Source organism: Miscanthus floridulus, chromosome 19 (assembly GCF_019320115.1).
Source record: "Miscanthus floridulus cultivar M001 chromosome 19, ASM1932011v1, whole genome shotgun sequence".
Taxonomy (NCBI): Eukaryota; Viridiplantae; Streptophyta; class Magnoliopsida; order Poales; family Poaceae; genus Miscanthus; species Miscanthus floridulus.
In genome coordinates, this window is record NC_089598.1 from 84721911 (window position 1) to 84792751 (window position 70841).

General features: G+C 48.0%; 4 protein-coding genes and 1 pseudogene across 9 annotated transcripts in view; 1 reads left to right on the top strand and 4 right to left on the bottom strand.

The window, feature by feature from the left end:
* Positions 1–4444, bottom strand: part of LOC136527208 (uncharacterized) — a 6217-nt gene extending 1773 nt beyond the window's left edge. The window contains exons 1-8 of the mRNA XM_066519832.1: positions 3455–4444; positions 1493–1695; positions 1197–1394; positions 1016–1087; positions 688–783; positions 446–525; positions 288–363; positions 1–193 (exon numbers count right to left, since the gene is read on the bottom strand). The exon at positions 1–193 is cut by the window's left edge and continues 18 nt beyond it. Coding sequence (XP_066375929.1) covers positions 1–193; positions 288–363; positions 446–525; positions 688–783; positions 1016–1087; positions 1197–1394; positions 1493–1695; positions 3455–4064 — 1528 coding nt within the window. The 5' untranslated portion in view covers positions 4065–4444. The remainder of the gene's footprint in view (positions 194–287; positions 364–445; positions 526–687; positions 784–1015; positions 1088–1196; positions 1395–1492; positions 1696–3454) is intronic.
* Positions 4445–16485: 12041 nt separating this feature from the next.
* On the bottom strand, positions 16486–24637 carry LOC136528697 (uncharacterized; annotated as a pseudogene).
* A 629-nt stretch (positions 24638–25266) lies between these two features.
* LOC136528694 (putative pentatricopeptide repeat-containing protein At3g13770, mitochondrial) lies at positions 25267–29967 on the bottom strand. 5 transcript variants are annotated; one of them, XM_066521669.1, is made up of 5 exons: positions 29455–29967; positions 27195–28852; positions 26866–27041; positions 26457–26572; positions 25267–25619 (listed from the first exon to the last, which is right to left on the bottom strand). In XM_066521669.1, the coding sequence occupies exons 1-2, from the start codon at positions 29843–29845 to the stop codon at positions 27417–27419; spliced, it is 1827 nt and encodes a 608-aa protein (XP_066377766.1). In that variant the 5' UTR covers positions 29846–29967; the 3' UTR covers positions 25267–25619; positions 26457–26572; positions 26866–27041; positions 27195–27416. The 5 variants fall into 5 exon arrangements, with proteins under 5 accessions (XP_066377766.1, XP_066377765.1, XP_066377767.1 ...); XM_066521668.1 differs by having other exon boundaries at positions 26396–26572; XM_066521670.1 differs by having other exon boundaries at positions 25267–26572; positions 27233–28852.
* Positions 29968–30131: 164 nt separating this feature from the next.
* Positions 30132–32759, top strand: LOC136528695 (protein gamma response 1). Of its 2 annotated transcripts, none has more exons than XM_066521673.1 (3): positions 30132–30274; positions 30418–31312; positions 31628–32759. In XM_066521673.1, exons 2-3 carry the CDS (start codon positions 30418–30420, stop codon positions 32383–32385), a joined length of 1653 nt encoding a protein of 550 aa, XP_066377770.1. In that variant the 5' UTR covers positions 30132–30274; the 3' UTR covers positions 32386–32759. The 2 variants fall into 2 exon arrangements, with proteins under 2 accessions (XP_066377770.1, XP_066377769.1); XM_066521672.1 differs by having other exon boundaries at positions 30133–30274; positions 30418–31330.
* Positions 32760–36840: 4081 nt separating this feature from the next.
* LOC136528036 (transcription factor bHLH48-like) lies at positions 36841–44903 on the bottom strand. The gene is made up of 7 exons (XM_066520931.1): positions 44335–44903; positions 44103–44237; positions 43776–43841; positions 40580–40648; positions 40387–40461; positions 38899–39136; positions 36841–37295 (listed from the first exon to the last, which is right to left on the bottom strand). Exons 1-7 carry the CDS (start codon positions 44752–44754, stop codon positions 37252–37254), a joined length of 1047 nt encoding a protein of 348 aa, XP_066377028.1. The 5' UTR covers positions 44755–44903; the 3' UTR covers positions 36841–37251.
* Positions 44904–70841: the final 25938 nt, after the last annotated feature.

A 70841-nucleotide genomic window follows, 5' to 3' on the forward strand; every position in this document is an offset into this window, starting at 1 on the left:
AGAATGATTCATACTGAGTTCCCCAACCATGGTAGCTCTTTGCCTTTGATCTCCCAGGGCCCTGGGGCAGCATGTAGATCATCACTCCAGGATCTCTGCCTCTCTGGATGCTCAGCACGCCATTGATTAGTGCTCGTTCGTAGTAGTCCGCGTACGCGATCTCCTTCGTCCATCTGAACAGATGGCGTGAGACCTGCAAGCTTTGTTCTGCAAATTGTAACTTGTCTCTAACCATGAAAAATTTCAAGTTTGGTGAATATGAACAGAACAGGTATACCCACACCCACCTTGAGCATGTTGTAAGTTGTGCAGGACTCCTCGGTCTCAGTGGTCAGAGCTTCAGCTAAACGCTTTGGATCGGACCTGACATAAGCCATTTCAGAATTTCAGACATGGCATTTCTGAGGGGAAAAAGGTGAAATTTCAGCCATCTATGATGCACTACCAGAATTCACTGACAGATGTACCACCAGTTGCATATGCGTGAGAAGAATTCACTGTGTCCATGAAGAATGTTGCAATTTCCTGGTTCAAGAATTAGGCCACGGTCAGCTTTAGACCTACAAGTTGCGTCAGACCAAAGACAAAGAGGCCGACTACTGGGTGGAAGGAGGGGAAACAATCTTTTTAGATTTGGTATTATCATGCCTTGGGAAATTAATTTTACCCTACCAAAATTTGAATTACCTTGTAAATAGGATCACCTGTAACTTCATATCTCATCTGCCCGCCAATGACAACCGGAATATGTGTGTTGGCATGGAAATTCGAAAGACTGTCAGCCTGAAAGAAAAAACGATGGGGAAATATCATCTAGCGTTCAGAAATATGTTTTCCTGCCAAAACTATCATAGAGAAAACATTAGAACAAGCTATTGTGGTGTTAATCACCTCATGTAGATGGTGTTTACTAACTACATAAGATTCAGACAAAATTGGAGTGAGAAATGCATCAGCAAAATGCAGAGGGCCAGGCAGGAAGGAATTGAGTTCGTCAGGGTTCAGAGTTTCAGACCTGCACTGCAAGCAAGCCCAGGAAGCATGGCTTGTCGAAAAGATGGGCCAGCACCAGATGCCTCTGATCGTGCTGCGCAAATATTCAAGAGAACTGCATTATTAGCATTTAGCAGCTACCACAAACACTCAGGATTCAGGAAACGAATGAAATGAACACCAAATAAAGAAAAGCTGTATACCGTGATGGTGTAGAGCTGGTAGAGCACGTCGTTCATCCCTCCGGTCTCCTCGTTGAGCGACGTCCAGTGGCGCTCGATGCTGTACCTCCGGATGACGTTCCTGACCCGGCCGGTGAAGTAGTCAGCCATGGCGACCACCATCCCCAGCGCCTTGCCGTTGCCGGCCACCACGTGCTGGTCGAGGAGGCCCTGCATGATCTGCAGGAAGCGCAGGATGCAGATGAGTTATTGCTCATCAGCATGCAGATGTGTGCAAAGGTAAAGGTAAAGTCGGGTGGTGATCGACGGCGACGTGCCTTGTGGATGGTGTAGTAGGGCGCCCAGACGGGCTTGATGGCCTCGAAGCGGTCGAAGAACTCGGTGGGGAAAGCGGAGAGGTAGCCCGTGCCGGCGGCACGCTGGCACTCGTCAAGCGCGTCCACCACCGCCGCCATCTTGCCGGCGAGCGTGCCGTTGTGGGTGCTCGCCCACATCTTGGCCGTCGCGCTCAGGTAGTGACCTGCGTGCACGAACCGGGTTCACTGTGTCGTGCTAAACTGCTCGTGCATGGACCGGGTTCTAATATGCGGCGGCCCATCACATTTCACGGGGCCCAATTCCTTTGTTTGAACATAACTGTGGCGAGAGAGATGCAGATGGGAAACCAGAACATCCCTCCGTTAACTTCAAAAAAAAAAAAAAAAACATCCCTCCGTTTCACAACGTTTGTTCCTTGATTGAAGTCATAATAAAGAAGTGCGCTTTAGGTCTTGTTTGGAACCACGATTTGCGACCGTGCAACGGCTTTGAGGCCGCGATACGAGTAATCGATGGGGTAGTTATTTCATGATTTTTCTCCTCACGGCTAGTCACGAGAATCGTGATCACCGTGAGGGATTTTCTCGATTCCCGTGGTGGGGCCCAGGAATCCGATTATAATGGGTTCCAGGGCCATAAGTAACAGTGCCAATGAAAATTCCACCTCGGAGGCAAATATGAGTGTGATTATACATTTTCTTTTGCGAAACACAAGAATATCATTATCATAGTGTATTTGTTCGCCACCATACCTTAAGAAGAGTGTAATTAATGGAGGAAAACAGGAATGTAGTTATACATCCTAATGTCATTTTGTGTTTTTATTTACTTGTTATTGAAATATGTTGTTTGCAACGTTCCTAAAAAATATTTTTCTATAAAAGAAACATGCTTTCATATAAAAGTAGGTCTGCAAGACTACAAGGTAAAAAAACTAAATTAAATCGAGTCACATGTACCCCCAACCCATTTTCTTATTAGACTTGACGCATCTTATTTTCCAAATATATAATCATAATTTTTTTTGAGAAGAAAAATTAGGCCATATTTTGTTGTTCACTTCTCCAATATTTTAGGTGTCTAAATTTTAAGACGATTTTAGACAATAGTTTTGTACAACTAACTAATACAAGTAAATTGTTATTTTTATAATTTGTTTTTTTGTCTATGTATCATAACATATCAAGTTTTTGTCCTTGTCTAACTATAGAAACAATTATAAATTGTTAATTGTCTTTGTACCAATACAGATCAGATTTTATCGAGTTTGTAGTTTGTCTAACAGATTTTTTTATTTTCGAAACAAAAAATTGCAGATTATGCCTACGTAAATTGCAATAAACTAAAGTTACAATTTTAATAGAAAATATATGCAATAACCGTCGTCTGAAAGATAAATAAAATTGAAGCACCTGAATTTTAGCAAATCCCTTTGCTGTTGTTGCAACTACTGCACGACCACTACACGTGGGTATGGGCTAAGAGAAATTGGCCTAACATAATTAATTGTGAGCGGGAAAAATGGAAAACACTTGCTGCGCAACTAAACGAGTGGTTAGCCACAAGCATCTGTAAGGCGTCCTCTCACTCCGTCCGGTGTCGGCGTTGTCAATATTTTCACGGGGGCATCTCGCTCACGTGGCAACATAACAACGAGGCACGAGATGAGAGTGGCATACCCTACAGCTACAATAATCAGCCTTTCCACTCCCATGTCGATCGCACTGTCGTGCTATTTGGACAAGATCGACAGCATCCACTCCCATGTAGCTAGGGGGAAAATCCGTCAATGATCTGCTCAGCTGGGAGTCCGGAGCACCAAGTAATGGCGCACAGTAATGGCCGTGTCCGGCCGCGAACGTGACGCCGGAGCATCTCTGCATGTGCATGCGTCGCCCGATCGATGCATGGACAGGGGAACGAGAGAGAGAGAGAGACAGAGGGAGCGTGTACGTACGTACCGACGAAGTGGCCCCTGAGCTCGCTGTCAGGCTTCTCCCAGCCGCCGTAGGGGTTTCCGGGCGCCGGCAGCCCCGCCTGGGAGCGGAAGCTCCAGACGAGGCGGTCCACGTCCAGCAGCAGCAGGTACTCGAGGTTCGTCCGCTGCGCGCGCCCGTACGCCGCGTCGTCGCCGTCGGGGTCCAGCCGCACGTCGTGCAGGGACACCTCCTCCAGGAACGGCCCGGGCCGGTTCCCGGCGGCGGCGTCGCCCACCAGCTGGCCCTTGAGCGAGCGGTAGAGCATCGCCCAGTCGAGCTCCTCCGCCTCCTCCAGGTGGTGGTGGTGGTGCCCCGCGGCGGCGGAGGCGTGGAGGGATCCCTTCGGCGGCGGCATGAGGTCCATCCACGCGGCCTCGTCGGTGGGGTTGAGGTGCTCGTGGAACAGCTCGCGCCACCGCCACTCCGCCGCTCCCGCTCCCGGCGACGCCTGCAGCCGCGCCCGCACCGTGTGCGACGACAGCTCCGTCGGGATGTTCGTGCACTCCTTCGCCCTCGCCGTCGTCGTCACTGCCGCCACCGACACCGCCACAAGCACCGCCCACGGCCACGCCGCACGCCACGGCGCCGCCATTCTTCCAACACACAACCCGCCGGCGGCACTGGCCACTGGCCACCACCAGTCCACTATCTACTACTATGCTAGTAGCTAGCGGCCCTCTCCGCGACACGCGCGCGCCGGCCGGCCGACGGCAGTGCGCGCGGATATGGCTGCGGCAAAAGACTGGCCAAGAGTGAACGCCGAGACTTTTATCCGCTGCGCCGGAGAAACGGACAGCGTTGTTTAAGTCTGAGGAGCTGTCAGAGTGAGCACACGGGCATCAGATCAAAGAGGTACGGTGTGCGTGCGTGACGTGACCACGACGGCCGGGCAGCGGAATGCCACGGCAGTCGGCAGGACACGAGCTAGCTAGAAGCTAAGGCCCGCGCAAGAAAGAACCCTGCTGGCCACCACCCGCTCAGACTCTCAGGCTCTGGCGCACTGGATCGATCGATCACATGTCGCCACAGGACAAGAGCTGTGCTTGTCGCAACGCCGGCTAGTTTCCTTTGGCACGTTGCGTCCCGTGACGGCCGGAGAATGGGAGCGCCGCGCGGGGGCTAGCTGGTAGCGGGGGACGGCGCTTCCGTCTTTATCCCCTGGATCGTCCAAGCAAGCAGGCATTGGCGACGGCGACGGCGACGGCGACGACGACGACGGCGCGATTCTTGGACTCGGTGGCCTGGGGAGGAGCACGGAGCACCAGTGAAATTCTAGCTACACTACACGCTTTATCTTTGCCGTCACCTCGTGTCCTGACCTCCGTTGCTGTTGGAAATCATCCCGTCGGTGGTGACTGGTGACCACCACCGTCGTTATACCGTGGGGGCCAAAAGGATACCAGCACCACTAGAATAGGCGGAAGGACGGGTGATAGAATCGGACATTTGAAGAAGGGCAACCAACCATGTTCAACCCGCACCTAATTGGGCCGCACATATTTATGGCCATTATATTTGTCACCAAAGGGGCGGGGGACATGTGCCGAATTCTCGAGGATGGGCATGCCCGGTGCGCACTTTCGATATATGATCCTTGAGACCAGTCTCAGTTGAGAATTCGATGACGTTGGACTGTCACGTCACGTAAAATGAAATGAAACACGCATGGGATACTCATTCTTAATGGAGAGTTTCATTCTATAGTTTCACAGACATTTAATTTTATGGCTGAGATATAGTTGATATTTGTGTCAAGAGAGTTTCATCCTCGTGAAACTCAGTTCTTCTCTCTTTTCTTAAAAATCTTGCCCACATCATCAAAAGCGCCTATATGGTAGCTCATTAGATGCAAATAAAACTCCCACTGAGACTGTCCTGAGAATTAGTCATATGAGTGCAGGATCGAAAGCCATTCACATGTTCTCCCTTCGTCCCATCCCATGCTATGACATTCTAACTCTAAACAAGGAGATCAAGGATGAGTGAAAAATATGTGATGCATGTGAAACGTTCACTAGTAAAAAAGGGCTTCTATTCCTGGCTGCCAACCCCCTTTATTCTCAGTTACGCAGCCAGGAATAGGAGTTCGGGAATAAAGGGTTAGTAGCCGGGAATAGAAGTGGATCTTTAGTCCCGGTTGGTGATACCAACCGGGACTAAAAAAGTAGCCATGCCAGCACCTGGGCTGGCCCCTTTATTCCCGGTTGGTATTACCAACCGGGACTAAAGGGTCTTTTTTTTTCTTTTCCTGCTTATTTCAATTGATGATTCTTTTTTGTTTTAATTTGGTTTTCAAATACGCATTATTCACTGCAAAGTAATATACGTATACGCGCGCGTACTGTAAAGTTTTCGCTCGATCAATGCACGCAAGCAACACAAGTAAAAGTAAACTAAAACATAATATTACATTTCATCGTCACATGTAAAGTTTGCATTAATTGTACATTTCATCATCACATGTTCTTTGGATCAATATGAAATTTGGCTTTCATCATCACATATTTGGGTCATAGTAAAACTCGCCACCGGGAGTTAAGACCTGATCATTCAGAAGTCCACCTATTGTCTCTTGGATTGCTTTGAGATGGTGTGTGTCTAGGGTTTTTTCCTTCAACCAACGAGTCTTCAATTTGAGATATGAGATAAAGAAAAAGTATATTAGTATATATATATATATATCAAGAATAATGATAAATAAATTGTATCTATCACGAATATATATATATATATATAAATATATGTATGAAGAATATATATATATATATATATATATATATATATATGTGTGTGTGTACACTTACCCTTTTTTGCTCTAAACTAGTTCTTTTTTAGCACACTCTCATGAACTCGCAAACATAGTATCCACAGAGATTGGTCCCCTGGGGCTGCAGCAGAACCCATTTTACAAGAAAAAGATTCGTCATCATCCGAGCATAGGGAAATTGAACTAAGGTAGGTATATATTACTTACTTTGTATAGCACTACTTTCAGTGGCACTTTGTGTTTCATATGGTGTTCCTGACAGACCTTTTCCCAACAACTACCAAATAACATAAAAAATATTTGGACCATTAATTTGCATACAGAGAGACTGGAATAGTTTTGCTAGTGAGACTGCAATTACCTCTGAATAATATCTATCATCTCTTGGAACTCTTTTTGCTCTTTTCTCATCGAGTCCATGATGCCTAGAAGACCTTTCTCCAGATCGAGTTCCATCAATATCCAGTGTTCACTGCCATGTCCATTAACACTCATTAATTAGCTAACAGGTACAGTGAACATATATATATGGATACACGATCGTCGACATTATGAACACTTACCTGAAGTTGTAGGGGAAGAGTATACATTTCTTGTCACATTGCTTCTCTAAGAACATCTTGATATTGGCCTCCGTTTCTGCTTTCCATGTTGGTTGGGGTTTAGGGTTTTCGAATACGACATGTGGATTAATGAAACCAATATCAGTACACCCTCTCTTTTTGCACTCTCCCATCTCAAACCTGCATCATATATATAGAGTGAGGATAATAAACATAGACATGTACGTACGTAGTGACTTATTATTAATTAGTAGAAAGAATCACTTACAGACAATAGTAGCTGATGAGAGTCTTGTCGAGAGAATTTCGGTGGACTAGTTGGTGTAATTCAGCAAACTCAATGTACATAACATCATCGCCACGGAACCAATGGTCGTCTTTGATTCTGACAGAAATATAGAACTCTTTTCGGTGACACGCGTCGAGGTACAAGGTGTTTAGCTTGAACAATTGTGTACCCAGTTCATTGATGGTCTTAGGATTCCATAGACTCCTGCCATGCTCATATTTCTGACATTCATCCGCTACCGGCGTACTTTCGAAGAGGAAATCGCCAAGGTCGATACCTCATAGCATAAAAGTTAGCAAGTTCCACCATATCCACTTCTTTATCAGTAGGTATTTTCATCATATCCAGCATATCTATGTTTGAACCATATTCATTAGCAATAACTAGAGGAGGGACTGATTGCAATTCTTGTTCTTCGAGTTGTGCAATAGTTAGCCGGTGAGGAAGGTGGCGTCGGGGGTGGCCGGGGAGGCGAATCGGCGGCGGCGGAGCTCTGGGGACGCGCTGAAGACGAAGACGATCGATGAGGAGGAAGAGAGAAGGGAGACGGCGGTATATAGAAGAGGGACCTTTAGTCCCGGCTCCATCCATCGCCTGGGACTAAAGCACCTTTAGTCCCGGCTCCTGCCACTAGCCGGGACTAAAGGGGGGATCTTTAGTCCCGGCTGTTGGAAAGAGCCAGGACTAAAGGATTTTTTGGCGGGCCGCCAAATGTAGCCCACCTTTAGTCCCAGCTGGTGGCAGGAGCCGGGACTAAAGGTTGGCTACATTATCATTTCCCGCAAACTTTTAAGCAGATCAGTTTATTTTATATATGTTTTGTATTTAAATGTTTAAGTCTTATTATTTGCGCAGTAAATTCAATACTAGGCATAAATTTTTTTAAAAAAAGTAATAAACTTTATTTTCATTTACTGCACACAAAAAAAATATGTGACCTAAACTATCGTGTTTTTATTATAAATGTTGAACATAATGCAACTAATACTCACTATTTTCGTTAATGCAAAAATGTAGACTTTAATTGAAATTATTAAATTTATTGGTTTTCAATTGGAAATTAGTTTTCACGTAATTGTAACGTAAATCTTTAGGTTCTTCATTAATCATTGTATAATTAATCGGTGAGTTTGGGCGGAAATTCAATTAAAGTTAAAAAAGTACCAAACCACCTCAGAAAAATCTCAAACTTAGTGGTGGCTACACATAGGGCATTTGTAGTCTTGAGAAAAAGTTTGAGACCAATCCGGCACTAGAAAGCACATGGACCTCAGAATCCCAGAGAACCTAGGTGTATAGATAGGGTTCGACGAAAGGTTCTATATATGTGGCAGAACCGCCCAAAATAGCACACTTACGGAGGCACTCGTCTTCCACCAGACACTAAGCACCCCGAAAGCAAGCTACAGCGGGCGGTATCCGTCGGGCACACCCTAAGGGAGAACCCGAAAGATCCACATTTTTCCCAAGGATCCAATAATGAGAACGAGTTACAATACTTATCCATTTTATACATCAGAGTTTCTTAAAAGTATATTATTACAATACCAAATATCAGAGTGCGGAATGATCAACAGCGGAATTTAAAAATAAACATCTAGCGATAGGGACGAGGATCCATCTGAGCCCACCAGAAAAATCCTCCACACAAGGTACTTCTCATGCATCACCTACAACAGGGGTAAATAAACTCTGAGTACACAATATACTCGCAAGACTTATCTGACTAGTGGGAATAATTTTCCGACTTCAAGGAATATGATAAGCTATATGGCTTGCTGGTTTCTTTTGGCAGAAAAGCAATACTAATAGTGAGTCCTTAGTTATGTATTATTATTATCAGCCGTATTAAGTTATCATCTAGCCAGTCTATATAAGCACCTGTTCTACTTTCAAGTAAGAGTTGAGCAATCAGTTCCATTTCTTCTCCTTTCACTTTCAGTTCTTACTACGCTGCTAAACCGTAGACAAGCTGTACCGGATTTCCCGGCGATTCGCGAATCAATGTGCCCAGCTGGATGCCCCGAAGACACACGTCCCGCTTGTACCCTAGGCACAAGCAGGACTAACCCATCACTCTCCTGTCCCGGGTGTCCAGGTCCCCGTCCAAACTTGGACTCCAAGCCCCCACATCCTGAGTCCCGGACTCAGTGTGGTGCAAGGACCTCCACCACCTCCTCTTCCCATCAGTCGGTCCGGAAAGAGCCGGATCCACGACAAGAGAGCAACAAGTCTTCTCTGCGCCCATACCCAAGTATGTGCTTGAGACAATAGATCTGTGACTTGCCTAGAGCCATATGCAACGACCGGTCCTTAATTGACACAGACAGGGAAAAAGTATAACCGAGCTATGCCCTGTTGGCCGCAGGACACAACCCTTTACACCCACCAGAACCCAACCATATCCCTGCCCGATCACCATTTTCCTTTCCACCATTTTATCATGAGTGATCATATTTATCACCTATTTGCGAGTAACGGCAGGTTACTCACGCTACCGAGATCCTGAGCATAGCAGCTACTCGACCTATACTAGTAGGACTCATAGGTAGATATATTTATGTATGTAGTTTCCATAAAATGCCTGTAACGTAAATGCACATCATAGATATATATTCAATTATTATTTAAAATAAGGGTTATGCACCAGGGCTTGCCTTTAGCGAGCACGGTGTCAGCAAAGTCAGTGACGGGCGGCTCCAGAATGTCCTCCTGTACGAGGATCTCCTCCTCGTACTCTTCGACGACTTCGTCGTACTCCTGCTCACCGAAGGTCAAGATCTCCAGTGGCGCGTTCTCTATATGCATGCAGTGATGATGATGCAATGCTTAGTAATACAGCAACAACAACTCTTAAAATAAGAATACATCTACCAAGCTACTAAGCTAACTCTAATGACTAATATGCAAAGTTACCTATTATTCCCACTAAACAGGTATGAAACATTTCATGTATTATCTTAGCAACTAAAGGCATCCTTATTGTTAATATCAATTTACTATATATATGATAAAACAAGGTGCACTAGCTACCTATTCCAAGGCTACAAAAATTACAGAGAGCACATAATAATACAATGAACCTACTGTAAAAGAATTTTAGGGCTAGCACCTCTACCAATGCATCCCAAAATTCATTCTCTAAATAACCATAATAATAATAAGCATTTCAAAATAATAAAGTAACCCTAAAGGTATCACTGAACTATACGAACTAACTACACTAATAGATAGATCATGAATTTAGGAATCTAACAAAATTTATTTCACAATAAATAAATAAATTCAAATGAGCTCTAGAGATGAAGAAAATGATATTATTAGAGGAGGCTAATAAGCTTGATTAACCAACTAATCTATTCGCACCTTTGCGTGTTCTTAGAAATGGTAGAACACAAAGCGGTGAATTGGATGTGAGATGCTGGTTACTTGATTAGAGAGAAGTGAATGATCAGTGGAGCGGAACAGCTCAGCGGCTCGGTGTGTCCTTTTAAAGGCAGGAGACGCGGGAAGGGAGAGGCCGACTCGTTGCACGCGGTCACGATCAGGTCATGCTCGTACCGCTACCGTGCTGACGATGGATGCGTGTGGAATGGGTGAACAGTGTTTTGTCACCTCACCTCATTATGATTATCCATGCGTGTGGGATGGATCATGGATGCAGTGAGTTTTGAACGAATGAATGGGTGGGTTCAGGGCCTCTGACGAGTGTGTATCTGATGGAGCCGACTGGGGATGGATTGAAGGTCGCCTACCAGGTAGGTAATACATGGTCAAATCTCTCTCACCTAACAAATCAAAGTAGATCCAGTGCCTTCAGGCTTCTGACAAACGTGTGACACGGCTCAGCTATAGTGTACGAGTATAGTCAGTCTTTGGGTCAAGACCAAGGAATGGACCATTCCTGTGAGTTCAAGGAATCAATAGAGGAGACCACAGGTCAAAACAGCTGGCTGTGCCCGACGTGTTTCTCGGACGAACAATGTTCTCCGCGTGAACACGCGTAAGCAGTGTTTTCCTCGGGTGAACAGTGATTTCTGTGCTGCTACAGTTCCGACGTGTGGAAAAAGGATGTCTGACCTTCTCTTGCAAAGTAACTGAGCACCGTGCAAGCGGAGTGCTTAGCGGGCCGAGCTTGCGAGTGATATTAATGCGTAGCGTGTGCGACACACTATGGCAGCGGCAGCGTGTCATGCACTGATAATTTTGCAAGGTGATTAGCAAGCAAAGTAAAGGCGGGGTAATTAGAACAATGAGAGATGACAGTGACGCGTCGCGAGATTGATGGAGATATAAATCTTATCAAGTGGTATGCTAATAATTAGCGAATGATAATAATTTATCATTTGACTTTGTGGCTATGGAGCTCTCACGTGGAGAGAGATGACGCTGGAAGGACAACTTAGACTTCACGACACTTGTTGGACTTGATGACCTGGTGGATCCTAGTGAATGTTATTTGGGTACATTAGTGGGGGTCAAGAATAATGGATGACACACAAATTCTATGAGCTGCTGCGGTCGGTCTTCTTCGTTTGCTGAAGTGCGCGTGCAACACGCTAGAGGCTGCTGCCGAACTCGCCATTCATGACACGGTGAAGTAATGACACTGTGGCGAAACATGCCAGTGAAGGGTACTGCAAACGTGCTATGCGGGCTTGCTCTACGAGTGTGCTGAGGCATGCTCCGAGGATCAAGAAGGAGATGAAATAGCGAGAGATAGAGTTGGATCAGGATGACAATAGTGAGTTGAGTTGTGCTGAAGAGTATTTGGACAAGGAATAAATTAGAGCTCAATTCGAGAATTAGTGCAATAAAATTTAATTTCTCATTTACCACATGCAATAATACATAAACATGATGCTCATGATATGGTTTAGTATTTTGATTAAGGCATAACACCGAGGGTGTTACAATATACCTCTGTGAAGCACGTCGACTCCGCCTTTGTCGAAATGGCTTAAAATTTTTTTGGCAGTCATTTACACCCAAAATATGGCCCCACACAAGATCTTAGGTTTTTCTAATAATTATTTTTATTATTACATTTTTTTTGTGCTGTGTGAGACGAAATACGGTGAATTACATATTCAAAACAATATTATTTTGCATCAACCTCCACAAATATTTGTCTCCTAGGGCACAAGAGACCATTTGGCAAAGTTTGGCACCATTCCGGATCTTTTCAGGGGTGGACTCAGTTCAATGTATAATTAATCGGTGAAGTCACGTGGAAATTCAATTAAAGTGAAAAATTTACCAAACCAATTCAGAAAAATCTCGAACTTGGTGGTGGCTTCACACTGGGCATTTGAAACCCTGATAAAAATTATGAGATCAATCAGGCACTAGAAAGCACATGGACTAGAAAATTCAAAGTATAGTTAACAAAAGAATATAATCAATTAAAGGGTCTTTTCTCTTATTAAATAAATGTTTGGGTGCCTTCTTGTCGAGAAAGTGACTTAGTTCAGATGGCTAGCTAGTGCGCTATGGTTTGGACCTTGGCTATGAGGTCGTGGGTTCAATGCCTGGCTGCCCCATTTTTTTGTCCAGCGCGACTATATTATTTTATCAAGAAAGATTTTATCCCGGTTATATCCCAGAGCCGGGACTAAAGGTCATCCTTTAGTCCTGGCTGGAGCCTCAAGCTGGGAGTAAAGATTTATTTCCGGTTGGAGGGTCCAGCCGAGACTAAAGGATAACCTTTAGTTCCGGCTCTGGGCTATAACCGAAACTAATTGTTGCCTACCGTCGTCACACACTTGGGGCAGAAACTTTGTATCCTTGTTTGAGGATACAACCGGGACTAATAGTCCCTTTAGTCCCGAACACAAAAATACCAGGACTAAAGGCAAAAATAGAGGCGGGATGAAAGGTCTGTTTTCTAGTAGTGAGAGAGAAAGAAATAGAGATAGAGGTATGTACAATTTATGTTACGCCAAAAACATCCTTTCTTGTCTTTCTTATCTCAGTCCAAATATCCTAATTTCACATCAAACAAACAAACAGATGAGTAACATGATAGCCCATTACTCATTCTCGACTCATCATGCAGCATCAGCATTCAACACTATTTGTCATGGTTCTTTCTTGTGTGCCTCTGTCCTTCGATATATATTAAGACCTCAAGTCCTGGTGAGCTGATGAGGGCACAAGACAAAAGGGAGTTTGCGAAGGCCTGTCATGTGCAACCGTGCATCATGTGGTGCCCAAGCCGGGCAAAGTTAGAAGGAACGTAAAAGGTCAGCGGCTTGAGGGAACGCTCATCCCATCAAGGTGGCAATACCATATCAAAATAGGCAGATTATAGGCACCACTAATGAGGACAGTCCCCACTCAAATTTGTTATCTCTGATTTTATTGCATGAGAAATTTAGTTTGGAGGTGTGAAACCATGAATGTTTTTAATATACGATCTTTAACAAAGATTCTAAAAATGAAATTGTCAACAACATAGTTAAAGGTGTGCGGAGCGACGAATGACGTGGCCAACAATCTTGGAGATTATTCCATATGCGCCTTTTATATGTTGGGAACACCCAACTTGAATCCTGGCTCTCCCACTGACTCTTGATCGCACACGTCAGATTGATCCCGACTTCAAGTCTGCCAACCATAAGCTTCTTTGCTTGTACTAATAGCCATGTGAAGAACTTGTGCTTCCCCTCGGCATGAGCCTTCCATATTAATCCCGACTTAAATTGTAGTAAGACCCTTTGAGCTAGGCCAAGTATGCCGGCTTGGCGCTAAAAGCTCCATATGTAGTCCACTTCCATATATGATCATGTCAATATCACTGCGCTATCAATTCTACACCAAATCCCAAAGGTGAACAAACTTGAACATTTGTTGTACTAAATTCATTCTCCATTCTAGTTCATGTTAGTTAGACCATCCTTTTACCAACGGGTTCTTTCTCCATGTCAATCGATAGGGATTAGGTGCTAGATGCATAGGGGTCCTCCCATTTAGCCAAGGTCAATGCCATAACTGAACTTTTATCTCCTTGTCCAACATGCACACTTAGTCACTCATGCTCGCCCTGAACAATGCTTTATGTGTCTGTTTGGTTGGAGGCCTACCAAGTAGAACATCCTAGCCCAGGTGTCCAAAATCATACGCCTAGGATGCATGCCTAGCCCAGGCAGCCTTTTCCAGCCTCCAACCAAACATGCCCTATATGTGTTACCAGATGACCGTTGTGTGCCAATCCAAGGTCAATCAGGTTCGTCCCTTTTAAGCATAGCCAATCCAAGGTCAATCAGACACTCGACCAAATCGATTGAAATCTAGTATGCCCAGCCCCCTATCTTTTGGCTTCATCACCTTCTGCCAGTTAACAATGCAATGACCTCCACTTGCATTTTATGATCCCTTCCACAAGAAAGCTCTCCTTATCTTATCAATTTTCTTTATTGCCCAATTCTTCATTGCAAAGACTATTAAAAAATGGACCGACATGAAGGACGCCACAAAGTTTACTGAGATTAATCTCCCTACATTATCCATAAATCTCGATTTCAGCTTGAATGTTAGTCCTTTAGACCGGCCAAGCCCAAATACTTGCATGGGAACTACATGATCAAACACTTTAACATTGTATAGGATGATGTCTAATTAAACCCACCACAAGAAATTGGATACTGGTCCCTGAATGCTTTTGAGCTAGTGCAACACGCTTGTTGCACTAGTTCTATTCTTTGCTACATCCACCAGTTCATATATACTATCTTTTCTAAATATGAAATAACTCTTTTTCAAATATGCTATATTTTCTAAATGCATTATAAGCACGTAGATAAATCACAATAGGAAAATTAAGGCATGGGATAGTTTCATTTTCACACCATATCTTTGCCATGCATCCAATGGCTATTTTGCTTTGGATCACCGGCCTTGGGCTCCCAAGTCCTAAATTAAACACCTTATAATATCCTTACTATTTTCTTAATTCTGATTAAATATCGTCAGAAAAGTTGTTTCCTTTTTCTCCTTCATTACCCTTTTTCTCTTGTTCTTGCGTGGCGGGCGTATTGAATTGATTAGCGTGCATTTAAGTTGGGTTAGGCATAGAAAAAGGAAGCAAAAAAGAGAGACAAGAAGTTATCATAGACTTATATTTAATATATTTCGAAGAATACTGAATTAATCTGTAGTATATTTGAGATTGGAGGGAGTAGACAGAGCACTCATATTTGGGATTTGGAGGGGGTAAAATAGATAGAGTACCCGTAGTGTGAGCAAGGTTTGAATTCTGACCATAGTCCAACTTTTCTGTCTTGTAAACCCAAAGTACCATGGGCCTATCTATCATTTAAATAGAGCAGCTCAGCTGAATCGGACAATCACCGATTTTCGTTTGGGTCCTTTGGAATGCGGGATTCTTTTTCTATTTCTATGAAAATAAATTGATTTCTATAAAACTTATATATAATTTCTGTGAAATTCATACGTTCTAAATGGGGCCTTAGGTCAGATAACGGGAAACTAAATACTATTCTATCCCTGAGTTTTACTCGGCATCGATGCAAATACTCATCTTGATGCCATTTTCTGGAAATGTGCAGCATCCCTCCTGGTAAGTTTTCTCCTTCCACATACTGTTATTTTAATGAAAATTTTCTAGACAGCTTTTTCTAGAAAACTTCTCAGAGGAAGAACCTTTTCGAGCAAAACTTTTTAAGTTTCAAAGAAACTTCTTCAGAGTAAATTGCCACAATCACTTTCAAGTACTGCCTCTGTCCCAAATTATGTATCACTTTTGGTTTTCGTACCGCAAGTTTAACTCGATTTGTAGAAAAATACGTGCAATATTTATATCTCCAAATAAATTTATTAAAAACTAGATTCAAAGATCTTTACAATGAAACCAATTATGTACCATAAATATTGATATTTTTTAATATATATTTTGTCCAAGTTGTTTCTCCGGAAACGAAAACGACGAATATTCTGATGGGAGGGAGGGAGTACTCCTTTCTCCTCCACGTGACGTCCAACAATGCTGAAAAGAGGAAGAGGCCGTACAGTGTGTCATGCGCTGGGCCCTGAGAGGGCACACCTGCTGGGCTTTTTCCAACGATTTGACCCAGTTCCAGTTTCCCGTGTCTCTGGCAAATGAACCAGAACCACTACACCGTGCTCCCGTAGAATCCGTAGAATGCTTGAGTTCTACAAGGCGCCTGAGTCGCCTGACCGCCACGAGAGAGCTCAACTCCATCATGCGAACACGAGCATCCATGGCTATGGCATTTGGCGTCCAATATTATCCATGTACGTACTCCATATTGCTCATTGTTCATAGGGGGATGCAGTGCGTCATTGTACAGCGAAACTAGCGTGATCACTGATCAGTTCAGTCCTCCAGTTCGTTCACGTGCACACCAATCAATCAGCTCTCGGCGGCGGAGACGACGAGGCTAAAGTAGACGGTGTAGAACTCGTCCTGCAGGCTCCGCAGCGGCTCCAGCAAGAAGTTCCGCGCCGTCCCGCGCGCCGCGAAGTTCAGCGGGTGGTGCCGCTGCGCGCCGGAACGCCGCGTCGGCGTCGTCGCTCGCGCTGGCGCCGTCGTTGTTGCCCCGGCAGACGACTTGCGTGGCGGCGTTCGCGCCCGCGCCCGCCGTCGTCGTCACGAAGCACCCCGGCCTGGTGGCGAGCTCCAGGGACACTGAGCCCGGCGCGCCGTCCAGGCCCGGCACGGTCGCGGTCTCCAGGGCGGCCAACGGCGAGGAGGCCGTTGGTGACCGCCATGCCCGGCCTGTCGAACGGCTCGATCGTCACGTTCGGCCCTTGCATCGGCAGCGACTCGGTGCTGCTGCTGCTGCCCGCCTGGAACGTGGCGTGCACGCACGCGTCGGTCCCGGGGGCGGGCTGCTCCTGCATCTCCAGCTTCGCGTCAGCGATGGACACCGACAGGACGAGGGTCCGCCCGCCAGCGCTCTGCGTCAGCGTGACGAGCTGTGAGTTGAGCGACTCGGAGGGGACCGGAGTGACCCAGTCGGCGACGGAGGCGCCGCTTGTAGCGTTCACTTCCCAGATGCTCGGGGTCAGGCCGTCGTTGGAGTGGTTGCTGTCTGTCACTGGCACCTTGCCGTGCGTCAGGCCGGAACAGCACCGCTTGGATGGACGCGTATTCTGGACGGTCATCTGAAATGAAAGCTCCATTTCAGTCTCTAGTTCAGAGTTCAGACACTTAAATTTGTTTTTCTTCAGGAAAAGGGAGAAATAGCGATCCGAATCAATTCCGGTATTTGTATGAGATTTCATACCTTTGATTGCCTCTGTGCTAAGGGTAATAGGGAATTGGAGGGTCAAGGTATCATCGGCCCAGAGCTTGGTCACCGTCAGGAAACCACCTGCAGGCATCACATTTTTTTCTTGAATGTGCATGAATCACTCTCATAGTATCGTATGGAACAGTATAAAATTTGATATTTTTAAATCAAGATTTTCAGATACCATTAGTTGAGTTGCCAGTTGATGTCAGGTTGAGTTTCTGGCCATTCAGAACTGCCGTTGTGCCATCTGTTGATGTCCATGACGGGATCCTGACACTAACCTTTGCTAATTGGGCATCTCCCTGAGCATTTGAAATGTGAAAGAAATAACAATATAATCCTGATCTTCGCTACCAATAATGGAGCCTGGAGTGTTAATGAGAAGCTACCTTTGCAGAAATGTTGAGCGAAACTTTGAAAAAGGGGTCCGTTGATAACAGGGGTTTGGCCTGCTGATTGACAGTGAGGCCTGTGGCTTTCCAATCGAAGGTGCTCGGTATGTACTGGATGATGAGGAGCCCTGGAGTTTCACCCTCCTCCAGGAAATATATGGAATCTCCTAGCTTTGAGAATGATTCTATCCCTGTAAACGCAAACTAGAAGATTCAGGCAACAACAACAACAAACAGAATAACTTTCACAATCGCAAGTATTTAAGAAGAGAATACCAGTGCCATAGCAGCACCAAAACGTGTCGTTTCGACCTCCCCATCCCCCTGGATTCTTTGGCGGAAGGCCAGAGGGGGGCAGGCCACTGACACTCTACGATCGCCCAGGCCCCATGGGAAGAAAGTAGAGCATGACACCAGGCTGTGTTCCCCTCTGGTTGCCCATGATCCCGTTGATGAGCAGCCTCTCGTACTTGGCCTCCTTTGTCCACCGGAACAGGTTCCGCGAAACCTGCAGGCAAGCAAGTCTCAGGATTGTGTCTTGTGCAATGCGTTCGGAGACGAGGAGTGGGGCTGCTCACCTTGAGGAAGCTGTAGGTGGCGCAGGTCTCCTCGTTTGAGCTTATTTTGATCTCGTCCACCAGCCGCTTTGGGTCATGCCTGGCATGCACAAAAATTTGGAGCTGGGAGATTACCATGAAGTCATGAACTCTTAAAAAAAGTGCATGGTGAATGTAAGTGTTATGACTGACCAGTGTTCTATGGTACATGTACCTCCAGTTGCGAATGTATGAGAAGAATTTACCACATCAAACAAGTAGGTTGAGATGTCCTGTGCCATGGGTTGGTTTTGTGTTCGGTAACTCAAATTGTAAAGGAACAAGACGTTTCATATCAATTTCTTTGAGGGAATTCCCTGTGAGCCATTAAAAAACTGAAAAAGTTCGGCAGCAGCGCCACTGCTCTAACTTTTTTTTTTTGCCCTCAATGCTACTGCCGTCAGATTGGGCTCTAACGGTGTCAAACTGTAGGTATGAAAAATCAAAAATACCCTTAGATCTAAATATATCATTAGTTTTTTTGAGCATCTTAACGACTTCGAATGTAAAAACTCAAAACTAGAAAGTTGTAGATCTCGTCGAGATCTATAATTTTCATATAAAAATTATCTTCATTTAATTCCGCAAAAAAAGATATGATTTGATATGATTATAATGGCTCACAAAGAATTCGCTCAATTTCTTTACTGCCTGAACAGTCAAACAGGTGAGTGCACAATATTATCAATCATGCAGGAGTCCTTGGTAAAGTCGACACAACTTTTCGTTTACCTTGTAAAGATGATCACCAACGACCTCATATCTCTTCTGTGCACCAACGACGACAGGGAGATGCGTATTTACATGCAAGCCCGATATGTCATCTTTCTGAAAGACAGAGATCGATATCGCTTAATTGCTGGTAGGCCAGACTGGAAATGTAAAAAGAAAAATTCCAAGTACTGACATGAAGACCAAGAGGTCCAAGGAAGCATGGTTTGTCGAAAAGATGAGCCATTGTCAGATGTTTCTAGTCTCTCTGTAGGGAGTAAGAACCAATGCTGTAAGAACAACATAATACCACAAAGTTTGCAGAGAGATGCACAATCCAAGTCAAGATACTACTGAATACTACCAACTGTAATGGCACTAAGATTACCGTTATAGTATACAGCTGATACATGACGTCGTTGAATCCACCGGTCTCCCAATGCCTCTGAATAGTGTAATTCTGTATGAGGTTCTTCACACGGTTGCTGAAGTAGTCAGTCATCCACACCACCACGTCAAGACCTTTCTTGTTACTGGCCAACATATACTGATCGAGAAGTCCCTGCATGATCTGTCAGAACACCAAAGCATCAGACAAAACATGAGATGGGGTTTCAGTTCTTAATACACAACACTGCTGCTTCAAGGATGAGATCGTATCACACACAGGTTGCATTGGACCATGGATGGAACAAAAAAAAAAAGGAAGGACAAACGCCTGATCTGCACGTACCTTGTGGATGGTGTAGCATGGCGACCATGCCTCGTCCAGCTGCTCGTACAAGTCGAACATGTTCTCGGGATACGCCGAGAGGTATCCCGTGCCCATCTTCTTCTGGCAGCCGTAGAGAATGTCCACCACCCTCGTCATCCTCTCCCTGAGGGTGTTGTTGTGCGTGGCCGCCCACATGTGCGCGCTCGCGCTCAGGTAGTGCCCTGCGAAAACACACAAGAGCAGAGTAGCAAGTGGAAGATCGAGGCGAGAGTGGAAGAAGAGAGTCACAAAGAAGTCCACCGATGAACAACTGACGCACGAGCAGAACGAAGCGGCAACGGAATTTGGGCTGGTTGCTTGGGACCAGAGAGACCAGGGACTAAACTGTAGTCTCTCATGTTGTTTGGTTCAAGGGACTAATCTGCTGCACAAAGACTATAATACCCCTATTCAATACACAAATCAGCTGGCGGTTGTACCCCTGTTCCCACGCTGCTTGCTTTGCCTTGGCATGCTGCTTTGCTTTGCTTTGCCTTGCCGCGTTGCCGGCAGGCTTTCCTCTCCCCAAATCATTCATATATTCAAAATAGTGTTCATGCAGTTCATAAATATTCAATATTACAAATCATCAGACCTACGATTTCCTAAATAAGCCATCCGCTATCCAATCCCGAAACTGATTCATATTTCGATCTTCGTCCCTTGACGTATACGTCGTCTATTTCCTTGAGAAGAAGACGATGCTTCGGCCATTGAAACATAGTTTTTATCCTGATCACACATATCAAAGTCCGTATCCGCTAAAGCACTCTCTCGAATGAAATTATGAACTGCCATGCAAGCCATAACTATTTGGCTTTGCTTTGCCATTGGATAACTCGGCAAATCTAACAATATCCTCCACTTCATCTTCAAAACTCCAAAACCGCTCGATGACATTTCGAAGTGAAGAATGCGAATAATTAAAGAGCTCCTTTTTATCTTTTGGCATTGGTCCTTACCGAAACTCCTGGAGATGATACTTTGTTTCCTTGTACAGTGCAAGATAACCCGTTCGGTTCAGATAACCCGAGTCTACAAGATAAAACTTCCCTACAAAACATGGAATTAAGACATAAATGCAGTTGTAGACTTGCAGCATGAAAATTGACGTGCACAACTACCTGAAGCACCCACCAGTATATATAAGATAAAATAAAAATTATTAACAGTTATCTGACATCAAGCATACTAGAATGCTGGTAAGGTGGCATATATAAGAAACTGGAGAGTGTACATGAAACTGAATAGCTGGTCTATAGCTCATTAAAAGGCATAGGAGTAGTTAGCAAAGGCAATCCGAAATGTGTTCAAGTTCCCTAATAAACAAAGTAAGTAAATCAAACAAGTCAATGGCTAATGGACATGTCACAGCTCAAGTTGCCTAATAAACAGCAGTAAGTAAATCAGACAAGTCAATGGTCAATGGACATGTCAGCTTAAGTTCCCTAATAAACAACAGTAAGTAAATCAAACGAGTCAATGGCTAGTGGACATGATTCCACTCATCATGTTCAGCAAAGGTGTCTTGCTTTTCCTGGGTGGACTATCGCCTGACTTGCATTTCTTGGATCGACTCTCGGCTGTAGTGGCACTGCTGCTTGCTCTCTTGCGGCTGGAACTACTCATTGGACTGTTCCCAAACACATCTGCATCACTTCCTGCAGGACTCTAAGCAGCAGCCCTAGAAACCTCAACCGCGTCATCCCCTACAACATCATATGCTTGCTGTCCAGGTATGCATGAAGATGACCTATCTACTGTCATACCTTGGAACATCTCAATTAGAAGGTGCAAGTAAGCAGGATTGCCCGACTGAAATTTCTTACACTCTGCTTGTTCCTGAAATGCACAGATGAAGAACACAAATGATTAGATCACATCACAGCGAGCAAGGCACATGGTCTAGGTGAAACCAAAGCAGTAAGTACCTTTGTGTTGTTGGTCCACCATTCAGGCGATGCATCAATTGTACCATCAGGTTTTCGGCCTAACCCTGTGTTTTGATTAAGCTTCAACCAGAACTGGTACATTGTCTTGCAATTTTTCACTCGGTTCTTCATGCATTTGGTGTCATGCCAGAGATTAGTGATGTGGTAATATTTTTTTTTGAATTTCGTTGTTACCTCTAGTGGTCATTGTCCCATTATTCCAATTCCCTTTTCTCATTTGCTCAATAAAAAGTTCACAGAAATAGTATATGTTTTGGTCACTCCAATGTGCCTTGTCATAATCCTTCTATAACAGTAAAAAGATGCCATCACATATCTAGAATGCAGCAAAACTCAACTGTAAATTGGTGTACAAAATGCAGACAAATAAGAGGTACTTGAGGCTTCAGCTGATTGAAATAACAGTCACATACTACTTCACATGAAGACAATAAACTGAAACTATAAAAAAGTAATGCCACTGTAAAAAGTAGCCTAACTCTATCTACATAAGTAGCATGACAATAAATTTAATCTTTCTAATTCACATCATTCATGTGTGTAGTACCCAAACTCTAAGGATACCTGTGCAACAATACTCAAATATGTTGCATGGAAATGCTCCTAGTTAAAACAAATATGATTGATGTAACTACATAAGTAGCATGGAACTAGCAGCAAAGGTACCTACCACTGACCAGAACAGAAAAGCAGAAAATAAAAAGCATCATCATCTACTCTGCTCTACCACAACTACAATCTATCATCTATAGAATGTAGCTAAGCTAACCAACAATCTAATATAATACAAGAAATATTAAAACTAGTAGTAACTGACTACTAGTGCTCGAGCATTCCATGTCTACACCAATTCAATCCTCGATTCCTTCATTCATTTAGTAATAGCACTTCTTCTGTCTACGATTACAAATTTGCAGTACGTACGCACTCCAGCAGCAGAGATATGCCACATCTCTCGCTAGCTCGCTTATTACTCACTCAGTCTTCAGCAGCAGAGATATGCCACATCTCTCGCTAGCTCGCTTATTACTCACTCACTCCATGTGTATTAACTGAAACTGAACCCCAACGTATGAAATGGATATATATGATCCTCGAATCCAGAGGGGTCACTCAAATGGCGGCGGACCACATCAGAGAAAAAGAGAATTCGTTTAGAGCCTCGAGAGCTTGAGCTGCTGCTGCTTAATTAGCGCTAAGGCCTCAACCGCTAAGGCCTCAACCTGACTGTAATAGAATGCCAGATTTCGCCTCTCGTAGCTAGCAGTTTAATTAGTGCTGTAATGCAGCAAGACAACATCAACTAGTAATATAGTATAACATGGTAATAGTACTGGCGGCAGAGCAGCAGAGGTCAAACACAAACTGCATACTGTTATCTAGTTGGGTTCGCTCTTTCTTTTTTATTGATGACTAACCAACTAGTACCAAACCCGATCTTACCGACTGAAAACGTGGATCAAAGTCGTTGTTGTCTTGTTCTTCGTTTTCGTCGGCGCGGTCTACATCCTCTGCAGTGCCCGCAAATGTGGATCCACGGCGAACGCGGAGGGGCACCCTTCCCCTGCGGCCACCACCGCCGATTCCGGCCATTGGAAGCCCCTGCGGACCAGATCGTGTTGGCCGCCCGCCGAATCTAGCTCCAGATCGGCTACGAGAGCTCGGGCGTGGAGGATGAAAGTGGCTGAGACTGCTTTTGCCGCCAGGGCGAAGTGGAGGAAGGCCATGGCCGCCACGACCTCCATCCGCTTGCAGTTGCTCCTGGTTGGGGAAGACGTCGAGGTGGGGGAAGGCGTCAGCCTGGGAATTCAAATCTAGGTTATCCATGCGCATGTGGGGAGCAGACTGGCTGCTGCCGGCGAAGGGAGAAGGCGGGGCCTAGGAATAGAGGCCGAACTCGTCGGCGGCGGGGAAGGCAGGATAAGCAGAGGAGCCGGATGCGGCGTAGGAAGAAACCGATGCCTGAGTGAAGGAATCCCAGTAGTGGTTGTATTGGCCGTCCATGGCGGATGCGCCGTGTGGAGGAGTGGGAGGGGCGGCACCGGCGTGGGGAGGAACGGAGGCGGTGTCGTGCGGGCGAGCGAGGCGGCAGGGGGAAGGAGTGTGAGCAAGATGATAGGGTTCGGGGAGAGTTCGAGCGAGTGTGACCGATGGAGCGAAATTAAGGAGTATGGACTGAAAAGTTAGTCCACCGCTCCCAGTTAGCCCCTCGACTAGTCGACTAGGAACTGGTCCCTGTTTTAGTCCCTTACGATCAGTTTTAGTCCCTAGTCACAGGGAACCAGGGGCTTAAAGATGGGCAACGAACCTGTGAAATGGCCACGGAGCTGGCCGCCCGGCGCCTCCCAGCAGCCGTAGGGGTCCCCGACGGTGGGCAGACCAGCCTGCTGGCGGAAGGTCCAGGTGAGGCGGTCGGGGTCGAGGTAGAGCAGGTACTCGAGGTTGGTCTGCTGCGCCTGCCAGTACATGGAGGAGGACGAGCCGGCGGTGAGGTGGTCGTCGTCGTCGCGGAGGCGGACGTCGTGCAGGGACGCCGGCGTCAGCAGCTCCCCCGGGCCCGGCCTGCCGCCGGCGTCATCGTCCGGCCCGCCGCCGCGCGTGAGGCTGCGGTAGAGCGCCAGCCAGTCGAACTCGGCCCGGGCCCCGAGCCTGCGCGGAAGGAGCGCCATCCACGTGGCCTCCTCCGTCGGGGTGAGGTGCGGCAGGCCGTCGTTGTGCCGCCCCTGCGTGTCGTTGAAGAGGCGGTCCGTGCACAGGTGCAGCGCCGCGCCGCGCTCCACGAACGCCGCCGCGCACAGCAGCAGCAGCAGCAGCGACTCCGCCGCCGCGGACATGGCTAATGCCGGCCGAGCTCGCGCCATCGGTTCGAGGGATGATGATCCAACGACTCCGAGGAACGCGCGTATATATAGGCCGCCGGCGAAGGTGGTGACTGGCAAGTGAGTCAAATGTCAGAAGACGGGGTCGATAAGCGTCACGGGAGACGAACTCGGTGAGTGTGCGCGCTGCGCGGGTCTGCCGCAGCTCTGCATGGTGGATGAAACGGCCAGACGGATAAACCTTGTGGCTTGGGCGCACGCGAAAAAATTGCAAAAATAACACTCAAAAGATTGACTCTGGATTACGATGACACTCGGGTAGATGATAAGTGAATTCATCTGTGTCCATAAATATGGGTTATATGGGTCCGGTGTCAAATCTGCAAAGACCAGTCGCCCAGCGCACGCGCGCCCAGCAGCCAGCATAGTCGCCACGTTTCCCGAGCTCGTCGTGCCCACTGCCCTCCCTCCTCCGCAACCGCCGCCCGATCAGCTCGTCCTTGGAGCCTCGCTGGCAAACTCCTCCTTTGTTCCTCTTCGAGTCTTCGTCATCACATCTGCGTGTCGAGCTTCAACACGGCCCGTCCACCCAGTCTCTATCGCTCTTGGGCCAAAATCAGGAAGGGCGGGCCTCAGTCAAATGAACAGTAATAATGTTTTCCTTTCAGTTTCAATTAAAATCTGAAAATAGTTCTGCGTTAACAAAGTATCAATTATGCTGCGTTGATGTACAAGCTCATCCATATGCAAAGGACTGTAAACAATTTGGTGTCAGGCTGTCAGCTAGTACATTACCATTTGAGATAACTATCCTCCTCCGTCCTCCTAATAAAAATACAAAACCAAAATATTCTCCAACACTTAAATCTATTTTTGATGATCATGAATTCCACATAATTCCAAAGCTATGCATTTCCTACAAGCTACCAAAATTTGGAGATAGTAGCGCGCACAGCTGGCATACCTAAACTTGCACCAAGTTTATCTCCTACAACTTGTCTTTTGCACTGAATGGATACAGATTCTGCAGGGAGGCAAACAGTGTGCTCAGTGTTGTTTGCCGCTTTCTCATTCTTGGCAAGGCAGTACCAATAATCAGCTCACCATCTTTTCGCAAAATAGACAGAAATGGCTTCAGTGACAGCTAAAGCTAACCATGGTGACCTTTCCTAACTATTGTCATTTTCCCAGGTTCATACAGAGATGCTGATAAGAATCAATCATTGCTACATGCACAATATATTCCCCACTCAACGGAGCAATTCTGATAGCTTTTTCAAACATAGCTGTTTTCTTAGTTCCATGATAAGGCAATTGTATGGATCAGCAAAACATATACTCAAATAGCCGGAATTATTGTAGGTTAATAGTAATACCATACAAAGGTCTTCACAAAAGGTAATGCCGATAATTCTAGATTTTTTGGACCTTGTCGGAATTATTGTAGGTTAATAGTAATACCAGACAATAAGAACCAATTGTATGCAGTCCTCAAATAGCTATTGACAACAATGATAGTTCTTAAAGGCCTTGTTATTGCTATAGCTTCATGACAAGACAAACCACAGGGGCCAATGATAGCTAAATGTCTAACAGCAACAGTTGTAGCTCATGGTGGGTTTTACGTGACCTGAGTGGCATCAAATCATCAATTGCCCTTATGTTACCTCAGTGCACAAGGTGATAAGGATTTTGGGGGAACTAATCTAATAAATGGTGAAATGCATCTGAAGATACTCTGAAACAACTAAAGATCACTATGGAAATTACAGTGAACTGCATCTAATAGTTCAAAATTACCTCAGAAACACGGAGAGAAATGACAGGATAAGAATAGGATGAGTGAAAATTACTGAATTACCACTGTACAGCAACAACAGCAGTTCAAAATTCAGTTGCCACTTCACTCAATTGATGCAGCATTCCATAGAAGAGCATCAGTTTACAAGGTTACAAGGAGCGCATGGCCAACGGTGCCTGTTATAAAAATTGTTTCAGATTACCAAGTTTTGCCAAACACTTAAACATCTCCATTTTGGCAAGCACAAGATACAAATATGTTGGAGTAAAAAAAATGCATGGAGCTATCAGATTTAGCTTTTGAAATTGAAGCACAGGCTGTTCCAGGAGAAATTTTTGTATATAGCATAAAATACTAAACTTTTATGTCATTTGCAAACAAATAATACAAAAGTCAAGCCGTCAAAAAAAATAATACAAAAAGTTAACTACAGCGAGATGAAACTGAAGACATATGCTCTGAAAACTACCTCTTTAGAAATGTGAGTGTTGGGTGGATGTAGATGTTTGAACTGCTTCGTGGTAGAAGAAGCTTTGTTCCATGTTTGCTATGAATATACTGCCTACAAGGCAAGTGACCAACTAGAGCATGGCTTACACTATGCGCTACATGCGTAAACCTTTCATATAGCCCTGGTACCGGAGTCTGCAAGCATAAACTGTGAAGTTAGTATTAGAATGATTTAGGTAAGGTACCTACAAGAGAAACAATTCCCAATTTTTTTGATAACCACAGTAGTATATCTTTTGAAGTATAAAGTATAAACATACTGAGATTATTAAAGTAGACAGAACATACAAGAGAGCTAAGTAGAATTACGTCCTTCACAAAATTACATTTTCTGAAGTACTGTAGTGATCTGAAATCAGAATGTAGAGCACATGATACATATCATTTCATCTCAGTGTGTTCAGTGGACCCTCACATATCATTATCTGCACTACAATCAACAACACAAGGAAACCTTCCCCCTATCAGCAAAGCAATCTGAATAGTATAGCATTATATCTTTTCTATCTTTCACCAGTAATCTCCACAGGTGCAAGCTCCTTCTGTAATTAGATGAAAGCGATTTTTGTCTCTGAGGGATATCTCTCTTCCAAAAACTTTCGAGACAAACTTTGCAAAATTGTGGCAGTCAACACAGATGCGAAGATTCTTCATAACCTGGATGGTTACGCCTGAAGGAGTACTCATCAGTCCAAAAGTTATGGCCAGCTTCTCACTGTGGCCAAGAAGCATACGCTCTTTCTGCTCATCATCAACATCATGAAGCACACAGCTCAGATCAGGAACAAAGCCAGCTGCTTTAATAGCAACATATATCTCCTTAATTTTAGCATTTATATCTTCCTTCCTGGGGTGGAAACGCTCACTGGAGTGGAAGGTATGAATAACCTTGTCAAGAATCATCCAGCTCCGCCCTGGTTCCTTTATCACAGTGTTCTTTAACATTAACTTCCTCACTCTGAAAACATCTTTCCACATCCCAGAAGCAGCATAAATGTTAGAAAGGATCACATAGTTGCCAGCATTTTCCGGTTCGATGTCAAGAAGCTTCTGCGCAACAAACTCGCCGACATGAACATTAGTATGAACTCTACAAGCACCAAGCAATGAACCCCAAATTGCTCGAGTTGGTGGAAATGACATCTTTTCTATCAAATTTAGTGCCTTCTGAAGTTGTCCAGAACGTCCAAGAAGATCAATAACACATCCATAATGCTCAATATTGAGGAGTGTGCTCTGCTCTTTAACTATATGATCAAACATATCAAGGCCCTCATCAACCAGACCACCATGACTATAGCCAGACAAAACAGCCAACAGAGTAACACTGTCGGGCTTCACTTCGTCACGCATAGATCTGAAGAGCTGAACAACTTCATGTGCTAAGCCATGCCTTCCATATCCCATAAGCATAGCATTCCAACTAACCACTGATCTCTCAGGCATATTGTCAAATACCCTTCGTGAGTATAACACCTTGCCACATTTAGAGTACATATCAATCAAAGAATTCTGCAAAGCCATGAAAAATGGCAACTCTCTACGAAGGATTAGCCCATGAACCTGCTTGCCATAATCCATGGAAGAAAGTCCAGACAATGCATTGAGAAGGGCTGTGAACGTAACTTGATTGCATTGCATCCCCTCATTGTACAACTGCCTGAACAAGTCCAGGGCTTCCTCATCAAGGCCCAGTTGGGTGTAGCCAGATAAAATGGCGGTATAGGAAACAACGTCCCTTGCAGGAAGCATATCAAACACCCTATGAGCTTCTTGGATATTCTCTGACTTGGCATACATGTCAAGAAGAGAACTCCCTACAAACATGTGTAACTCAAAATTTGTCTTGACGGCAAAAGCATGGACTTGCTTGACCTGGTGTATGCCTTGAGAGCCAGTACAGGAGGTAAGGACGGATGCCAAAGTGAATTCGTTAGGCTCGCATCCTGCCAGTTAGAAGTAAATTGATTACATATATGACTCAAGCTAGAAAAATAGCATTCATATACCATCCTGGAAGGATGTCAAAATTTTGGTGCATCCTATAACAATGAACAAACTTTGCAAACTTGATGGCCAATGGATATCATGTTGCAGAAGAGAAAGGACAGACCTAACAGATTACCAGGACAGGCTTAATATATTGTTAGAAACAATTATGATGGCCAAGCTATAAAATTTGGTTCAAGGATAGTGGTGCGGCATGCATGCTTACGGAGATAGCAACAATGCATCAACAGAAGAATATAACCAACAAATTTCATAGAGAATAACTTTAGCCTCTGACTAAGCAGATCATGAACCCAGTGGAGACATCATGGAAATCAAAGTTTGTTTAGATACCAGATATGTATTACCAAGCCAAGAAGATCAGATAATTTTATTCATCATACTTGCCCATTAGGGCATTAGACCAGTTGCATTGGAAATGAAGACCTCTATGGTCCAAGGCCACATCGTTATCATATTTGGTCGGTTTGTTAGCCAGATAACAAGAGCCTGTTTGGTGCGTGTGGCAATAGAAGACAAAATGATTTAAGTGATCTACCAGCTCTGAGCATCATGATGAACAGCTCCCAGGCCTCGTCAGGCCGTTCGTTCTGAGAATAACCCGAGATCATTGCCGTCCACGAGACCACGTTCCGCTCGGGCATCCCATCGAGCACGTTCCGCGCGTCCTCCAGCGCGCCGCACCTGGAGTACATAATCACCAGCCGCGTGGCCAGGTACAGCGCCGGGCGGTACCCCGCGGCCACCATGCGCGCGTGCACCTGCCGCCCCTCGCGGAGCGCCCGCCTCTCGACACACTCCGTGATGGCGGCGTCGTAGTCGTGGAACCGCGCGGCGCCTGCACCGGGGAGCGCCGCCACAGCCGACGCGGAGCGGCGTGCGAGGCAGACTGCCGCCGCGAGCCGACGGAGGCCGCGCGCGGTGAGCATGGGAAGCGTGGCGTCGTATCCGAGAGCCCACGCGCGGGCATTTCACTGACCACTTCGCGCGCGCGCCGCCGCCGCCCCTGCCGTCGTCGAGACGAGAGGTTGGCGCTCTGCCCCTGCTCACGGGCCCCACTTTTGAGCCTAAAAACGCTGATTCTCCGCCAGATCATCAATGGACGGTTCTGATCGCATTACAGTGCAGGTGCTATTTAGAAAATATGATATAGTATAGGTCGAATATAGATTGAAAGCAGGGTCCTAGTTGTAAATTACCCGCACCGACCAAAGCGGGCAGTAGCAGCGAGGGAAGCATTTGAAAATCTTTTCCACATTTTGGAGTGAGGCACTGAGGCGAGCGCGGGCGGCGGCCGGCGGCCAGCGGCGAGGAAGGCTACCGCTAGGATTATCCCACTGTAAAATCGGGTCCCCGAGGTGAGCTCCTCCCCCTAATCTCCTTCTTGAACCGGCATTTCACGTGCTGCCTCGGGGAGATCTGGCCAGATTGGGCGATTTTAGTTCTAGGGTTTAGCCAAGCGCACGAATCTGAGTTTGCGATTCTGTTCTTGGGTGTGTAGATGGAGGGGAAGGCGCTGGCTGTCGATTGCGGTGGCGCCGGCGTCGACGCGGCGGATGATCTCAAGTACATCTCCGGGCTGAGCACCATTTTCGTGGCCACCATCCAGGAAGTGAAGGACCAGGTCTCCCAGATGGAGTTCATCTTCTGCAGCCAGCTCTTCCCGCACATCCAGGCCAAGTCGAAGCTCGTCCAGGCGCGTCTCACCGACGCGATGAAGGCCAGTGAGGCTGAGTGGAGGAAGAGGGAGGCTGGCCTGGTGAACCAGCTGGAGGAGGTGAGCCGTGGTAAGATGCTCGCGGAGGAGAGGTTGCTGCAACTGGGCACCTCTCTTGAGGAGATGAAGGGGAAGCTTGCGGATTCGGAGCAATTGGCTGCAAGGCATGAGGCTGAGAAGAAACAGCTTCTGGGGAGGTTGGAGGATGAGATGAGGAAAGGTGAGGGCGTACGTCAGCTCCAGAAGGAGATTGAGGAGAAAGCTGCTGAGGTGGTCAGGGAGAGAGAGGCACATCAGCGGCTGGAGCAGCAGGTTGAGCAATTGGCTGCGAGGCATGAGGCCGAGAAGAAACAGCTTCTGGGGAGGTTGGAGGATGAGATGAGGAAAGGTGAGGTGGTACGTCAGCTCCAGAGGGAGATTGAGGAGAAGGCCGCTGAGGTGGTCAGGGAGAGAGAGGCACATCAGCGGCTGCTGCAGCAGGTTGACCTGAAGGATAAGGATCTGCTTCTGGAGCAGAGCAAGCGGAGGGACTTGATTGAGGATTACACTCAGCTGAAGACAAACTACAAGAATTTGAAGTCTCAGTACACCTTTCTTCTTGGGAAGATTGACCAGCATGAAGGCTCCAAGCCTCCTGGGGACATTCCTGTAGATAGAAGAAATACTGAAATTCCTCCAAGTAAGAGAAAGCTCAAAGGTACAGCTATTCGAATTTGTCAATCAGTCAATTTCTTTGAGCTACTTCACTTTTTCTGAATCATCAATCTTTGCTCGTGATTTACTCTACCTGGAATAATTCTGGGGATTTGTATTCTTGTCCCATGTAAATTATGTGTGATATTCCGATCAATGCCCCCAAATGAAAATCTTAAGTAAATCATTGTTAATTGGCTCTGATTGATCTGCCATTCTTGGACACTCTTGTCCCCTAAATATGCTCGGAATTACTGGTTGGACCAATGCCTTTACATTTTCTTAACTGCTTGGTTTTCAGATTTGGAGCACACAAACAAGGAGCGCATCCAGGTCCTTTCCAACACAAGGGACCTGAAGAATGACTCTGCTCCAGGTGCCAAAGCCCAAGTTGCCCAACATGCTAGTTCGGTCAGGGGTCCATTCAGAAACTCACACCATGCCCTGCCATCTCGCCCACCTAATCAATTGCCAAATCATGCTGCCAACAATTCAAAACTACATGCTTCAACCAGCGTCGCTGGTCCAAGTCTAAATTGGAGGGAGACACGTGCACGCAAAGAACCAGGTGTTGCTGATCCACATGATGATTTCCTTGATACACCACTGGAAGCTGTCAAGAATACCATCAGGAACCCTACAACTCCAGAAGAAGCACATGCTCTTGCCGCCTCTCCTCCTCAAGACATGGAATTCAACAATTCAGATGATGAAACCCAAGATATGAATATTGTAACTCAAGCCCTCTGGCACATCCCCAATATGCCAGTTCCCAAGCAGCAAAACACAATATCAGTACAGCCACCAAAGAAAGATTTCAAATATAGAGAATCAGTGAGAAAGAAAGCTGATCGGGAGAACCTGAAAGGTGTCGAGTGCAAGCAGTGCAAGAAGTTTTATGATGCTGTTCTTCCTGGTGGTCATGCAAATGGCGATGGTGCAGGCTCTACAAGCTTACGATGTGAGCACCACGATGGTGTATCAAGGCATCGGTACAGGTATGCACCGCCTCTGACACCAGAAGGGTTTTGGAACATTGGTTTTGAATCAGAAATGTAGCAGTACATGAAGTAGCAGGAAATCTTCAGCGGAGTGTATAAATAAACTATATTGCCATAATGCATGTCCTCAGTCACCCCAAGATATTGTAGCAATGTCTGACAAATTGCATGTCGCTGCTCAAGTTGGGGAAATGGTCATCCCGTGATTAAGGTTGATGGTAGGCAGTAGCTACTGTCAATATGTTGAAGATAGAATGCACTGTCAGCTATTGCCCTCTTGTGGATTCATCAAGTTGACCATTTTGTAGTGAACCAGCTTTAACCTACCATTGGAATGCAGTTCCTTTTTTCTTTCTTTTCAAAGGAGACATCTGAATGACAGCTTACATCAACAGCAAAACCACTAGTCTTGTACTGTTATGCTTATTATGTTCATTCTTTCAGCTGCTTGCAATTTACATCAGTATATTCAGTTGTTTACAGAGCTTTTTCTTCTTTTTTTGACACGAGATCACCCCATTTCCATTATCAAGGTAACAGAAATACAAGCGTTTAGAGTTTTTGGGAACCCCTGTCTCAGAGAATTCATGAGGGATTACAGAGCCTTTCAAGTTCCACAAGGCTTCCCCATCCTGTGAATTTTTGCTTGCACCATCTAGCCTAGTGATTCCATCTCCACAACTACCTGGCTTTCTGATCTTGATGGTTGACACTGCCTGCAACATAATACAAACCCCATCTGCAATCAGCTCCTGCATGTCCTCCATGTATAGCCCTGATCAAAATTGCATGAGCGCAAGCATAGCATATGATTTCAACTGGCAGCAGCAACAACATAGCCTTTCAGTCCCAGACAAGTTAGGGTAGGCTAGAGTTGAAACCCACCAAGAGCCCCAAGTCACGGTTCAGGCATTTCAATAGCTGTTTTCTAAGTACTTCTATTCAAACATAGATCTCTAGGTATATTCCACGCTTTCAAATCTCTTTTTATTGTCTCCCACATATCAATTTCGGTCTTACTCTACCTCTCCTCATATTATTAACTTGGCTTAGAACTCCACAATGCATTGGTGCCTCTAGAGATCTCCTTTGGACATGGCCAAACCACCTCAAACGATGTTGGACAAGCTTTTCTTCAATTTGTGTTACCTCTAAGCGATCGCGTATATCATTGTTCTGAACTCGGTCCATTCTTGTGTGACCGCAAATCCATCGCAACATACGCATTTATGTAACACTCAGTTGTTGAATATGTCGAATCTTTGTAGGCCAACATTCTGCTCCATACAACATAGCCGGTCTAATCGCCGTTCTATAGAATTTGCCTTTTAGCTTTTGTGGTACCCTCTTGTCACAAAGAATGTCAGAAGTTTGTCGCCACTTGATCCACCCTGCTTTGATTCTATGGCTAACGTCCGCATCAATATGATTTCAACTGGGCTTTGCACAAATTTATCTTCAAAGCAAACTTGATTCCTAGTTTTCCAAATAGCCCAGCAAGTGGCAGCAAGGCCAAGAAAGTGAACAACATTAGTTCCATTAGGAATCCAAACTTTAACCCACTTCCAAACTTGATTCAAGCTTCTTGGAACATTATTTGCTTCAAAGCAAGTAGCAACTATTCCCCCAAATAACCTTGGCAGCTGAATATTCAAAGAACGAATGAGAAATGGATGCATAATTGTCACTAAAGGTACATTTGGGATCACCAACACAACCTGTTTTAACTGGATTATCTAAAAAAACTCGATCTGAAGAGGTTAAGACTGCCCCCACAACATTCCGAATAAGAAGACGACCTTCTCACCAGGCCGAGGAAACCTCCGAACCCCTGCCCCACCATTACACAGTGGCTTTCCGTCGCCAAATGAGAATTGGTTCATCACGTTTGGAGCAAGATCTTGATTCACAAAGGAAATCCAGCTTGTTTTCTTGAGCCGCTCCATAGACTACTAAAAGGTTCCATTTTACTTGTTCGTCTTGTTCTCCTTACCCCATAAATTCATCTGTAACATAAACTCTCCCTAAACAAAGGAACCTACGTCAAAAAATTCAATGTTAATGCCCACTAAGATACCCCCAGATTTAGCAGCAGCATCATTCTACTTCCACAAGTAGTTCAACTGAGGATCGAATTTTTGAGCGTTTACACAGCTTTTTGGGCGCTTAATGTAGAACTTGTTACAACAAACTAAAGTTGACCGCTAGAAATGTGAAGTTGTTGGGTATTACTAGAAGTCATTCATTGAGTTTCTCTTCTCGTCTCTTACAAGTACGCATTCATAGAGAACACAAACCTTGTGGTTTTACCACCACTTCGGCCCTACAAAGATATGCAAAATAGAGGAAAAGAAAAAACTACACGAATACAATGGATGTGTAAGTAGCAAAACAGAGGAATGAAAAATGTTGGAAAAATTTACCAAAACATGTTTGGAATACAGGAATCCTAAACATAGGAACCGAGATTAATGTGGGTCCCACGAGTGGATAGCCATCAAACGAAATTGCGTGTGTATGCTACTGACATGTTTGACCCACCAAACTGCTGGTCCGAGAAGATGCATGTGTATGCTACTGAGTACTGACATGTTTTGATGGCCAGCCAAACACTTCTTTTCCCTTCTCTCGCCTCGGTCTTCCACAAAACCACGGCTCGGGGTGGATGTTTTTTTCCTCGTGTTTTGTGAAGCAAGCGATTCCTTTCCTCTGGAACAGCTGGCTACTTTCCTCCATTTCAAACGGTGTATGATGTCAGCAAGACAAAAGAATTCCATTCCTTTGAAATTCCTGTGAAAAACCTCCGATCCAAATAGGCCAGTTTGTTGTCATTCAGTCATCTTGTGCTGTGTTCAAAATCCCGTTCATACTGAGATTCAGATGTGATAAGATCATAAACAAGAACCAAGGTCGATAAAACCTTTTCTTCATTTATGACGTTTATGGTCTACTTTAAGCCGGCTTGTTCAGCTTATTTTTCCAGCCGGAACAGTGTTTTTCTCTCACAACATTCCAGCATAAAACAGTGTTTTCCAGCATGAACAGTAAATAATCCAGCTCAGCCGAACACTCCCAAATTATAAATCCTTCTGCCTTAATTATGTCATTCCGATATTTGTAGATATATATTAAAAACGGTAATGCTCGGGAGTGGACGTCCGTCCGTTCGGACGCCGCTTTCCGGGCCTACACGTACGGGCCCAACAGGCCTCCTTACTCTCTGCATCTCTCATCTTTTCTCTAAAAGATATTTTCCCATCGTTTTCGCTCATCGTGTGTGGCTTTGCGTCATATGCTCGTTGTTGTCGTCTTCCTCGTCACGTACCCCATCTCGCACCGCCGGCTTCCCCATCCAGCGCTGCGCTCCATCCGCGCCATGCTCCATCCCATGCCGCGCCGCGCACCCCGCTGCTGCGCACCGTGCCCCGTCCCCCGCGCGCGCCGAGGTGTTGTTGGGGTGCTGCCGACACCGCCATTCCCCCCTAGAAGGTCGTGGCCGCTGTCGACGCCATGGCCACCACGATGCACGAGCTCAACAAGGAGATGTTGTGATGGAAGTGCATGTTGTAAGCGTATGTTTCAAATGTTTCAGACGTTTCAGAGGTATGTTGCAATTGTTTCATATGAATGTTGCAAAAATAGATTGGGGGATGTTGCACATGTTGCATTTATTGCAAGTATTTCAGAGTTATGTTGCAAGTGTTTCAGGTTTGTTCAAAATATTTCATGTGTTCCAGACGTATGTTACAAGCGTTCAGATATGGATGTTGCATATGTTCCAGACATTATGTTTGCAACAATATGTTCCAAATGTTTCAACTGTTTCAGTCTTTTGTTGCGGTAAGTATTTTCATGTTGCAAGTTGCAAATGTTTTATCTAGATGTTGCATATGTTTCATACATATGTTGCAAGTGTACGTTCTAGATGTTTCACTGTTGCATACGTATGCTGTATTCAAGTGTTTCATGTTGCACATCTTTCATGGTGTTCGGAGGGTCAGGGGCACGAGGAGTGATGGTGGCACAGCGCAGGCACCGGGGAATAGGGCGGGATGAGTTGGGGCCCGGCGGATGGGGCACGTGGCGCGCTCGGGGCCGACTGTCAGGGCGTGGACCCGTGGGTGGGGCGCATGGCGCGCTGGTGTCCTGCCAACAGGGCATGCTCGGGGCCAGTTGTCGAGGCGCAATGGGTGCGTGGCGCAAGTGCAGGGTGGGGCGAACGACCTTGAATCAAGGCGGATAGGGTGAGCTATGAGTGTGAGACGAGTCATACATACACGTGGGCGCTACGATGAGACGGGATGCACGTGCGGGAACGAGAAAAATCAGCGCACAGGAACAGGCTGCGCGGCGTCCAGACGCTAGCACCTCTGATTAGAAAACTATATATAAAAAAACCAGAACGACTTGTTACGGTGGGAGTATAATAAGCATGCATTTTATATATAGTTATACTGTGATACATTCGTGTTTAGGCAGAGAAAATTGTCAACTTTTGCAATGCTTGTTGAAATGCAATCGAGAAGGGTATATGACCCATGATATTTCTTTCTGTTTTCGTTAAAAAAAAACAGATAACCTTAAGATTGGGCAATTATAGTCAGAAATACACCAAGAGTATCGCTTGCCCATCTCTTCAACGATAGCAGCAGGGCTTGCCCATCTCTACAACGACATCAGCAGGAAAGCTGGTATCCTCGCCCACCATGCATCCCCGTCTTCAGCTCAACACTAATAGTATCTCTATTGCTATACATCCCCTCTCTGAAAATGTTGATTTAGCTGCGCTTGCCATCAACCAGCCACAGCCGCCATTCATTCACAGCTCGTTTGTAGCTTGATCAACTTGCTGAAATTTTGTCGCTGCTGCCGCCCACCTCATATGTTCAGCTTGCTGTCCTGACATGCTATCTACCATCGTCGCTCAAAGCTCGGTCTTTAGCTTGGTCGCCGGAGTTTGCTGGGTTCCTGCAGAGAACCCATGAAAACGGAGACCAAAGTCAGTGTGGAATTTCAATAACTTTCAGTCTGTACACAGCTCATGAACACAAATTCAAAGAACAGTTTAACACAATTTATGTCATTCAACGCGAGCTCATGAACAAGAGGTCTGCATGTCCAGACTCCAGAGCTGCCGCGAGCTCAGGGGGCCGCGTGATAAAGATGCTGGCCGGATTGCCGGACAGCGCTTGCTGTATGCCACTCAGCGCTGAGCAAGCACCGGTACATCAAGAAGCTGTCAATTATTTCTGGGCAAAAACAGAGTCTGCCAGCCGTAATGCAATACAGATATCTCGTCAGGATGGAGAAGGGGGTCCCCAGGGTGTTTAATGATTCTTAAACGCTTTGCATGATTAGGCTTGTACCTCCAATAGCTCCTGTCTCCACAACGCACTCTGCTTGGATCCAGGGCCGTAGCACAGATCGGTTGCCCAGATCCGAACGGCAGATCACCAGCTCTTATTACGCCTTTTCTTTGGTTTCTCTCATTGGTGCAGCAAGGGCAGTAGAATGGCAGATCTTGTCGTGGTGTATCATTGTGGAAATGGCAGCATGAAAGTAATAGCTCACTTCATGCATTTGCTTAGCATAATTATAACACAAAAAAACCATAACCCCCGGCTGCAGATAGTGGCATTCAGTCTGAAGTAGTTTCCAGCTGGCTAGCTCCAACACGCAAAATTGGACACGAGAGACCGAGACAAGTAGTGGACAACTTACAGAAACTGTGGGCCCGTTCACAGTTGTACGAGTGGTCAGAAGGGCCCAAGGGACCAGATCTGCATCTACAGGCCTTATGCAGCCAAGCCCAAACAGAAAGACGGGGGCGATATGGTTTCTGGTTCTGGACATGCATTTATTGGGTTCGGGCCATCATCACCAACCGGTTGGGTCCGCCTGTGCCAGAGAGAACAGATCCACCAGACCAACACACCCATGGCCCCCTTAGCTTTACCACCCCCAAAGAATGGGGATGATGACAATAATGATTGAACAAACAAAATAAAAGGGGCCAAGATCCAGGAACGGCACTCTAATCTGGTAACCTTTCTAGCTAATGCTAAATAGTTCTGAAGCAGTGGACAGAATAGTTTTCCTCCCAAGAAGGGTGCAGCAATTCAAATTAGACATCTTCCATAAGCAAACAGAGGAGATTCTAGCTGGGATCTGTGGCTAGCTATAAGTTTATTAGCTAACGCAAAACACTTGGTCACTGTAGCACCGCATGCTTTTGTATGTTTTTTGCTCCAACTGTGTTTCTTCAATAATACAAACACCATTTGCTATCTGGGCCAATGTAACAGCAATGCTAGCATATTCAAGATTTGGTCAGGACTGTAAATAGCTTGGTATACTTCAGAAATTTCCCCTAGCTTGTAGAAACTATTCACCTCAAGTTTTGGGTAACACCACATATTTTAAAATTACCTGTCTGTACATTTTCTTCTCAAGAGAGTGCTGGCAGGACAAAGAGACAAAAGTCGTGGGCCAAGCCAGGCTGAGATATGTGAAGTAAGCGACAAACAACTAAATTCAGTCAGGAAGATATAGGACTGCATGAAAGATTTACCAGAGCTTGTTAGATCATAGCCGAAGAGAGAAGGATTGGAGTTGCTAAAGACGGGAAGATGGCCGTCCCCCCGCTTTTCCCACTGTGAAGCCACTTGGTGTGGATGTGCTAAATCACCATGCCAGAACTGCTGTTGAAGTTGCATCAGCTGCCTTGCTCCATGAACACCCATTTCTGGCCAGGTTACCTGCTCCAAGTCGATTCCGTTCTTGCAGTTGAAGCCTGCTATCCTTCCACACTGTAAAAGTAGTAGTATAAACAATTAGCAGCTTGAAGATTAAAAAGGAACAAGCACTGAGTTTTCCATCAGCAAAATAACACACTTTAAACTGCATAAAGGATTGATTCGAGCCAAGGTGGGTATCCGATTTTCTTCCAAAGAATTTGCTACCTCTGAAAGTAAGTGTGCATATTTGATACTCTTTAAACTTCAGCAAGTGTGCATACGCAACAGCAACAGCAACAGCAGCTGTGGCTGTTAAACATCCACGGCGAACAGGCCCATTGTAAAGACTTTCTTGAAAGTAATATGTGGGCCAACCATGATACTCTAATGATGCATTTATCTACAAGAGCAAGCCTTTGATCATTATTGATATGGTTAGTTCAAACTATATCCTTCAATGTGAAATAACTTCAGGGCATCTGCAATCGACCTTGGTTCAGCTGTCTAATTACTAGCAGAGAGTTCTTTTTCTCTCTAAAGGAGAATCTAAAGTTGGGACCCCGGAGTAGTAATGGTAAACCAATAGGCTGCGAGGTAGACTTTCATCAAACTTCCCATTGGCAGAACTCAAAGAAGCTCTGGGAAATGGAAACCTCATTAATCAGAAAATGACACATTTTGCCATTTCTTCCCTGTATAACTAACTTTCTACCTGCACACATACATGTTACAGTGGTTTGGTTGCTTACAACAGCTGGGTTCAGTTCATACTAGCTGTTCCAACTACCAACTACTCCCTCCGTCCCAAAAGGAATATAACTCTCATTCCCTGAGGAGTCAAATAATATCACATTTGACCAAATATATATAAAAATGAACTAATATTTATGATGCATAATAAGTAACATTAACTAAGCATGGAATATATTTTCATAATAAATATATTTGAAAATTTAAATGTTGATATATTTTTTTCCTATAAATCTAGTCAAACTTTAAGATTTTTTGACTCGTCGAGAAACAAGATTTCCATTATTTTTGGAACGGAGGGAGTAGGCTAGAACCAGAAAGAACAGCACCCAACTTGGCTAGATCCCGAAATAACAGCAGCATATTTGAGTATGCATGACGTATCCTGCTAGTTTTAACAGAGGTTCTGCAGAAACCAGCTATTCAGATAGAAAACTTTTCAAAAATAAGTCAATATGGTTTTCATTAATCAGGGTTTGTGCTCCAGGAGAAAGCTTTTCTTAGAAATGAATCTGTAAATAAATGAGGTCCAACTTGTAGAAAGCTGACAAGAAGGATGGCAGCATAAGTACCTCCGTGGTCAGAAAGCTGTCTAGCCCACCAAAATCGACCCTTGGGTTTACAGCTGCGAGTCTCATTGACAAGTACTGGACCAACCACAATGGCATAACAGTAGTGAGATTAGAAGAAAGATAATGCGTGCTATGTTGGCTAAATGAAGGGCTTTTCAGCTTTTCAGGCTGTACAAGGGATATCAACAGTTACCTCAACTTGCCTTTGGAGAGACTGAACATGATTGATGATCTCATCTAGCACCAGTGCTGTTCCTGATACCTGATACATCCCAAAAAGCAAACAGCAGCCATTAATTAGCTAATTTGTTTTCCTCAGCTCTTCATATCTCATTTTGAGATTTTAAAGAAAGAAAATCAAATGGAAAACTGCCTACAGTTTCATTCCAAATTTGGAATAGATATTGAAAGTAACACTATTTCACAAGAACAATTGAAAAGGTTGGGAGTGGGGGTAGCATCATCAACAAGACCAATTCATGCATGAATAAGCAGCAGCAAGCTTGACTGCAGAACATTGTTCATTGCTTCATTTTTTTTGAAACAAAAGGCAGGAGCTCTGCTGCTCAATTAAGCCGAAAGAATATTATGTACAAGAAGGTTAGCCGGACGAGATGCCAGAAAGGCACCCGAAGGGCTAACCACCCCACGCGACGCAGCTGAGCACAAACACGACACACTGCCATGGGTCATCGTTGCCGAGTATGGAAGCCAAGCTGCCAGCAGCTCCAACTTCCCATGGCAGGCCACCCACTAGTCACCCCCCGACGGGTCTGAAGCTAATGGCCGCCACCGGTCATCGTTGCCAAGCTCAAACACCGAAGAGCAGCTCCGACTTCCAAATGCAAACCATCGCCCCGCATCGAAACCGCGACAATGATCCAAATGTGACGCCTTCATGAAGGGAGTGACGCCAATGGCGTCACCGACGCACATCCAAAGTGGACTGAGTTTTCACCCTTGGAAGACATGCTAGTGGGGAAATACGACGCCCCCAACAGGGAAGCGGCGCCCAACGGCGTCACCGTCGCCAAGGCTTTCGCCCAAGAACCCTCTAGCACACTCGTCGGGTCGCGAAGCCGGACCCGTGCCAGCCTTCACCGCCATTGCCATTGTCCCGGCGCCCCACAGAAGCCCCTTAAGAGGGGCATCGACGTACCGGCTGCACGTAGCAGCCGCACAGCTATGTCGGCCGCCACCTCCTCCGACCGGGCCACGCAGAGCCGGACCTGACTCTGCCGCTCGCGTCACACCGCCGCACGCCGAGGCCGCATTTGACCAACGTCGTCGGCTCTGGCACCTGCCGATGTCGCTGTCGTCATCACCGCCAGTGTGCCCCACCATGTCGGGCTCCGCCCCATGTCCTGGGCCGCCGAATCCGGACGCCAGGCCCCGAATCCGGCGCCCCCTGCCGACGCCTCTGTCTTGACCATAGCTGCAAACACCGTTCGCCTTGGCCGCCAGACCGGCCGCCGCGGGCAGGCTGGCCGGCAGAGGTCGCTGCCCCGGGCACAGCCAGCCCCTGAGCCGCAGCAGCCAAGGCCATGAGGGGAGGGACGGCAGAGAAGAAAGCACCACCCCCGGCGCATGCATGGGCCCCGGACACCGCCACCGCCGCCGCAACCGCCGCCGGCCGCCAAGACAGATCCGGCAGCCTGGGATCCGGATCTGGCCCCCCGGGCACCGGATCTGGCCGACTAGGCCCCAGACCGGCGGCCTCAGCCAGCGCCGCCGCCGCCATCAAGAGAGGAGAAGGGGAACGCGCGGAGAAGAAGAAGACCTCGCTGCTGTCCCCTGTGCCTGCACGGACACCAGCCGGCGCTGCAGCAGCCGCGGCAGCCACCTCGTCAACCTCCACACCGATCGCGCGGGGCCGGACCGCCGGCTTGCTGCAGGTGCGCCGCCAACACGAGGAGGGAGAGCCCCGCCGCCACCATCACAGCCGGCCGGGCGGCCATGCCAGCAGCCAGCTCCGGCGGCGGGCGAGAAGGAGAGGGGTGAGAGGGAGGCGGCGCGGCAGGGGCCGCCCGAGTCGCCCCGCGTGGGGGAGCGACGCGGGCATCAGTGGGGCTCTCACAGCTGTTCATTGCTTCGTAACAGTGAATTACTGTTCTAGAACAATTCGTGCATGAATAAGAGGTAACAAGCTTGACTGCAGAACATTATTGTTCATTGCTTCATAACAGTGAATTACTGTTCTATTTTGTAGCCGGTCCAGCTACAAACAGTAGTTGGAATTAGTCGAGATACTATTGTAGTACGTACAACAAAGCTACCAGTCAGCATTGGCAACCCCTGCACGTATGTTGAAGGCAACACGAAACCTCACAGCGAATTGACCTACACCACCACTCTTCCATAGTGATTGACATCTCCATAGTCCAGACCAAAAGCTGCCGCTGTCCTTGCAATGAAACTAATGGTCAAACCACCGCAGCAGCAATGGCACACACCAACCATTCCTCATAAACTCCACACACCAACAAAGACACAACCATCGGCCATTCCTCCCCCGCAATGGTGCCTCCATCCAGCCACCACGTCCACGCACGAACGCAGCCTTGCCTCCACATCCCCATTCCGCACACCACACCCAAAGATGCCGACCCATAATCCGTAACATTATTGCGAGCGCAGCAGCGCAGCGCAAAAGAGGATAGCAACATTCCATCAGGATAGGAGGATGGAAGTGTCATGGCCTCGACCAAGCCAGAGCCAGCCCACCCCATTAAGCTACCCGCCCCCGGCACCTTTCAAAGCGGCTGCTACATTCTGCCCAGACAATCACACCCAAGGCCCAGTTAGGTACGCCGGATCACGATGCATCCCCTATCTATCTATCATCCACAAGCGCGCCGGGACGAGGCGGCCGGCCGGCCACGACACCCCCCATTCCCATCCCACCCCCGTCGTGCAACACGACCCATATGGACGTGTCGGGCGCACGGTGCCGGAATAATCAGGCACCGCCACGTTTCGGAACGCACTGCATTTAAGGTCTTTCCCGCGTTGATATATGGTTTGTTTTCGCAACCAGCGAAGCAAACAGACGGACTACGCTGCACGGCCACGGCAACGAGTGGGGGTCTGTCTAGCTAGCATTTTCGACTGCAGTGCGTTGCACAGTTACAGGGCGCCGAGCAAAGGGAGGAGGACCATTCGGAGATGGCCTCTCAAAGGCAGTAAAAAGACCACCGAAAGTAGGAAAAGCAGTGTGCTTGGGCGCGTAGGAGAACCGGAATTTACACGACGCTAGGCGACATATTGCGTAGTTTAGGCTTCCTTCCAAAGACGATGCTCAGGACTGAACTTGAAGGTGGGGCGTGCGAAATGCAGATCGGAGTAAAGATGAGGGGGAAGGAATAGATGGTGAGAAAATGCAGGCACACCTTACTGCAGCCGGGGACCAGCTCCTTGAGCAGCTCCATCCTCGCATTGACCTTCTCGCGTCTCGCCTGATGAGTGGAAATTTTTTAAAAGTCGGAAAAGATAATCAGCTTTTTGATGAGACTGGAGTAGAAGAATGGAAGCGAATAATTAAGCGATTAGCGGCGAAAGCGACCCTGAAAAGGGGTCTAGCGGCGACGTCACCGCGTCCTAATCACCCAATCATTGGCACAAACCCTCACGGCAGACCGACCGAATCTCTAATCCTCGCTCCCATGAGCTTGGCTTAAGCTTAAGCTCAGCGAGCGTTAGAGGCGAAGCGGACTCACCCGCTCGGCGAGGCTGTGGCTGTCCGTGGCCTGGCCCCTCCTGGCCCGCACGTGCACGTACGCCGGCTTCTCGTCGTCGCCGTCGCCGCCCGCGGGCTTCTCCTCCGCCGTCTTCCCCTTCTTCGCCGCCTTCCCCTGCGGCCACACAGAGCAATCAGAACTCAGCTCCGGCGGCGAGGTCCAGAGGAGCGCGTGGAAATGCAGACGCGTGATGTAGTAGCTAGCACTCTACCTTGGATGCGCGGTCGATGGGTTCCGCCTTGCGCTTGCCGGCGTTAGCGGCGGCGGCGGCGGCGGGAGGGGGCGGGGGAGGCGGGGACGGGGACGGGGGCGCGAACGTGGAGAAGCGCACGGCGCGGTCCACGAGGTGCGGGTCGGAGGGGAAGGTGGGCGTGGGCGCTGCGGCGGGTGCTGGGGCTGGGGCTGGGGCTGGGGCTAGGGCTAGGGCGGGCGGCGGCGCCGTGCGGGGGAGGAGCAGCTCCATGGCCTGCGAGGTGGGGAGGCCCAGCAGCGCCGTGAAGGAGCCTCCGCCTCCGCGGGTGCCCGCGGCGGTGGAGGAGGCGGTGGCGGGGGCCAGCGCCGCCTGGATCTCGCCCCCGGAGGCGGCGGCGGCGGCGGCGGGGAGCTCCTGCGGCGGCGAGGCGTGGCGCATTGGCGCGGCGGAGGCGGCGTCCGGGACGAGGGGAGCGGAGGGAGGGAGGAGGGGACACGGCAGCGGAGGCGGAGGCGGGGGAAGGGGAGAATGGAATGGCGCCGTTATTTATAGGGGGGCCGGCGTTGAGGCTGGTGGTGTGCCGAGCGCGCGCGTGAGCTGCTGCTGCGGAGTGCGTTCGCAGTCGCACGCCCCCAAGAGAAGATGGGAGAGGGTGGTTGGTTTTTTTTGTTACTGCGCTGCTACGCCTTTTAACCGTGTGGGGCTGACTGTGTGTGGGAGGGCGGAGGGTGGACACTGGCGGTGAAACTCTGTTGCTGTTGACCTTCACCATTTCCAGCAGCGCGTGTGGTGGACCGGACCGTGCCGTAGCTAGCGTAGCGAAGCCGCTATGGAAAGTGAAAAGCTGCAGATGGGCGCAGCCGCGCAGGCCAGTAAAAAGGAGCTTTCGCGGTTTCGCCAACTCATATAAAGCCGGTTCGGGCCGGTCAAAAGCCCGGTTTCCTGTGGGAGTGGGACGCGGCCCGGGCTTGGCCGCTTTGGTAAACGCTGCTGCTCCGTCTCGGAAAGTCCTTTGGATCTCGTCTCACAAAGTCTCCGGCTTTGTTTTTTTTTTAAATACGGTTGGATCATGTTTGGTCTACTCCCTCCCACCCTTATTATTCGTCGCTGTGGAAACGTGTTGGTCAAACTTTCTCAACTTTGACTAGATTTATAAAAAATATTAGCAATATTTATATCTTCAAATAAGTTTATTATGAAAATATATTCAACGATTTATCCTAATGATACAAATTACACATCATAAATATTAATATTTTTTATATATTCCGTCAAAGTTGTGTATGGTTGGATTCTCGAAAAGTGGGAACGACAGATAAAGGACGGATGGAGCAGGTCGCACTGGCCAGTGAATTTTAGGATGTTGCGATAATTTTTTTCGATAACAAAGTGCGAATCTACTATATTCAAGGTAGAAAATTTTGTTCCGACGGAAAACAAAATTTCTAGGAAACCTATAAAGTTTTTTCTGAGAGAAAGAACCTAAAGAATTTCAATATTTACTTACTCGTTCGGCCATGAGACCAACGAGAGAACTACTCCCTCCGTTTTGCTCTTTTCTTTGAGCAACTCCCTCCGTTTTGCTATGATTGTTAAGTCATCACGAGATGCATTTCACATTGTCCATTTAGAATTTCATTTTAAAAATGCAGTTATTCTAATATTTTGACTCATTTTTCCCAAAATTATCTCGATAGAACAAAGACATACATGACGACGTTCGTTTAATTGTGTCTCGCCCCTGCGAAACAATTCGGGTAGAATCTACTCCCTATATTTCAAATTACAATACGGTTTGATTTTTCTAGATACATGAATTTTGTTATGTACTTAGATATACAATATGGTCTACAATGTATGTCGAAAAGCAAAATATCTTATAATTTGGAATGGAGGGAATAGTTGACACTCTGACCCCCCCCCCCCCCCCCCCCCCCACCCCCACCCCTTCTCCCTCCTCACTATCTTTCGTTGCCCAAGTGTGCCATCATCGGAAAGCCGGGGCGTGCTCACCAAATAATATATGTCTCCTCCGCCATTGTGGAAGCCCACGAGGAGGCTGGTGTTACCATTAGCACACCGCCACTAGGTCTCAACATGATGAGTGGGAGGGGAAGGGCCAGTGGCTATGAGTTGCGAGACTAACGGTGGAGGAGGTGGTGTTTCAGCCACTTTATATGCTATGGTTTTGAACGGGTCAAACTAGATTTACCATGGTCATACTTGGATTATGCCTCTAAGCATGGTCCTGCCTACACCAAAAGGATTTCCACGAGAGCCCAGTTATGCATCCACATGTGAAAAATAGTCTGAGTTGTTTGTGAAAATCAATTGTGTAGCAGCGGTTCCAGCATTGCGTGACAATTTATCAAGTGCATATGTAACATAGAGCTTCTATCGATCAATATGTGAACCACAACTTAAATAGCGAAAAAAGAGCAATGTAGATTTACTCTTATAAAAAACTTGATTCCTCTCAACCCATATGACTCTCGATGATAAAAGGCCTTTGGTGGCTACTGCTCTCTTAGCTAGCGCTGGTAGCACACAATCACCGGGGAGGCAGACTAGGGGCCTGCTTGGTTCTCCGCCAAAGCATGCCATGGCTAGTTGTGGCTCAGACATAGAGAAAATGGATGCCACAATTGTGGCGAGAGTTAACACGTGAACAAACCGAGGATCTTATAGTGTGCCATAGTTAACTTGCGGACCAAACAAGATAGTACTATCTTTTTATGGGAGCCGGCGTGGAACCAAACACCCCTAGCTAAGACGACGTGGCATGGCGAGCATGCATGAGTATTTGTTTGATTTTCTTCGTCTAGGCAAGACCAACTCATATATATCCATCTATAGACTAGTAGCATACATAAGTGCACCTTTGGGATTTAGTAGGATTCATATTTTTTCTGTTAGTCCAAAGCTCCATGGAAAGATCGAAAACTCGTGACCTATTTCGGAAAAGGCTTCCTCCTATGTTGATGGATCGTCCAACGAAGTAGGAGTACCGAACAAGACTTGTCCAACCCGTTTTTATCTTTGTGTTAAAACTTAGAACAATACCTACTTGTATAGATGACCATTTCACAAATCACACTGATATTCGCTTGAAACTGATACTTCCTCGGTCGTGGTCCGTACGTATACACGGTGTGCTGTGGGTATTGGGTACTAAGAACAAAGGGATGGAGCGAGTATTGACAAGAGCTTTGTAGTAATCCTTTTTACTACTGGCACTCCATATCTCTGTGCTATAAAACAGTCAGGAGTGCTTTCTGCATTTGCTGTGCCCCGATTTTGCTGTGGGGCCTCAACCACTTCTCACATCGGCAGATCACACCCGGCAATCGTCCTGGTTGTGCACGGCCACGACACCGAGGAAACAGGCTAGCTCCAACGTCCTAGGACGACCGAGTGACAAAATCTCGAGTCGAGCACGTGGGTGGCCAACAACGGCCGGCATGGCCATGTCGTCTGTCGGCGGAGGCGGAGCGCCCGTGGCCGGCCGTGCGCGCATGCCCGGTTGTCACGCGCGTGCCGCGTGCGGCAGGTGTTGGCTACCGGTGCCGACGACGACGGCTCATGCGCCGCCGCTTTTCCGCGGGGAGACGATCCATCGAGATCGAGACGACGTGGAACTGCTGGAGAATGAATAGCGTTTGTGTGGCTCGTGGGAAGGCTGACCTGAGGCTGTCGTCGGCGGCTCTCCATTTTTCTTCTCTGCGCCACGTGGGCTTGATGCGTTGGTTGCCAAGAGCCCAAGATTTTCAGAGCTCCGAGCAGTTCTCGCCTGGTGGGTCAGTGGGATACTGGGATGTTGTCGCAAGGTTGGAATTGTCGGCTGGGGCCGAATCTGCACATGCTGCGCGCCGAACGTCTCATGGTCATGGGCTGCGAGGTTTTGCATTCTCCAGTTTCAAGGCCCACACCGCTAAGCAAGCAATCTTCTGGAAGTAGGAAACCAAATCTCTCTAGTGCTCCAAGCCTCGAAACGAGGAATCATAACGACGAGGCACAGCTGAGCTGACTGTATCCCCTCAAAAAAAAAAAAAAAACTGAGCTGACTCTAACAGAGGCACCAAACAAATATTTGATTCTTCTGAAAAAATGATAAACAGTCAGTCACTTGGTCCTTCTTAAAGTACAATGTTATAGCTTAAACCACGTTTTCCGAACCTGTTCATTGACTGTTCGATCCGACCAAAAAAAATGACGAACAACCAATCACTTGAGCATTCTTGAATTACAATCTTATAGCTTAATCCACGTTTCTTCTAACATGTAGATCTGATCAGCGATAGCCCTGAACTGACCCAACGAATCTAACATGCTAATACACATTTTCTGCAGACTTGGTTAAAATTGGACAAATTTGACTTATGACAAAGGTTAAACTAGTTACAATTTAGAACATAGGGAGTATATATTACAAATACTTTGGTGTTAAAAAAGTCACCATGCTGCGATATGAGTATAACTCAGCTAGGTAGGTTTCTTGTAGTGTAACGTGTTCATCCTGTTCAAGTCATTGGCATGATGGATATATACTCACATTTTTTGAATTTATTTAGATTTGAATGACGCTATTTTCTCAATAGTGAACGATACGACTATCGATAAGACATCTGAAGGCTAAGGAGTCTTCATGTTCATTCGAAGACAAAAGAAATTACTATATTAATTAAAATTTAAAAATAAAGATCTATTGTTACCATGATTATCCAATCTCGCATGTGCGGGGAAGGAAGAAGAAGGTATAGGAGGTACCATGCCGAGGAGTTGGTTTTGGCTTGTTTGTTTTCTTTATTTTCTATTTTTGTGCTTAGGATTTGTAACACTCTAAAATTTAAATATTTGGAAATAGAGCTAAAATGATTTAATTTAGAATTTATGTGCTCATGAAAACATAGAAAATTAAAAATTTTCATTAATTTAAAATTTATCATAACGTAGAAACGTGTTTGTTGCATTCATGTTGGTCGCACCTTGTGTTTCTATGTGCAAAATGTGTTTTTTAAATACATTTAGGAGACAAATATCTATCTCTAGAAATTTTCTAGCTTCTTTCTAGAATTTAATTTCTACCTCCTTCACCTTAATTTTTATGTTCCAAGTTCTCAACAATCTTTTCATGAGCTCCAAATACTTTATTTGGGTTCATCATATTCCAAAGTGTCTCTGGGAAATTTTCCCAAATTTTCGGAGGTCTCGGAGTATTTTTCGTGGCTTAAATATCAATTATGGACTTTTCTAAAATTATTTTATTTGCGAAATTAATTAATTCCGAAAATAAATAATATATCTCATTTTTCAACCAACTCTCAAAGCCCATGTGCAATAATTCTAATAAATCTCAAAGGCACATGTGTTTATTTACTAATGAGCTTTAATGATTATTTAGATCCATTAGTAAATGTGGAGGGTGCAACATCAATTAGTACCATATTACTAGTTGATGTAGATGTGTGGAGTTTTCTCCCTATAAATATGTATCAACTCCTTGGGCAAAGCACACCAAAACTACCATAAGGGGAGCTCCTACTTTGGGAAATCTCTCGTGTAGTAAATTAGATTTTCTCCTCCTCTCGTCGTCGCCGTCGTCGCCGCCACGCTGCCCGACGCCGTAGACCCACCGTCGACCGCAAGAAGGCCCTAGGTGAGTTCGTCGTCTTCTCCACTTATTCCCTGTGCTCTCAGCTTGTCAAATCGTGGCCTCTAGGACCCAAACCAAGCGCTTCGGGAAGCTTCTCGTCGTCGATAATGGAGCTCCGCCGCGCTAGTTTTATTCTCCGGCTGTTGACTCTCTCTCCCCCTCCTTTCTAATCTGGGTCGTCCAGATTCAATCCAACGATCCAACATCGCCCGTACTCCTTCGTTGGGTTTATTTGTAAAAGTGCCCCTACAGTTTCGTGTAATATAACCCGTAGTCTATGGCGCACTTCCAGAATATGTTCCCCCTGCAATTTCGCGTAATATAACCCGCGGTCCATGGTGCACTTCTAGAATACGTTTTCCTATTCTGAAAGCGTAGTTTCTTTTTAGTAAATTTAGAAGACGTTTTCTCTTTCAGAAAGCATAAAATCCCTCTGTTAGATTCAAAATACGTTTTTTTTAAAACGTAGTTTCTTCGGTTAGATCCAAAATACGCTTTCATCTATTTACAGTTTTGCCACTAGTCTTATTTAGGCCAAAAATCTTTGTTTCAACTCCGTTTTGATCCATTCAAGTTACGTTAGATTCGTAATTGAGTAATCTACATGTTCATACTACTGTTAAATATATTTTTAACTTTTGAAATTCGAGTTAGATTTAATCTATTATTTTATTAAAGAAAATCTTGTTTAATTCATAACTTTTTTTGTTATAGCTCCGATTAGAGTGTTTTTCACGTCTGTGTGTTCGTAGCAAGACGTAGATTCATTTTACAAACTTTTCATCTTGATTTTATGTTTAGTGTACTGTTCTAATTTAGATCTATTGTTTGCTTCGTGTATGATTGCTTGGATGCTTGTGTGGTGCTTTATGATTATGTCTAGTCGGTGAGCTTTGCGTTGGTGATATAAAAGAAGTTGGTGATCTAGAAGAAGTCCTTTAGAGGTTACAATTCAACAGAAGAAGGATTTGAGTTTAAGGCAAGTATAGCATGGAATCTTCCTTGTTGTCCTATTCACCTTAATATCATTTTAATAATATGCATGTGTCTATCTTGGCAACCGTAGTAATTTTTCTAGCTATTTGATATCCTGGATTCCTTGATTTCTATGGGTTATTGCATTGGGTAGTATGATGCTAGTGCTCAACTAAATCCATGATCTTATAACTTAACTAATGGTATATGCAATAAACATTAAAAAATACTTTTTAGCAACATGGTACAAGGGGGCTATAGCATTGGGATATTTTATGGTGCCCTAGATTCCTCTCCCTAAGGACTTACCTATAAGCGAACATCTGAGACCTATAGTACAGCTGTGGGGGCTACATGGCTCTGGCTTTAGCTTAGTATGGGAACCTTTTCTAGCTTGTTAGTGGTTACCTTTATGGCGCAAGAGGGGCTCCGATAGGTATGATCTCGGCCTGTCAAGAGGGTGCACTTTGGTTTTTTGGTATTTTGTTAGTCACTCTTTGGAGGGGGGTTCATGCTTATTGATGGGGAAATCTTAGCGGCCCTAACTTGTTAGACGAACCTTTGAAATGCTTCATAGTGTACCCTACCGACCTTCCTTGGTAGTGGGTCAAGAGGTTGGCCGCCTCGGGTGAAAGGGTAAATCACGACTCACAGTGAAAGTGTACAACATCTGTAGAGTGTAAAACTGATATATCAGTCGTGCTCACGGTCATGAGTGGCCTTGGACCCTTACGAAATAGATGAAGAACACGGATGATACCAATGATGAAGATGCACACTAATGATTACTGTTTATGCTGTTCATTATTCATGTTTACCTGATCATGTATTTGTGTGGGCTTGTGGATAAACTTGTTGCCACCCTATTGCTAAAATCATGACTCATTAAAAGCTAATCGCAGTTAACCAGTGTCAGCCTTTTGAGCCTTATGAACCCCATGTTATATTTGTTGAGTACGACATGTACTTACACTTGCTTTATATTTTAAATCTTGGAAAAATCCTGGATGGGTACCAGATTGCTATTCTGAAGGAGTTAGGCTTGTGATCAACCAGTCGGTTGTCCCTGTGGATTGGAGTCTTCACCCAAAGATCAGAGTTATCTTTTCCGCTGTTTGCTGTCTAAGGTTATATCTTTTATACTAAGTACGTTATATATTGAGCATTGTCTTTTGATATTACCCTTATTTGTAGCTATACATGAGATTTGACTTTCTGAGCTCACATATGGTGCGTATCTGGTTTTGTTCTTAAAACCGGGTGCTACAGGATTTGGCTTAGGGTTTAAAATGGAATTTGAATTTGATTCAAATCCTTCAAAATTAGCAGACAAGCACAGAAAACATAAGGCAACTCAAACTCATGAATGCTTGAATACAATAATTATGGTATGCATAGTTTAATTATTATCCTAATTTAAATTATGCATGATTTATTCTTTAAAAAAAGTGGGTTTGTTTTGAAACAATTTTGACTAGGTTTGACCTACTTGGTTACCATGTGTACACATCAAGCAACAGAAGAAAATTTTGAAAAATTCGCATTTCGCATTTGGGGTTTATTTGCCGAATGTTACAACTACCCGTGGCAACAAGTCCAAGTTCTCATGTGAGTGTCAAGCTGTATACATTAAAAGGGATTAACAAAGCAACTATTCATCATTTTTTTATTAAACTAGGCTATAAATACTGATATACCATTACATACTGATTGCCAATTTCTCATCGCTATGTGTTGGCCATCATAAGTATGCAGCCTTTGATGACGATAATTCTAGATTTTTAGGGTGCCTAAATTGAACCAGCCAATTTTGCTGGCATGTTAAGATGATTGTGCCGGCCCAACCTACTGCTATAATCTCATAGACCGTCTAGGGCGTTCGTCAGAAGCACGTCATTTACATTGTTAAACTCTTTTTCTTAATTACAATGATGCACAAATCTTTTGCGTATTCCTCAAAAGATTGTGCCAAGAGAGGATGACATTGATTCGCCCAGTAAAGACTAACTAACATATTCTGGCAGTAATCGGCTCATGCTTAATAAATATCAAAGTTTCTAGTATCAGCAATGCCTTAATAATTGTCAAACTTAATTGGATCAAGGAAATCAATCCACAAGAGCAATGGGATTATTTTGGCAATATGGCTCCTCCATTAACTTTAAAAGGACAGTATTCATGATTTTCGTGGCAGTGACCAATTTTTGCTAAATATCATGCATGTGTAGAGTCTATTTATACGAACAGTTTATGGATCAACCCATCACATTCGAGCAGAACACATCTGCCAAGAACATACAAGACGAAGCATTCATTCTTTAGAGCATGGAGAAACAGACTGCACAATGATGTACTAGTGTTTCTTTCGTTGCTACTCCTCCTCGGATGCTTTTCCATTCACGCGGAATGTAAGTGAAATAAATAAAAATGTTGCTTCCAATGTCTTTCAATGTTCATTACTAGTATAAAACAGCTATTATTTTTTCTCATTAATTCTTCCAAAAATACATATTTTTTCTCATTAAACCAAGAGGGACATTGATGAATGTATATATATTCATGACGGCCCTGATCGTTTCTCTTATAATCCGTTCTTTTCAGCTTATTTTTTCAGTCTGAACAGTATTTTTCTCTCACAATAAATAAGCCGGAACGTTGTTTTGACTTATTTTTTCAGCGAAGTGAATGGGGCCGTCGGCTTTTCGCTTGTTCTAGGGCCATTAATGTATTTATGCATGTACTTAACATATTTACTTTCCTTGTGTGAAAAATAGGCCGAGCAGTCATGGGTGAAATGGATGACCAGGGATTTCGGTGCACATGGACAGTGCATGCAAACTGATGATTGCCCCACGGACAATATCCTGGTGATCATTCTCCGTGCTATTGCTGTATTGGTGATCAAACTCTTTGCTCTCCCCAGCAAAAGCCGTTGCCTCATAAAATGAACTAATGTTACTTGACATATTTTACGGAATAATTAATTCCTAAGCGGGAGTTGCATATATGAGCAACGGGAATTAAATGAATAAAAACGCTGTGCATTGTGGATTTTTTTTTAATTTTAACACCTTTTGGAAACTAATTTTAAATCTAACACGGTCGGTTTTTGGCCACGCCTATTGCCCTGGCGCGGCAAAATGCCTGCGCCGCGCCATGCATGGTGGCGCGGCAGAGGACTGACGTGGCGGCCACCGGAATCGCTGACCGCTGACGGGGCAGGGCCTGCCGCGCCACCGATCTTGGCGCGGCACTACCGCGCCCTGATCCGTGGCGCGGCAGAGCCGAATAAAACCCCCGCCGCCAGTCCCGCTGCCCGAAAAGTAAGGCCGCCTGGCTGCCGCGCCTGCGTCCGCCCGCGCTAGCCCGCCGCCGAGCACGCCGGCTGCCACGCCACGAACGCCGGCAGCCTGGCCCCCGCCCGACCCTCCATTGCCGCCTCCCTCCCTTCCCTTTCATTCCCCGGCCGCCTCCCTCCCTCCTCGTCCTCGTGCAAGATAATGACGCACATTTTATTTTCGTTTGAATGGTGGATAGTATATTATGAATGAGAGCTAAGTTTAGGAGAAAAATTATGTTTGGAAACTATGGTCTACGGTTTGAAGGAAGATATTAATTTGATTTTGTCAATGTTAAGGTTAATTATTTAGTTAGCAGTATGTTTACCATGTATATTTTTGTTGTTATAATTATCGGTTATATTATTTTAGTTGCATTGCAAATGATTATTATCGGGGACCTAATACCGAGGTACCCAATGAGGTGGGAGTAATGACCATCGAATGTTGACGCTTCCAGTCAGACAAAGAGCACTACTACGCTTCTTGCCCGAATGACGGAAGATTGGTTCCGCCTCGTCCGATGGCTAAGGGCTGGCTCCGCCGCACCCGACGTCGGAGGGCAGGCTCCGCCCCGCCCGACCCCCGAGGGCTGGCCTTCGCCTCGCCCGACGGCTAAGAGATGGCTCCGTCTCGCCCGACGTCCGAGGGTGGGCTCCGCCTCGCCCGACCCTCGAGGGCTGGCCTCTGCCTCGCCCGACGGCTAAGGGCTGGCTCCGCCTCGCCCGACGTCCAAGGGCTGGCCTCTGCCTCGCCCGATGGCTAAGGGCTGGCTCCGCCTCGCCCGATGTCCAAGGGCGGGCTCCGCCTCGCCCGATGATTCCACCCTGCTCCTTCATGATGACAAGCACAGGGTACGACTGGACATTCGAGTCAAACGTAGTACCAAGGACCATGCCCTGCACGCCTACAGGAAGGTACCGTCAGGATACGATGGGACGGGCGCTTTAAGCCCTTTCTGACGTAACAGTGCCCGAATAGTGTTGTAGGCGCTGACTTTTGTTCCACAATGTAGTAGGCGCCGCCTTCAGTCCTCGAGCATGGATACTAACACAGGCATACGACATCCACTACGGTCCAAGACAGAAATTACATCATCTACAGTGATGAACGTATGGTCACTTCCCCTGTTACTCCCCGAGGGGTTACAGCTCGGCTCTCCGGCATGCCACACCGTCCGCCGACGTAGGATGGGATGCACCCACTTGCTAAACGAGACTAGGGCATGGCCTACTAGGATCAGCGAACACGCCACCTCTGATATGGCCTGCCGTGTTAAGCAGGGCAGGTACAGGGAAAAAGGGAGACCCGGCTCCCTCAAAGGACCTTCTATACCTTTGGCATTTTTCTCTTTCTCCGATTTGTAACCCCTGCTCCCCTCTTGGTCTATAAAAGGGAGGGCAGGCCCCCCACCAAAGGGACCAACCTTTGACGGATCAGTTCAACATACACAACACATCACGCATACAGCCGGGCAGCGACCGAGCTCTTGGCATCCTTTCGACCATTCCATCAGAGACCTAGGACCTCTCGCTCTCTCGACCGTTTTTACTCCCTACTACGAACCTTTTTTTGGTACTAATAACACGAGCAGCAGCAGACTGGATGTAGGGGCATTCAACCTGAACCAGTATAAATCTTGTGTCCTTTAGTGCACCATCCGGGCCTAACGCGCAACAATTATAAGTTTACTAGCCGGTGTTTATGCGAAACACCGACAGTTGGCGCGCCAGGTAGGGGCCTTTGCGCCTTCCAAATTAGGCCTTGGATGGCTAACCACGCAATCAGCTGGGTCCCGGGTGCACATGTGCATTTTGGTGACCTGGACTTCATCGTCACGCTAGGTGGAGAGTTGGCGCTGGCCCACGCCGCCGTCTAGTCTCTTCCCTCCGTCAACTTCAATTATGGGAGGCTTGAGCGCCAGCCCGGCGTCTCCCTTGGACCATAGCCATCCAGGGAGGACCCGCGTCGCCTCACCCTCTCTCCAAAACACTCCGCATAGAGCGCCCAACGGCGTTTCCGTTCGGTCTCCGCAACGCCACGGCGACCGTTAGCCACCTTGTGGCACAGCGCACGATCCTATCCCCCGCAAACAATGAGTTCGTAGGGATGATCGAAAGCGTTATGGAATCCCTCCACAGCCTCCTCGCGGAGGGGCCGAGGTCGGACTCTGGCTCTGACTCTGGTAGGGGGAGCCATCATCCCTCTCGAGAATGTTTCATGACAGAAACCTCCGAGGGACACGTCGAAAGCGTCTCCGTGAAGGAGACTACCCCAGCAGGCAACCTTGGTGGCACAACCGAGAGGGGGATAGCGGCCCCACCTCACATAGGGGTGGAGCAGCTGAGAGCCCGAAAGCGGGAAATAGACGAAGCCAGACAATAGCTTGTTTGGTAGTACATGGAGGTCGATGAGGAGATCAGGCACCATGGAGATGGTGGGCACGCACGTGCCGTGGTCCACGACGTAAACCGAAGGATCATCGGCGATGATGAAACCCTTCCCCACTTCGCTCGGGCAAGCCAGAACATCACCGCCGCAACGGCCTTGCTCCATGGCCTTCCAGAGGTCGCAATGCCCAAGGATCGTCGGGCCCACCGTGAAATCCACATGCTACTTGAGCGTGCGGCAGTGCAGCAGGCGCAGAGCTCGTTGTCTCGGCGACGCGAGCCCAACACCAGCCAGCATACGCCCTCGGTGCGCCCCACCAGGGACGCATCAGTACACCAAGCGCTGCAAGGCGGTGGGCAGCGCGCTGCAATCCTGGTACATCAATGTCTTAGCCACAACCACGACGCACGCAGCACACTCGACGCCCGCAGATGTACCTACAGCGACCCGAGGGAAGGAGCCCACCACGGCTATCGTCCTCGACGTGACGGACGCTACGACAGCGGTGAGGACCAGAGCCCGAGCCCCGGCCTCCTAGGGCCTTAGGCCTCCAGCCGACACATCCTCAACGCTATGTTCCTGCCAAGGTATCGACCACCTACTAATATCCCTAAGTACTCCGGGGAGACAAACCCCGAGCTTTGACTTGAAGACTGTCGGTTTGCCTATCAAGCCGTTGGTGCGGATAATGACGACTTCATTATCCGCAACCTTCCACTGTTCTTGGCCGATTCGGCTCAGGCATGGGTGGAACACCTGTCGTCCAACGTAATCCAGAGTTGGGCGGATTTAAAGGAGATCTTTGTGGGAAACTTCCAGGGCACGTACAAATGCCCTAGGAACCCATGGGACCTCAAGAACTGCCACCAGAAGGCCGGTGAGACCCTCCATGGGTACATCTGGCACTTCTCCCGGTAGTGCAACGAGCTCCCTAATGTCGCCGATGCCGACATGATAGGAGCCTTCTTGTCCAGGATGACCTACGAGTCCTTAGTTCATAAGCTAGGATGCAAGGGCCCATGGACCACCAAGGAGCTCCTAGACATCGCCACCAGCCACACCTCAGGAGAAGAGGCGGTCGGAGCGATCTTCGATCGCCTTGAGGGCAAGGCAAGGTGGGACGAGGGTGCCAGCGAAGGCACCTCCAATCGTTCTGCCAAAAGAAAAAATAAGAAGCAATGGCGCAAGGACTCACTCGTGGCTACTGCTGACCGCAAGGGTGGTTGGAAGCCCACGGAGGGCGCTCCGAACCACTTTGAGAAAATGCTCGAGGGGCCATGCCTGAACCACGCCTTCCCCGTAAAGCATCCGCTCAAGGACTGTAGCCTCATGTGGAAGTTCTTGTCCGGAGGCTCCAACAAAGGGGAGCAGGGGAAGGGACCTGCCCCCGCTATGGACGATGCATAGGAGAAGGACGATGGCTTTCCAATGCCAGACGGCTGCCTCATGATCTTTGGGGGATCAACGGCTTATGACTCCAAACGTCGTCAGAAGGTCGCACGCCGCCAAGTCTACACGGCCCAACCGGGCACACCTCCCTTTCTCCGGTGGTCGGAGTCTGCCATAACCTTCGATCAGACCGACCATCCAGACGCCGTCCTGCACCTAGGAAGGTATCCGCTTGTGGTCGACCCAATCGTCGGCCCAAAGTGCCTCACCAAAGTTCTGATGGACGAAGGCAGCGGCCTCAACATCATGTACGCAAAGACGCTCGACGTAATGGGTGTTGACCAAACACACCTCCACCTAATCCAAGCGCCTTTCCATGGCGTCATGCCTGGGAAGCAGGCCATGCCACTTGAACAGATGGATTTGCCCGTTACCTTTGGGGATCAGTTTAATTACAGGACTGAGACCCTCAACTTCGAGGTGGTTGGGTTGCCCAGAACCTTCCACGCCATCCTGGGACGTCCATGCTATGCGAAGTTCATGGCCATCCCCAACTACACGTACCTCAAGCTGAAGATGCCAGGGGTCATCACCGTCGGCACCTCCTTCCAGCGCGCCTACGAGTGCGAGCTCGAGTGCTGTGGCCATGCCACGATAATTGTCGCCTCTGGGGAGCTCGCCGCCCTCAAGGAGGAGGTCACTGAAGGAGCGCCCGACGCAAAGAAGTCAACTGGGTCATTTGAATCGGCCGAGGGCTCTAAGGAGGTCCTCATAGATCCCAGCAGCTCCGAGAGTAAAATGGTATGCATTGGTACCATGCTCTCCTCTGAATAGGAAAGCACGCTCATCGACTTTCACCGTGACAACAAAGACATCTTTGCGTGAAAACCCTCAGATATGCCAAGCATTCCGAGGGAGGTCGCTGAGCATACCTTGAAAATCCATCTAGGCTCCAAACCGGTGAAGCAATGCCTGCGCTGCTTCGACGAGGAAAAGCGCAGGGCCATCGGTGAGGAGATAGCAAAACTATCAGCCGCCGGATTCATCAGGGAAGTACACCACCCAGAGTGGTTAGCCAATCCTATCCTTGTATGAAAGAAGAGTGGGAAATGGAGGATGTGTGTTGACTATATGGGCCTCAACAAGGCATGCCCAAAAAATCTGTTTCCTTTGCCACGCATAGACCAAATTGTCAACTCTACCTCAGGGTGCAAAACCCTCTGCTTCCTTGATGCATACTCCGGCTACCATCAAATCATGATGAAAAAGTCCAACCAACTCGCGACGTCTTTCATCACCCCCTTCAGATCATTCTGCTACATTTCGATGCCATTCGGTCTGAAGAATGCTAGGGCAATGTACCAGCGATGTATGCTTAGATGCTTCGAGGACCTCATCGGGTGGACCGTTGAGGCCTACGTTGACGATATCATAGTTAAGTCCAAATGGGCTGACCACCTCGTTGCCGATCTTGAGCAAACCTTTGCGAAACTTTGGGCAAATGGCATCAAACTTAATCCCAAGAAATGTGTTTTCGGGGTCCCGAGGGGTATGCTGCTTGGCTTCATCGTCTCTGAGCGTGGCATCGAAGCCAACCCAGAGAAAATCTTAGCCATCACAAAGATGGGCCCGATTCAGAACATAAAAGGGGTTCAGCGAATCACAGGGTGCCTGACCGCCCTCAGCCGATTCATCTCGTGCCTTAATGAATGAGGTCTCCCCCTTTATCGGCTCCTAAAGAAAGCCGACCGCTTCGAGTGGACATCCGAGGCCCAGGAGGCGCTTGACATGGTCAAACTACTTCTGACAAGGCCCTCGATCCTAGTTCCTCCGAGTGATAGAGAATCCCTCTAGCTATACATAGCGGCCACCACGCAAGTGGTCAGCGTCGCCCTAGTAGTAGAACAGGGGGAAGAAGGGCATGCCTTCAAAGTCTAGCGCCCTGTGTACTTCATCAGCGAGGTACTATCTGACTCCAAAACCCGCTACTCCCAAATCTAGAAACTCCTCTACACCATCCTCATCACCAAGAGGAAGCTACGCCACTACTTTGAGTCACATCCCGTGATGGTTGTGACATCGTTCCCCCTCGATAAGGTCGTCCAGAGCCAGGATGCCATAGAAAGAACTGCAAAGTGGGCACTCGAGCTGATGGATCAAGGCATCACATATGCCTCCTAAACGGCGATCAAATCCTAGGTATTAGCTGACTCCATCACCGAATGGACCGAGGTCCAAACACCACCGGCGGTCGTCGATCAAGAGTACTGGATGATGTACTTCGACGAATCACTGATGAAAAAGGGCACCAATGTGGGGCTAGTCTTTGTATCACCCCTCAAGGTCCGCATGAGGTACATGGTTCAACTCCATTTCCCCTCATAAAATAATGTGGCCGAATACGAAGCACTCATCAATGGCCTACGCATCGCCATCGAGTTGGGCATCCGATGCCTCGACATTCGAGGTGACTCTCAGCTGGTCGTTAACCAAGTCATGAAGGAGTCAAGCTACCATGATGCCAAGATGGCTATGTACTACCAAGAAGTCCGATGGCTGGAGGATAAGTTCAACGGCCTCGAACTCAATCACATCCCAAGGCACCTCAACGAGGCGGTCAACACACTTGTGAAGGCGGCGTCTGGTCGAGAGCCGATGCCGACGGGCATCTTCGCTAGTGACCAACACAAACCCTTGGTGTGCTACAAAGGGTTAGAACGGGCCGATGATGGCCCATCTGATCCAGCCTTGGGGGCTGACCAACTGACTGCTCCGCCCAGCCCCGGTGTCATGGAGCTTGAAGAGGATCCAGCGATAGAGCCCAACCCTCTAGACGACTAGAGAACACTCTACCTCAACTACCTCCTCCGTGACACACTGCCAACGGAGAAGACAGAGGATCGGCGGCTCGCACGTCGTGCCAAATCCTTCGTTCTTGTAGAGAGTGAACTCTACAAAAGGAGCCACACCGGGATCCTACAGCTGTGTATCCCCATCGAACAGGGGAAGCTTCTACTAAGCGATATCCATGATGGGGTCTACGGTCACCATGTCGCGCCTAGAACCTTGGTTGGGAATGCATTCCGATAGGGCTTCTACTGGCCCACTACAGTAGCTGATGCTATGCAAATCGTACGCACCTATGAAGGGTGCCAGTACTATGCTTGGCAAACTTACCTCTTGGCCCAGGCACTCTAGATGATCCCCATCACGTGGCCCTTCATGGTCTGGGGGCTCGATCTAGTTGAGCCTCTCAAAAACGCACTCGGGGGCTACACCCACTTGCTTGTCACCATAGACAAGTTCACAAAATAGATCGAAGCTCGGCCGATCTCCACGATCAAGTCCAAGCAAGCTATAATGTTCTTCCTCAACATCATCCATCGCTTCAGAGTATCGAACTCCATCACAGATAACGACACGCAGTTCACCGGCAAGAAATTCATTCGATTCTACGATGAACAACACATCCGAGGCGATTGGGCTACCGTCGCGCACCCTTGAATGAACAGACAGGTCGAGTGCATAAACAGCATGCTCCTATAGGGCCTCAAGCCCAGGATCTTCAACCGGTTGAACAAGTTCGACACACGCTGGGACGCTGAGCTCCCTATAGTGCTCTGGAGCCTAAGGACAACTCCCAGCCAGGCCACCGGCTACACACCTTTCTTCATGGTCTACGGTTCTGAGACCGTCCTCCCGATGGACCTCGACTATAGAGCACCAAGAATTAGAGCATACGATGAATAGGGAGCTGAGGCATCCCACAAAGATGCCATGGACCAACTAGACAAAGCCCGCGACATCGCCCTCCTCCGTTCGGCCAAGTACCAACAGGTGTTGCGATGGTACCACGGCCGACAGGCATGGGACCGAGCCTTCAATGTTGGGGACCTTGTCCTCTGCCTCGTACATAGCAACAAGGACCGCCACAAGCTCTCCCCACCCTGGGAGGGGCCATACGTCGTCGCGGAAGTACTCCGGCCAGACGCTTACAAGTTGAAAACCATCGACGGCGAGGTCTTCACCAACGCCTGGAACATTGAGCAGCTACGTCATTTTTACCCTTAATAAACGCATATGTTCCCTTATTAGTTTTTGTCTTTAGAAATCCCTGACCTTTAGTGACATCTAACCCCTGCAAATTGCAAGGGGTCGGACCTCACTTGGGCGCTGATATAAGTGATACGAGTACGTTTATCTTACAAACACTTCCTGTGTTACCTTTGCAAACATTCTCTAAGCTTTCCATTCTTCTCATAACAAGTCCTAAGGGCTAGGATTTTGGGAACAAATTCTGAGTACAACTGGTAGGACTGTGGGAAACCCACGCCCCAGCGGCTACGACCTCCTTGCTCACCAGCGTGATCAAAATTGATTCACCCGCACTCCTAGTTTTTGTGACCTGGACCATGGGAAGGGTCAGAAGGCACCAAAACCTCTTATACAAAAAAAGAGGAAGCTGAAAAGCTATTTGCCGTAGCGAAAGTCAAAAACTTATGCATTTTTTTGCACAAAATTCATTGCTTACAAAGTGATCCATCACAAAAAGGACTAATGTATTCACAAATACAAAGGACTGTTCACTCGGGGGCTCCCCCACAAACTTATTCGATTATAGTTTCTAACCAGCCCTACTACAAGTACTGCTATGGTCGCCGTGCCACGCTCTCCATCAGCGACGCCGTACCTCTCCACGGGATCCTCGAAGGCACCATCATCTGCAAACGTCGAGCACCACGTTGGCGACTGTGGTGCCCTCCCCGGGGTGTCTAGGGACTATGCCATCATCATTAGCCGCAAGCTTGACAACTGCGCCTCCACCATGGCGTCCAGGGACTACGCCATCGTCATCAGCCGCAACCCTGACAATGGTGTCTGGGCAGGGGGCGTCTCCCACCGAGGAAAGGCCGCAATGAACGACGGCAAAGCTGACGATGCTTGGCACCCTCCAGTGCTCCTCCTCCTTCCATAGCAGTGGCCCCTTCTCAGCAAAGGCAGCCTACACCATCTCATCTATGTTGGATGACCCCCCAGCTCGACATTGCACTCTGGATTCATGGGCCGATCTGTGAGTTTTTCCCTCCCTGGCATTACCCTCTCTCACTTAGGACCCGCCACGACACACGAACGCATTCGGTGGAAAGGAAGGAGAAGAGATAGCAGCTCAGAGGTAGGCAAAGGAGTGGGGCGAGAACTCCCCTCCCCCTCCCCATTCAAGGAAGAGGCGCAGCAACTGAGGAAAGGCGAAAGGTTGGGACAAAAAACTCTCTGCCTTCCCCTCTTCAATGCAGGTCAGAAATCAATGCTGACGAGAATCCGAGGGGACGCGTCTGGACTGACAGGACATGCTCTGGTCGATAAGACGTCGCCTAGTCAAATAGGACGTTGCCTAGGAGTGGCCCGCCACTAATGTACACCGGGCGCGAGAACCAGGGCACACCCACATGCAGGCGACTCTCCACTTCCCCAGGCAGGACCATGGAATGACCCAACGGGGTCCCATTGGGCCTCCTAGGTCGATCGGATGGCCTAGGTGAAATGACGAACGAACGTCCATACAAAGATAAGCACCTCTGTTTTCTTACTTTACGCATTAATTTCATTACCGAGTTTCTAACCCCAGCAACGATAGGGACACAGACATCGCTCGGGGGCCGCCGAGAGTGTCTACCTGTTTAGACATCCTCCTCGCCCGACCCCTCCTTATGTTTCAAACCAAAAGCATGGTGTGTGGGTATAAAACTTTGAATACAACTGGATGAACCGCCAGACCCTACGCCCCGACGGCTACGGTGTTTTTGTTCACCAGCATAATCGAATTCATAGTTCCCCACACCACAAGCTTTAGCTCCCACCTTCCCGAGAAGGGTTTGGGGGGGGGGGGGTCCTCCCGCAGAATCTCCTTCAAGGAGAAGCTATCAGGTCACCTAAATCAATCGAACGGCTCATATCGCCGCTGAGAGACAGAAATGAAAAATGGCAATGCTTATGTAGGTTACACCGACCTCATCACAAACATTAGACCCAAACCCCACACTGACATATTTGGTAGGAGCTTCCCATCTCTCACACCACCAGGGTAACGTTACCGACACCCCGCTTTTGTTTCAATTAAGTTATACATTGAATCCATACATCCAAACATTGCATATGCAAATCGCTGCATCCTAATGCTTCGTGTCACGTCATGAAGCGGCAGCTGCCTCATTCAATATGAGCGGCGATAGACCAAGGTTCGAAGGCCAGCCCACAAAGGGCTCGAGGCCGCCTTGCGTCAAACAGAGCCAGGGGAGAAAAACCGAGATGAGCCCCAATGGCCTTGCCTGACCCCGCTCAGAAGAGGACAGGGACATCTTGACCTTTCTCATTTGATTCTATCCCTGAGCCAAGCCCACAGAATCTCCATCGAGGAGAGGCCAATGGGCCACCTAAGCCTATCGAACGGCTCAAGCATCTACCGGGAGACGGGTTAAGAAGTAGTGAAATGCCACATGAGGGCTCTGCCGACCCCATCAGCAAATGATGGACCCAGATTTTACACGAACATACCCGTTAGCGAGCTCACTGAGCATGACACTCAAGCCATCGAGGCAAGTGTCGTGAACTCAGCCCCTCTAGTTGCAAAAACCGAGGACGGGGTAACGTGCGAAACACGGCCGACCCCTAACAAACCCTAAGGGGCTCGAGGGCTCGAGCCGCTCGATCCATGATTGAGAGACCGAGGTTCGAAGGCTGACCCATGAAGGGTCTAAGGCCACCTCGCGTCCAAAAAGAGCCAGGGGAGAAAAATGTAGATGAGCCTATGCAGCCTTTGCCCAACCCGCATTAAGGCGGGAAGGGTCATCTCAACCTTCTAGTTCAATCTAGCCTCTAGTCGAGCCCATAGAATCCCCATTGAGGGGGGGGGGAATCTGTTGGAAGGCGGGTCAAGGAGCAACGGAACGCCACCCAAGGGCTTTGCCAAACCTGTCGCAAAGCAAACGGGATCAGATTCCATCCAAACATCCCCGATAGCGAGCTCATAAAGCATGTCACTCGAGCCATCGAGGCAAGAGACGTCGCCTTAACCCCTCCAGTTACGGGAACCAAGAACGGGGCGACAGTAACAAAATGAGCAGGCCCTTGACCAAATCCCCACCATGCGTGGGGGCTCGGGGAAGGCCGGGCCAGTAATAAGACCAAATGCACGGTCACGCAATGATCACCAAAATCCTAAGTAAGTGGTACGTGCAAGACTAAGTTCACTACCCTCACTTCGATCTCTAGTAACATCCGGCCCTAGTGACCGCAAGGGGTCGGATCTCACTCAGGGGTTGACAAAGGTACGAGTACCTCCTTTCTTTTTTTGAAACAGTCATTACATCAGACCTTTTCCTCACGTCGAGACTGGTAGCAAGGTTTGGGAGAACAGATAGGTAAGACTGCAAAAAGCCCGCGCCTAGACGGCTATGGCAATTTTGCTCACTAGCACAATCAAAATTTCCTGTGAACACCTTGGGCCCTACAGTCTTAACGCGCGAAAGGGTCGGATCGCATAAATCTTTTTTCATTGCAAAAAGGGAAGAAGGTAAGATCAAACAACCGAAACGAAATTGCGAAACAAAGTCATGAATCTATTTTGGACACAAAATTACCGACACTTGTCCATATATTATAGATAAATATTTATTAAACTTATTTAACTAACTAGTTCCTCGAAGGGAGAACCATGTCTTTCAGCCTGTTCGCTAGGTTCCACGTAATGGGAGTCACCGCCTTCTCAATCTCGTCCAGCTCAGGGTCTTGATAGCTAGGCACGAAGCCTTGGCTCATTACCTCCAAGTTGATCTCCTGATCGTAATGAGAACGAGCAACAGTGAAGGCTTGGGTGATCCCAGCATGAAAGGCGTCCTCCTCGAGCTGGCCCACCCGCACCGTGATACCAGCGGCACGAGTCATAAGGGAGCTAGTCCCCTCCTCTTGCATGACCTGTATGTCGTCGCAGACCACCACGACGGCAGAGCATAGAAGATCGTGCTGATCGCTTTCAACTTGATGGGCCCCCCGCACCTCGGTGAGTTCTGTGCCTAGCCCGGTAGAAATTTCCTCAGCCTCCAACCTTTGAGCCACCATGTCCCCAAGATCCGCCTGAAGGGCCTTGGCCTCCCGACGTGCCTCATCGTGCTCCTAGATGGCTCGGTCGTGCTCCTCGCGGGCCATGCCGCGCTCCAAGCAAAGTCTTTCTTCAGTCCGGCGCAGCTCATCCCGCTCCCTGCATAGCCGAGCGATCACCTCGACATCCTAGTTCGCTCTCTGCTATAGCGCCACAGACCTATCCTCGGCTTTTAGCTTGAGATCTCGCTCCGTCTCAAGCTCCGCCAGGAGCTTGACGGCCTGCTTGCTGGCATCAGTGTCCTTCTTGAGCTGCTTGTCCCACTCATTTCAGACCCTGGCGGATGCCTTCTCATCTAGCTTCACCCTCACTAATAGGTCCTCGAACATCCCATGGATCTCCTCTGTGTCCTGACGCGCTTCAATTTCCCCCTGCTGGGCGGCAGCAAGCTGGGTGCTCAAATCTCTACACAGCTGAGCCTCCTCGATGAGGCGGTCCCATTCCACCTTCTGCTCATGGAGGAACCGGGACTTCTCCTAGCTATGGGCAATGAGGGACCGAAAAGAAAACTAGGGTCAAAAATACAAAAAACATGAAGACAAGAAAAAACGAGACGAAAGATCAAATGAATACCCGGCCATTGGGAACGATGACATCGTGCAGGACGACCCGGGCCTGATCCAGGATGCCCATCATCATCGAGATCCCTTCATTAAAACTCCCCCGCTCTATGCTCTCGACAGCATCATCGAGCAAGAAGAGAGTCGATGTTGGGTCTTGGGGATCGATCCAGTGGAGCGGCGACTCACCCCGCACGGGCGAGCAGCTGCCCCCCAATACCAGGGCTAAGGGCGACCCCCTGCTGGCCCTCTCCACCACCGCCATGATGCCCAGAGATCCTCTGGCCGCGTCCTCCCTCGTCCAGCCCACCTCGGGCGCCGCAGCCTAGGCCACCGGTGGCACAGATTGCGTTGCCCCCATGGACGCCACCGTGGCTACATCTAGTGGTGTCGGGCTTGTCATGGTTGCGGTCACCACAGCCTGGGCCACCGATGACACGGATTGCGCTGCCTCCTCGGACCCCACCGTGGCTACATCCAGCAGCACCCCCTCGGACACCACCGTGGCTGCATCCAGCTGCTCCTGCCTTGGCGTGGTCTCGGCCACCTCCACTGGCGATGCCGGACCCTCGGCTTGCGGTGCCACGCCCGCCATAGAGGACGCCACCAGCACGGGGGCAGCTCCATTCGCTCTGACGTAGATGGCGGAGTCACCCCCGCCACCGCTTTCTCGGCAACCACCGAGGGCATGGGTGCCACCGCAAGCGGCGCCGGACCGGCCAACGAGGCTGCGGCATCGGCGCCGCTCCTGCCCGAAATAGGAGCGACGTCGGGCAGCGATGTCCGTCCTGCCTGAAGGGCAAGGCTCTTCTTGGGCGCCAGCCCTAGAGAGCAGCCCCATCGCAAGAACCTGCAAGAGGTAAAAGGCATAAGGACAAAATAGAAAAATAAAAGGGGGGAAAATAGGGGAATCAGCGACCTACTCTGACGCCTTTGTGCGGCGGGAACGTTTTGGGGACGAACCCTCAGACCCCCGCTCCAACTCATCTGGGCGGGACCGTTTCAAGCCTGCCCCCTGCTCTCGGGCATGGATGCTCGTCTCCCTTGTCTCTGAGGGTGTGGCAATGGAGCCACCCTCCTCCATTAGCACCTCAGGGGAGGCGGCAGATCCACCCCTCCCATCCACTGATCCTCTATCGGCACCCCGGGTGTGGCGACGGATCCACCAGCTCCCACCGGACCCAACGACGGGCTTGGCTCCGCTGATCTCACGGACTCGCTTCCCTCTACGTGGAACAGGAAGGGTCCCTGCATGGATCGATGGGCGTCTGTCAGCGTATCCTCATCCTCCAAAGCATCCCAATCCACGTCGGCAGCTACCTCCTCATCGTCGTCGTCATCGTCGTCGTCATCACTGCCTATCTCCTCTCCTCGATCACGCGCTTGCCGCTTCCATAGCAGCTCCTTCTTCCTGAGCTCCCTCGTCCATTTGTCCCACTCAGCCACAATACAGTTAGCTTTCGCCAGGGTCCAATCCTTCAGCAATGGAGCCGGGCTTTCCTTGAAGAATAATGCCCTCGGCTAGTGCCGCCATCCCAAGGTCAGCTTCAAGGGGTCGGAAATTCATGTAAAAAGGGGTACGGAGAAAGAAAACTTACGAAGTCAATAAACCCTAGTTCCGGCCACATTAGGGGATGCCTCGACATCAGAAACACAAAATCAAGGACATCGCCGGCGGTGTCCTTCGAAGGCTCCATCACCTCCTTGATGCGCTGCGCCACTTCGAAGGGAGGGAGCGCTTCGTCGACAAGCGCCGCCCCTTTGAACGATGCCTTGGGCGCCATCTGGTGTAGGGGAAGCACGCACGCCATCAGCGGTGCCACCCTCCTCGTGTGGTAAGCACCAATGATCCCTGATCCCTTCACACCACTGTCCTTCAAAGTTTGGAGGGCAGCAAGAAGGTCGTTGAGGTTCTTCTTTTCCTTGACCGGGACACCCCACTTCCACGACCCTAGGGTCTCCTCGATGATGCGCCCAGAGAAAACTGGCAGGGGGCGGCAGCGTCATCCTTGACATAGAACCATTGCGAATGCCACCCCTTGTTGGAGGTCGATAGATGCATTAACAGGTATGCTTCTGTCCGGTTGTTGTGGAGGTGAATGCCGGTGCATCCCACCGGCGTGTGTAGCTCTTGCTTGGCGACCTGCATCTTCAGAATATTGACGGCGAAGAGATGACACCATAGGTCAAAGTGAGGATCAATCCCCAAGAACCCCTTGCACAGGGCAACGAACACTGCCATGTGCTGGATCCCATTGGGGGTAAGGTGCTGTAACTCCACCTGGTAGTAATCCAACAGCCCCCAAAGGAACTTGTGAGTTGGTATGGTGAATCCCCGCTCATGGAAGTGAGCGAAGGACACGACATACCCTTCGGGCAATGATGGCATGTCCTCATTACCGGGTAGCCATCACTCCTCGGTGGCGGTCAGCAGGCGGAGGAGGCCATGGCGAACAAGGCCCTCTAGGCGATGAGGGGTGATGCTAGATCTGCTCCACGGCTCCATTAGAGTGACTGGGAGGGGGTGGGTGCGAGTTTGATGGTGGCTGTGATGCGGATGCGAGCTTGACGATGGCTGGAATGCAAGTACGGGAGGCTCTGGCGATTGGCGGCAGAGGTTGACAATGCGAAGGCAAAAAGGCAAAGTACGGAACCCTAGGGGCGAACCCCGTGGTTTTATATGGGCGACGGATGTGAGAAGGGCAACCATCTGCCTCGATCTCCAAGCCTGCCATGACACACCACCGTGTCATGTCGCGGGATGCATGCCCGCGATCCCTATCATTTCCCACCAAATCGCGCTGGACGGTTCGCCTTCCCTAGGCAGACCAGGACTCTTTTTCCCATCGAGGGAATACGGGTCCAAGGGCCAGCGCAATAGTCTCAACGATCATCCCAACGAGGGATGGGCCCGTAAGCGACTAGGACTTAGGTACACGAGCAGCAGGGGGGTCTCGATCCACAATCGAGTCCTAGCCAGGCTGACCTAGGATGAAATCCCCACGAACGGGATAATAGGGTTCCCTTAAAACTATCCAGCTGACAAAAACCGAATCCCACAGCCTTACCCGCGAAGGATCTAAAATTACCCCCCGGGCAGTTCTATCCGAATCACCCAGGGGCTCGAGGGCTACACCCGATGGGTGCGCTCGTGCGCACCCTCTAGCAAATCAAAATACCCTCAGGCGATTCTATCCAAATCACCCGAGGGCTCAGGGGCTACTATCGGGGACCTAATACTGGGGTACCCAATGAGGTGGGACTAATGACCATCGAATGTTGACGCTTCCAGTCAGACAAAGAGCACTACTACACTTGTTGCCCGAACGACAGAAGATTGGTTCTGCCTCGCCCAATAGCTAAGGGCTGGCTCTGCCTCGCCCGACATCTATGGGCAGGCTCTGCCCCGCCCGACCCCTGAGGGCTAGCCTCTGCCTCACCCGATGGCTAAGAGCTGGCTCTGTTTCGCCCGATGTCCGAGGGCGGGCTCCACCTCACCCGACCCCCGAGGGCTGGCCTCCGCCTCGCCCAACGGCTAAGGGCTGACTCTGCCTCGCCCGATGTCCAAGGGCTGGCCTCCGCCTCGCCCGACGGCTAAGGGCTAGCTCCGCCTCATCCAACGTCCAAGGGCGGGCTCCGCCTCGCTCGACGGCTAGGGATTGGCCCCGCCTCGCCCAACATCCGAGGGCAGGCTCTGCCTCACCCGATGATTGCATCCTGCTCCTTCATGATTACAAGCACATGTATGATTGGACATTCGAGTCAAAGGCAGTATCGTGGACGATGCCCTGCACGCCTGCAGGAAGGTACCGTCAGGATATGATAGGACGAGCGCTTTAAGCCCTTTCCAATGTAACAGTGCTCAAATAGTGTTGTAGGTGCCGACTTTTGTTCCATAGTGTAGTAGACACCACCTTCAGTCCTCGGACATGGATACTAACATAGGCATACAATAGCCACTATGGTCCAAGATAGAAATCACATCATCTACAGTGATGAACGTATGGTCACTTCCCCTGTTACTCCCCGAGGGGTCACAGCTCGGCTCTCCAGCACGCCGCACC

Excerpts from the sequence above, each read along its gene's own strand:
- LOC136528694 (XM_066521670.1), bottom strand. The coding sequence starts at position 29,845 with ATGCTCACCGCGCGCGGCCTCCGTCGGCTCGCGGCGGCAGTCTGCCTC. Across the intron at positions 28,853-29,454 it reads CATCATGATGCTCAGAGCTG|GATGCGAGCCTAACGAATTC; the intron begins GTAGATCACTTA and ends TCTAACTGGCAG.
- LOC136528695 (XM_066521672.1), top strand. The coding sequence starts at position 30,418 with ATGGAGGGGAAGGCGCTGGCTGTCGATTGCGGTGGCGCCGGCGTCGAC. Across the intron at positions 31,331-31,627 it reads AAGTAAGAGAAAGCTCAAAG|ATTTGGAGCACACAAACAAG; the intron begins GTACAGCTATTC and ends CTTGGTTTTCAG.
- LOC136528036 (XM_066520931.1), bottom strand. The coding sequence starts at position 44,754 with ATGCGCCACGCCTCGCCGCCGCAGGAGCTCCCCGCCGCCGCCGCCGCC. Across the intron at positions 43,842-44,102 it reads GCCACAGCCTCGCCGAGCGG|GCGAGACGCGAGAAGGTCAA; the intron begins GTGAGTCCGCTT and ends TCCACTCATCAG. Across the intron at positions 40,462-40,579 it reads CTCTCCAAAGGCAAGTTGAG|TACTTGTCAATGAGACTCGC; the intron begins GTAACTGTTGAT and ends TGGTTGGTCCAG.